We start from the raw sequence: 60,948 nt of genomic DNA on the forward strand, positions 1-60,948 counted from the left end.
AACATTACAGCTCAACCTATCTGAACTTTAAGTTAATTTTTCAGCAAACTTAAGCAAATCAGGACTGTATTCAAGGATCGCAACTACAATATGGACTTAAAGTTCTTTCATCAAAACCCCTAGCAATGTGAACGGCAGTCTAACAAGCAGATGACTCACAGCAGATGTATTACTAAACTTAAAAAGTTGCTATTTGTGAACATTCACAGGAATCAGAAAGTAATTGTGAGGTAAACAACAGCTGAAAAATCAAAACTAAAAGATAATAAAGCATACTCCAAACTGTTCACAAAAAGTATGACAACAAAGGGGGGGGGGAGGATAATTTTTGGTCATTTATCTTTTTACACATTCCTGTGTCTCCACTTATGGATTAAAGGAGCCAATGAACAAAGTTTATTGACATGCAACTACCAGCATCAAAACCAAACCAAGATCACCACCCAGCATAGCCCCCACCATGGGAAGCTTAAGGGTTCCTCTGATGTCTCCTACCTATGAAGCTTTTCAACATGTTATCTTAAATGACTAATCTTTGGTAAAGCATTTAAAAAATTATATGCAAATAAGATTAAACTCTTCAAAAAATACTCTTTAGAACAGAAGATCACAGAATATTAAGAAGCTAATAAACAATACAAACTGCTGCTGCTCCACCTTTTTCCTCCAGGAATGATTACTAGTCTACCCAGCCCAAATCTTTAGTAATTATTTGCACAAAGCACAGTATTGATTTATTTAAAGCACACAGAGGGGCAGGAGTGCTTTAGCATCATTTGAAAGAGAAGCCTCAAAAAAGCAGTGGCTGCTGAAAAACATTTACTTCATTTGTAAAAAAAAAAAAAAAAAAACAAACAGACAAAACACGCAACCTCCCCCCCAAAACAACCCCCAACTGAATTGCCAAAGCCACAAAATTTGTGAATAAACCTTTCCCTAGATTATACATTCATTTAATCATATAAAACAACAGTCATTAATAATCTGCATTTCCTTGTTATTAGTAATAAATATGACCTCACAATCCATTAAAGCTAATGAATCTGTCTTGGGTTCTTTATGCATGCTACTATTATAAATAATAATGGTGACTCTAATACAGGTTTACACAAGGGCAGACTTTGACCTTTTGATATGTTTACATTCCCAACAATGTAACATACAAACAAACAAAAAAAGCAAAAAGCATTTATTTGTGTATCAAGTGGGGTTCTCTTCAAGCAGCAGATCAATGACTGTCAAGGTGTATTTAGGAATGCTATCACACCTTTTGACAAATGGTACCACTCATAGGAAAAATTGAGTTTATTTTCTGTACACAGTAAAGCTGCTCAGCTCTGACATTATTTTGCAAGAAAGGATTCCTCTTAATGGCTAAGAGGAGATTAAATACAATTGGCCAGAGTGTAACACAAGGTTAGCTGCTTTGTTGTGCAATGAATTTAGAGTAAAACCTCCGACAGATACACTATCAACTTTGAAGGTTGCTCTTAAACACATCAATGCTGTCTATAAAGTAGCAGTTCATTTTGATTCCTTTAATTGCAAGACAGAACATTACTAAAAAAATCAAACCCACAAAACAATGTAAGTTTCTATCCAGCGACACTATGCTTTGCAAACAAAACTACAACACGTTCCCATTGACATGGGTTTCCACAGTAACAACAAAATCAAATCAATGATGAAAGCTCAATGTAAAGATTTTGGTTAATTATAAACTAATTATATTTTAAGGCCACTTCATTTTCTCTATGAATCTTTTGTACAGCAACAGAAATTGCTTGTTGTACATTTTAATTGAAAATGTCTCATGCACAAGCACTTTTCTGGGGACAAACTCTAAGAAAATAAAGCTACTGCTGTAAGAGAACCCAAGAGCAAATCCAACATTGATTATTAGTGCTACTCATAAGCTTTAATGTACCCTTTTCAATCACACACTAATACAACGCCTCATAAAATACACCAGTTAAGGTAGTTTTGAATACAGAAAAGAGAACAAAGGAAAAGGGAAAAAGGACAAGCTTTTTGTTTTGTTTTCTGTTTACATTTAAGCGCATCTCTGCTTCTTACAAACTCCTTTAAGAAAGAAACCTTCTGACCTAAAGACAGTAACCAAATAAATTAACCATAGACATTGGCAGGCTGTGAAATACCCCCACATATACAAACTCAAAGCAGAAGAAAAAAAACCCCTATTGAAGGACACACATGTGCAACTTGCCCAAATAAGAAAGGTCCACAGACAAAAAAAAACTGTGCTAAAAAGAAGATGGGGAGATTTCATAATTTTTAGTAAGAAGTAAATAGAATCTTTATACAATTCATACACAAGTTAAGTAACTCTCTGAATATAAAGCCAGCAACCAAGCTATGATTTACAGCAAACTTCTAGTTAAAAAGAGCTGAAAATTCTTAACCACAACTGCACCCACTCATTAATGCAGCAGGTTACATACTGCAGTCAATAACATACCCACAAATTGCTTACAGCAATTACTGTTATACAGCAATTCTGTATTTAAAATGGGATTCCAATTCAATTGGATTGGAACTGCCGCACGGATACCACAGTAATGGCAAAAGTAACAACAAAATCTGCTCAGAAAGTCATGATAACTTAGAAAATACCTTCTTTCAGAGAATAATCATGTACAATTTCAGTGTTCAAGGAAACCTTGCAGGTTCTGTACATCCTTCCCTAAAGAAGGCTTTTATTACAAGACACCACTGAGGTAGAATAAAGAAGTCTGACAAAAGTGCACGTCCATGCCAAACTCTGTAACGAACAACTGATGACCGAAAAAGAAAAAACTTGGATCTTGGCTCCAGCCTGATTAAGCAGAGCAGTTTCTACAAAAATAACAAACCTACTTCAAAAGCTTGAGAATGCCAATATCAAGATTGTTATGATGAGGTGCAAGCTTTCCATTTTTACTATAAAAAATATTGTGCTTGTGTTGATCAACAAAAACCTTAATGTTTTATCCCCTTATGACCGACTTGAATTTATACTAAAACCACTTCCCAAATTCTTAATTACTGAAAAATTGTATGTGTTTCTGTACAAAACTGCTTACCCATCCTGTGCCTTGGTTTCTGCAGTGTCTCTTTACTCCAGAGCTCCAGATTTCATACCTCTCACATGCTTGTAATAATAGTAGATGCCCTTTTTTAGTATGCTGAAGATTCCTTTGTATCACTGAAACAGGATACAAATGGTATTTTTCTTTAGAATCAGCACATCACACTTCTCTTTCAGAACTAAGAAATAACGTGCTATTATACGTTTTTAGGTAAAAATAAATTGCAAAATAATACTATGTAACTACACTTCTATTAAGAAAAAAAACTGGTATCAGCCTAAGAAAGAAAGGCTTAGGTCTTACTTGTTTTATTCTTGCTTTCCTACCTACAGCAAAATGGAATGAGAGTGAAAGGGGTTAATTTATTGTATTTCTCCTGTCACAGCTTGCCCTTCTTCATCACAGCTGGGACTAATCAAGGTCTGACTGAAATAACCTGGGCATGCTACCACATAAATGCTTTAAACCAGAAGCCTGTAGTAATTTCAGAGTATTTTTTCTTAGTAGTAGATATTAAAGTTAGATGTGTCTTTAAATGTGGTAAAAAAGTTTATGTTATGATTAGCAGCAAGGCTCCTTCCTGATGATGATGTATAGTAAAAACCATATAAAAATGGAAAAAAAGTATACCTTTTTCCCCCTATACTAGGAAAAAAGGAATGGGCACCTTATTACAATGCAAATTCATAATGCACTATGACATGCATTCTTAAATCCATTACAGATCCCTGGATGTAAAGTCTGCTCATGTTCCTATTCTTTTCCTCAAGTACTCAATGATCTGAAAACTGTTGCGCTGTAGTCCTGTTCTTCCAGAAACCTCTCTTCTGTTTACTGGCTAATTGCATGTGAACAAATAGCCTAAAACATCACATGCTGTAATGAAGAGAAGAATGCTCCCCCAGGCTTTGCGCTTCACTTTGGCACCTTTTTAAAAACAGACACATGGTTCCCCTCTTCCATTTCTTTACATTATTTTCACATCACCAAACTAACACAAATTAGTTTTTAAAGTGTTATCCCCTCCTGTTCTTAATAATTCAGTGGGAACATTATCAGCACCTGGTGCTCGATTGTTCCTGGGTGTTCTGGTCGCCTCTTTGTTCTTCCTCAAATGGCTCAGCTGGCTGGAAAATTGATGTTTGCTTGCCTTTATCCATTTCACCATTAAAAAGATCATTAAAATACTCCCTCCGTCTTTCTGTAATTGCATTCTTTGTAACTAAGATTTTCATTTTTGTCTTTTATCTGACTCATGCACAGTTCATGTCCTTGTCTCAACTGCTGATACTCCAGTAAAATGGTCTGAAGTTATTACACTGCCACTTAAGCTGCACAGAGCCATTTTTGTGCCATGCTATCTTTTTGGTGAAACATCTGCACTACAGAAGACACAAAGGAAGTCACAAAATTCTCCGCCACATATTGCTTTCTTATACTTCCCATCAAAACCTTTCACTTTTCTTGGAGTCCTTTTCATTGTTTTTTCCTGCTCTCTTCTTTACTCCAAATGTCTCCCAGCTGTATAAAATTGTTGGACAATGATCCCACTTGCATCCTTGGTGTTCAGGCTGTATTTTGTTTCTCAAAGGCACACAGTACACTCAGAGCTTCTCTCTTCATTAAAACAACTTAGTCATTATTTTTACAAAGCAGTAAGATATGTCTGAAGCATCTACCTTCAGCAGATTTGTTCACTGACAACTTTGAAGTATCTGATAATTACTGGTAACTTTCACATATTCATTGCAAAGGACACAGATGTTAACTTTAGGAGATTTTAAAGCATCTTTTGTAGGACATGGCATGGCAGGTGAAACTGTATATGCATCACACTTACATGAAAGCAGCATTATAAAGTCTACTCAGAGTTTGTAATTCACTTTGAAAGATAATGTGGAAATCCCATGTATTACTGTTTTCAATTTTATAACTCCAGATGAATGAAGCAGTGTCCAAGGAAGTTTCTAGATTCCTCTGTCAGTAAGTTGACACAGTAGCAGGTATTTCTAAATGCTGATGCAAGCCGTCTCTTTTCCAGTGCTTGTGAGTTGCTCTTCTCACACTGTTCTACGTTTAATTCCTTAGTGTACAATGACACCAGTAAGTTGTTCACACAGGAAAACCCCAGCAATGCTGCCTTTATTTATGGGCATCCAGAATCCCTCATAACAAAAGCTGTGGATTAACTCCCATTGTGAACTGCAAAACACGATGCGCTTTCTTGCAAAATTTTATTATGAAGTATGCAAACCAATGTGCTTCTTCATACTTATGGTAGAACGGTTTGGGTCAAAGGAACCTTAAAGGTATCCAGTTCCAACCTCCTGCCACTGGCAGGGACACCTTCTGCTAGAGCAGGTTGCTCCAAGCCTTGAAAACTACCAGGGATGGGGCAGCCACAGCATCTCTGGGCACCCTGCGGCAGCGCCTCGGCACCCTCACAGGGAAGGACTTCTCTCTTGTATCTGATATAAATCTCCCCTCTTGTCAGTTTAAAGCCATTCCCCCTTGTCACTGCAGGCCCTTGTAAAAAATCTTTCCCCAGATTTCCAGTAGGCCTCCTTCTGGTACTGGAAGCACCGTACTTCCTGAAGAGCAACGAAAATAGTAATCCTGAGGTAAAAAATATTGAAAATCTCACCCCAGATTACACCGATTTGCCAAAATTAGTCCAATTTATTTATTGATAACTTTCTTCAGTGCCAGAGCTTTCCCCCTTACAGTTTACACTCCCAGGCCTACTTTCCCCTTGGACTTCCCATGGGCGGCCTAAGGCGATTCTCACTTTCTGCTCCACCTTCCCACAGCCCACCTTGCGAGACCTCTCTCCCGTTCTATCACCTCTTTCTGCCTAGCCCCGTTAACTCCCTGCCATCTCCTTTGTCTTTGCACCGCTCCCCTCGCCGCTGGCTCCCTTTCGGCAGTCCCCTGTGGTGCTTCTCTACAGCGTAACCAACATCGCGAAGGCCCCGCGTTCAGAACCCCTGCAGCCTCCCCCATTCTCTTTCTAAACTCTGTGCACACATTTACAGCCGTGATAAGCCACGAAAGACCCGAAACACCCCGCGGGACAGAGCCAGCACCGCCCACTCCTCAGACACCCCAGGCGCCTCGAGAAGCCAGCTCCGTCCCCTCCCTTGACTCCGCGCTTTCGTCACGCACATACATCACAGCCGCGGAATTACAACCCCTGCTGTCTAGCAACCGAGGCTCTGCTGCCAGAGGCCGCGCTGCACTGCCGGTAGCGCAGAGTCGCTCCGCATCTCTCTGCGTTTTCTTTCAATTTTTCCACTTGGACTGTGAAAAGCGACGAATCTGCCGGGTGCTGGAAGCTAGCCGAGATCTACACCACCAGCGGAAGCGGAAGAGTCGCCATTTTGTTTCGGGTGATGGCGACTGTGGTGCTGTGGAGCTGGGGAGTTTAGCGCGGGCCCGGTGTCGCGGGGGACTCGCCTCTCGGACAGTCGCTGTTGCTGCGGGTTTCCTCCTCCTCGCCGCAGTCCCCGCTGATGTACGGAGGGGGCGGAGGTTCTCGACGGACTGCAGAAGAAGCAGGCCCGCCGCCCCTAATGTTGTTGTCAGGCGGGGGAGCGGTGCCTGGGCCCCCCGGAGGAGGTGGAGGAGGAGGTGGATGTGGGAATAGCCGTGTGGAGCTGCTGGTGTTCGGCTATGCCTGCAAGCTGTTTCGAGATGATGAGAAGGCTCAGTACCAGGAGCAGGGGCGACACCTTATTCCTTGGATGGGAGACCCCAAGATCATGATCGATAGGTCGGTGTAACACAACCCCCAGACTCTGCTGCGAGATCTGCTGTTATAGCCTCTTTCTGTTCCTCCTCTTGTGCTGTTGGGCAAGTGAGGGCGGGGGATGAACAAAGGGCTCACTCTGGCAGACTTATGGAGAGTTTCTTCACTGCAGAGGTGGAGGGCAGCTCCTCCTGATAAAGTGCTTCGAGTGCTGCTTCTGTAACGCTGTAGGGCTGTCCGCCGGCAGTGGGAACTTGGGGTTCCTGCTCTGGTAGTGTTGGGAAGGTCCCCTCCTTCTGACACTTGGAGTATGTTGGGCCTATCTGCTGCACTGATTTCGCTAGGGTTTACAGGGCAGAGTGGAGAGGAGGAATGGGCTGTTCCTTTTCAATGCAAACCACATCATCTCTTCTTACTTGGAAACTAAGGGAGCCTTAGTGCGTGGGAATACTTCGTAGGCACTTTAAATGTTCTCTAAGTGAGAACAGGGCAGTGTGAGGAGCAGGGAGGTATTTATCCATCGTTGGGGGCATGGCGTTTTCTTATTTCCCCTACGTAATCTGGCTGCAGGCTCTTGGTGGTATGCCCCAAAAGTAATTCTTGGCCTAATAAATTTTTCCTTGTCCCATGATTCACTTGGGCAGAATAGCTCTGATTTTGGATGCTTGTTTTACAAATTTATTGTCAGCGGTGGCTTTTTTTTTCTTGTTGTTTTGCAGTAGGTACAGGTTGATAGCCAGAGAGGAACAGAATCTGCTTTGATGTTTCTTCTGGCCTCCTTAAGTTGTTTCAGCAATGCAGGGTGGGACTTAGAAATAAATCAATTCAGAATTAATTTTCTGGGTATTTTCCTGGAGAGAGGGAAAGTGGGAGGTCAGGTCGGGTATATTTGCGTGAAGCACTGAAAGTAGAAGTTAAGAGTTGTGTCGGACCCTGAAAACATCAGTGGGAAAGGTGGAAGGATTTTGGTTTAAAAAGGATCACATGACATACTATAGAGATTTGCTCCCTCAGTTTCATCCATGCTTTGGTGCTGTACCTGATTCTTACTGTTTTAACAGTTACAGTTGGCTTAGATATCAGTAACAGAAGGTCTTTTCATTTCCTTCTGTAAGACTGGAGAAAAAAGAAAGGGCCCTAAATTAATTTATGCCATTAATGATGTTTATGATTGAAATTAATTTGTGAAGTTGGAATACACACAAAGATGGGAAAAAGCAAACAAATGTTTTTAGCTATGTTTAGTTTCTTATGTACATGAGAGTGGAAGTGTTATGATGCACACTTCTAATGAAAATCACTTTTGTGACCAATTTCATTAGTAGGTAGAGGCTGTTTTTGTGATCCTGTGCAACAGTAACCCAATTTACAGGTGTTAAAGAAATTGCTGGGAGCAAAAACTAAGTATGTGCATGTATGTGCATATAATATTGAAAAATCTAAACACAAATCTGTAAGTTAAGGTAGCTTGCAATTACTAATCTTATAAACTCCTTTGGAGGCTTAGAGTCCTTTTATCTCCAGCAGCAGGAAGTTTTCTTTTTCACCATTTTGAGAAAAGCACGTTGCTATGAGAAGACATGGGTTGAAGTTTGCCTGTGGACAGAGCTTAATTAACCAGACCTACGTGTTTCATTAACTCTTTGCTATAAGAATATTTACTTTCTTTGTTTTTGGTCTAGCAAGTTGGCACAAGTCAAGAGTTGTGTGTGGGAAGACACCTCAGCGGAGTCGAGTTTACTGTCACTTTACTTTCCAATCAGTTTCTCTGAAAACATTATCCCAATGCAGTGCTTTTCCTGCAAATAAAATGATTTCTGCTTAGTAGAAAGGAACTGTACATCATTGATCTTTGCCGTTTTTACGGTGAACCTCCTTAAATTGCATGTATATGTTACTGTTCCTATGTATGTGTGTCTCTCTATCACATAACCCAGAACTTATTTCCTCAGCCAAATGGCTAGGGGCCGAGCCTAGCCATGATTTTACCTCCAATGGACGCAAGTTTCTATGGTGAAGATATCTCCTGAGAGTTCGGGACTAGCAGAAAGAAGCGAGGAAATTTCGACCGTTTGGTTCTTACGGATAGGTATTTATGTACTCGGGTTTGTGTGAATGTAAGCTATTTGACTTTCCAGAAAAACGTATTTTGCAAGTGACATTGATTGGTTGGTTGAAGCACGTACGGTAAGAGCTGTTAAGGAAATGGATCCCATGTAAATCTATTAAAGGATAGCTTTGCCTTTAATTGTAATAATTTACTAGTTTCTTTGAGAGGAATTTAGACTATTAAATTTTCAATAGTTGGTGACAAATGTTTAGCAAAATTAAACTTAACTTCTAAAAGGAAATATGCTTTAACATATAAGTATTTTTGTTTCATTTTTAATGGGTAAGTATTTAAGTAGTCACATAAACTCAAGCCCTAAGTTCTCTGTATTGACCAGCTGTTTCATCCTTCAGGTACGATGGACGTGGTCACCTGCATGACCTTTCTGAATATGACGCTGAATATTCCACATGGAACAGAGATTATCAATTGTCTGAGGAGGAAGCTAGAATAGAAGCCCTCTGTGATGAAGAGAGGTATTTAGCCTTGCATACGGACTTGCTTGAGGAGGAGGCGAGGCAAGGTATTGCTCAAGGAAATTTCCTGAGTTTAGCACATGTTTAAATAAATATGTATGAAATTAAATTTACTCCTAATTTTTATACTCTCTTTTTTCTGATGTTATCTTGACAGTACCCAGTGGATTCGAAAAACGGGAGTCTTTGCGTATGTGAGAGGACCTCAGGATAGTTTAAATATAGATCCACACAGAAATTGCCCAGATGCTGAGGGCAGACTGGGATTTCAGACCCCAAAAAACCCAAAATAAGCACATTCGGCTTCATTTTTAGTGTTGTATAAATGAAATTCTGTGCTCTAATGTATGCATAACTACATTAGAATGTTTTAACCTGCAGCCTTTATCTCTTCAGGAAGAAATAAATAGCATATGTACATGCTGGGTTTTCTATTCAGTTTTTAGCGTAAAAGGTAAAATGATTAGGTGAAAACTTCCCATTTAAAAACTAAAGTAAGAAAATTCCCCCTTTTTTTTTTTTTTTTTTTGAGGAATTGGCTTTTAAATATGTTCTAATGATTGTTAATTTCATTTTTATTCAAGAGGAGGAATATAAAAGACTGAGTGAAGCTTTGGCAGAGGATGGTACCTATAATGCAGTGGGATTCCATTATGGCAGTGATTATTATGATCCTTCAGAACCCACTGAGGAGGAGGAACATCAGCCTGCAAAACAAAGAGGTAAGGGGGGAAAAAATAGCAAAGGTTAATTGAGAGCAAGAACATAACACCTCTGTGTCTGTTACTTGCAGCTGAAGGTTGAAAATGTGTTTCATTAAAATGCAAGTAAAAATTTCAAAGTATTTGAGATAAGAATATGTATTTTTGTAAGTTTAGATTTTGCCATCCTAATTACTGTTGAGTCTGTCTTCAACATAGTGTGCCCTTCTCTGTGATCTTAAAAAGTGTAGAATTCAGGTTCTCATATGCCCATCTTTAATTACAGCAACTTTGCATTTTTAACATGAAGCCTTAAGGATTTCAAGTGTTATTTAACTATGTCTTACTAAAGTAAGGATTGTTTATTTAACAATTGGGTTGTCTTAACTACATATTGGTGAGTTACTGTGGTATTAGATGTGCTTTTTTTTTTTTCACTGAGGTGAGTGCTAGAATGCAGGATCATTTTAGGGGTGCTAAAGCTTATTTAGTGGTTTTTTGGCTTTTTTTTTTATCTGCCATGAGAGGTGGTGTCAGGGCAGCGTCCATGCCATGTGTGTTCTACCAGGGGTTTCTCCTGTGTTCTTCATACTGATGCTGAATTGGGTTGTCTTTTCTGGGCTTTATCTCATTTGTTTTCTTCACACTTGTTTTGATAGATTCCATAGCCAGATAGTTTCTAAGTTCTCTGTATGTAAAATACTTTTTTTGAGTATTCTTATGATATGGGTGTTTTTCATGTTGTGTGGATCTACATATATATACGGAAAAGCCTCCTAAAAATTTGGAGGTGGTAGAGAACAGCATGTGATTTGGCTTCCCCATCTTTCTCTACTGCTTAGACTAAACAGGCGTATGCCCTCTCAGTCACTAAAAAGACAATCAGCTGAACCTTTACTGGGTGTCTGTATTGTAGGAGGCCATTGCAAAACGGCTTGAAAATGTGCCATAATGTTACAGAATCTGCCTTTGATCACGTGTATAAGGAATAAATAAAACATTTCAGTTTCATTTAGTAAGAGAGCTGTTGTGAGTTCAAGCTGTGTCTGGGTTGCTCCACATTATTTTGCTTTCCTAGATTGATACCTAAAATAATGTATTTCAGCCTTAACAAAATCATGGTTTTAGGAATAATGCTAAAATGCATTAGTCAGTAGGAGAGAGAGAGCTATCCAGTTTTCCAGCAACTTAATATTTATTTAATATTTGATGCAGCATGGAAGTGTTGTGCTAAGCTATGACAGAATCTTGTGGTGTAATGTGAGAATTCTTGGTGCTGCTGATAAATAGAGATCCTCATAGCAGGTCATTGAAAGATTGTCTCAGTGTGAGTTTTTTTTACCAATCTCTTTTATCTTCTAGAAAATTTTTAGTGGTGGTGGATAAAAATGGAGTGTTTTCTTGTAACACTTGATAGTGTTTGGGGGAAAAAGTACTTGGGGTTGAAGTGAGTTGGAAACATCAATAATAAGATTGATTATTTTTTTCTCTGTAGTTGAACTGTACAGACTTTTTATAGTTTGTTATGTGGTAATAATTTCCAATAATACAGAACTGTAAGTTGTTAATATTAATTTTTTTTATAAATCCCAGCCGAGTAAAATCCAGTATTGGAAGATGCAGATAAAAGTAACGTGAATTACGGGCTGTAGTTCTGTGAACACTTCAGGTGTTAGCTGGAGCTGCTGCTAAAAGCAACAGTCCTGTTCTGCTTTTTCTGCTGCTTCTTCCTCCTGTCCTTGATGCTAAAATCTCTGTGTGCCTTTATGGAGTTGAACTGTTTGAGTTCATTTAAAAAATAACCCTGTCCCTAACAAGCCACCAGACAGCAACAAAAAAGTTAACTCTCTTGCATGGATAAGACCCTGTGTGCAGTAATTGCTGTGACATCTCATGGATGATTAGGCCGTTCTGCTGTGTCCACAGTTCCCATAATCAGGTTTTCATGCAGTTTGTGCTGATTTGTTATGATAAAACTGGAATACATTTCTGTTAAAGCTAGTAGAATAGATAATACAAAAGTTACTTTAAAAAGTAAACTTTCCATTTCAGTTATAATAACAATTTGTGAAGCAAAATCCTTTCTGAGGAATGTTTCTGATATACCAATGAACAGAATGTAATACAAATTGGTCTTTATAGAAGAATAACTATTTTAGATGAGTAGTTCATGTGAAAAATGTGTTAAGTATGTGGGTATGTTAAACTTGATAGAAAATGAACCATACGAACTTCAGACTGAACTCATAGATGAATGGCAACGTTTATTTTATTCAATCAGTAAGTCAACTGCTGATTTATCTCTAGGTGGTGAAAGTGGATTTTAGCCTCTGTATTGCATTCCTATACAACTTCCATTAGGGTTAGGAAGCTGATGAAAGTGCTTTAGTTTTGTTTGCATGGGCTGAAATGGTTGATAAACACAGAACTGAATTTAAACAGACCAGATGTATGGGTTTTAACAGCTTTAGAAGTATTGGATATCTAATATTTTTGTCGTTCTAGGAAAGGATCCGACCAGTGCATTGAAAATGGTTCCCCTTAAATTTGCATGGGTTTTCTTGTAAAACCAAAGAGTAATATTGGTGAAAATGAAAGTTTCCTGTTTGATTTGACACTTGTTTGTCTACAATACCATAGTCAGGGCAAAGGTTAATAGGGTTTTAGTTTTTCTAATACCTCTCTTAAGACATAATCTTAATAAACCACACATAACACCAGGAAGAGTAATCATATTTTAATGTCTTCAGTGGAAATGCTGGTTATACTTGAATTTGATAAATTTCTTGATTGCACATCTTTTTAGATACACTTTATTTTAACAATTTTTTGTTAACGTGTGAGTACTTTGACACTGTTTGTCCTATAGTATTTTATTCTGCCCTTTCTTGTAGAAACAGCTCAGACAGAAAACACAGAGGAAAATGAAGAGCCTTTTGTTGCTCCCCCAGGACTGAATGTACCTTCTGATGTGGAATTGGTATGTGTGTCGGTTTAATGCAACCTACGTTTCTGTCAATTTTCAAGGAGTTTGTGGTGCTTTACTGAATTGCTTTTTTTTCCCATTAATTTTAGTATGGTACATTTAAAATTAATCTAAAATAGTAGCTAAATTACAAATATTCTTTCTTGAATTTCTTGAGTTCTCTCAACTCCCTTGAATCTTCTTTTTCACACTGAAATTACTGCAGTGCTTATGCTAAGTGCATTTGCTATCACTTGTGATATTATTTTAGGTAATGCAGAAAAAAAGGCAATTGTTCTTTGAATGGATGCTTTCTGAGATGTCAAGGTTGACATTCTAAATGTAAAGGATCATTAAAACAAAATATTGCTTCTGTTCATGATTTTTTTTCTGGATTCTGTTTAATTGACTCCCAATGTGATGGGAATAGAAAGTGCTCAAATACAAAAGCTGTGTTTATGATTGGCCTGTTAAGGAGAAAAGCAATAATTTATTTCTAGCAAATTCTGAAATAACTTGGAAGTATTAGCATATAGAAGCTCTTTCCTTCATGTGATGGTACCAGAATTTGCCACATGTTAAAGTTAAAATTTCATTGAAACTCATGTATTTTTCCTGAAGGGAGTTGAACAGTCACCTGCTTGAGTACAGTTGTAACCATGAGGATTTTCAATTTATTTCACATCCCGTGAAAGATACTGGAAAGTCAGATAGCATTTTTTTTCCTCTTCTGTTGTCATGAAAGTGTTAATTTATATTTGGGCTGTCTTCTGAACTTGATAACCTGGGCCAGTAAAAATTCAAAGCACTCTATTAAGATAACTAATAGTGAACAAAGACTATTTGTGTAGGAGTGTTTTTCTACTTCATTAGCTTTTAATTGAAAATTTTTATCCTGTTACATTTTTTATATGAAGTAAGAGCTATTTAACATATCTAACGTGCAACTTTATCTGTTCTGATTTTACTTGCTCTCTTTTTCTTTACAATCTTACATTTCATTAGTGAAGTACTTAAAAGCCTACTTCTGAGTTCAGGGAGGATTTTTATATGTTATTGCCTTTAAACTATGAGTTATACTTCAGTTTTCAAATAAGAATGTTGAGTTCTCAGTGAGAAGCTGCTTATTTAACATTTGCATGCTGTTTCCAAAATGTAACTGCCAGTGAAAGAATGTTTGGTATTTTAGATAGCTGCTTTGTTTGAATTTTATTCTGTAACTTCAGATATATTTTATATGTAAGTTGCAGAATGCAGTGTGGGGCTTACTGAAGCAATTTCTCAGTCAGCTATTGAACTTCAGTGTATGCAAATGTACAGAAAGGGTATGTGGGCATATTTGGTTTTGATTTTAAAGAAAAACCAAACGAAAGCATCTAGGCAGCAGCTCAAACAATGTAGACTTGACCTTGGATTGTGAAATGTGGGAATTTTTTTTTCGAGCCTTGATTTGTTGTTCTAGTCAAGTCATTCAGTTTTACAATTGAATGTGTTTATTCTGTATCTTTCTGAGTCAGTTGGTCTGAAGGATAGAAGCCTGCTAAGTTATTGTTTAGGTTTTACAGGTCTGTGTAAAAAAAAACAACAAAAAAAACAACTCTTCACTTGACCTTAAAAAAAAAAGAAGGGAGAGAAGTGCATCATAAATTCTATCGCCATTATGTCTATCCACAAGTGATTGGAAGAGGTGTACAGACACATTGCTGATGTGTGGAAATGGCAGAGTGGTGTTCTAGGTCTCTCCTGAGTTTACTGCTAATGAACATTCAAGTTCATTAAGTCCGTGAAAGACGTGGCCCTTGTTGATGGTCATGGCAGTTGAACGACACTTGTAAATGTTGAATCATTTTGGGGAGGAAACTGCAGTGCTTGGGAATAGGGTAGAATTTGAGAACCAATTGGAGTGCCAGGGGCTTGCTGGAGATTGGAGGATAGTTACTTAACCATCCGTTAGGGAGTAAGGGAGACTCATACATGAAAAAATTTGAATTACAATACTATTTTAAAGATTGGAATAGAATATCTTACTAGATGATAGGACTTAGGGTATTTTTCAGAAGGTTTCTCTCTTTGCTCTGGCAAATAGTCTTTCAGAAGTTTTTAACAGCTCTCAGTTTAAATGTTTAGCGGTTTTATTATTTTACGATATCTGCGTCTCTGCCATTTAATGTTTTTCACTTTGTAAAGTTTCTAAAGTTTTGTAGACCAGTGGTGTTGTAAATCTTAGAAATCAATTAAAAGCATATTCTTATTCATAGTGCCTGTTTGCCAGAGCTTATAGTGGCATTGGTTTCAAATTCAATACCAGCTAGTAGTTTCAGATACAATCTTTTTTGAGCTTCCTTGCTGATTTGCAGCTTTGTTTAGGAATCTTACAGCCTTAAGTGTGTTTTGTATTTCTGTGTAAGAATTGCAGAAATAGAGAAACTTGATGTACAATTGAATAGTGAAACTGGCAATGCACAAAATGTTAACCAGTTTGTTGAGGACTTCATTGCCTCTTAAAATAATCTTTGGTAGTGTTTTAGAGCGAGAAATAAAACTTGAAACAACTGATTATTTTCCATATTAAACATGATGTTCTAGTAAAGGATCCAGTTGGCTGAAAATAATTCCTAAAAATGTGCTTTTTGATCACATTCACTTTTTCCCCCTAAATAGAGCAGCACTTGTGTGCTTCCAATTTTATGAAAAAGATTTTCTGAGGTTTGCAACATACTTCTGTATCTAAACCAATTAAAATCGTTTCAGTTTTGCATTTTTATGTGACACTTCAATCTTTATAGGCAGACAGAGGATGTGTTTTATACAGCTTATTGAGCACAAGACAAAACAAAGCTGAGTATGAAATTAAACACAGTGAATGATGAAATTCATTCATTCTGTAACTATATTCTTGTTCTACTCACTTAATGTGTTTGATATGACAGTGCTCCTTAGGTGGGATTTCAGGAGTGGAAATCCATGGATGCTGCCTAACCTTACTAATTTTCTATTTTGTTTTATTGCTAAAGTACTAGAGAACTGACTTTAGCAAGTAAAGAACTAGAGCACTGACTATGGGAATGTAACAGCAAATAGGAACCACAATTCTTACATTGGACTTAAGATGCAACATGTTCCTTACAAGCAAATGCATAGTAACAGGTTTTTCTAGTTAGAGAAGTATATTTGCACATTAAGTGGTAACAGAATAAAGGACAGTGGTTGGGAAGAAGACCATGCATGTTGAGTCTTCAGAGCACCTGGGGATATTGTCAAGTAGGGCTGCTTTAAGTTGACGCAGCTGTGTTAAGAAACATCCGTCTCCTGTCTTTTGCCAGCAGAAGTGGCTGTATGGCTATGGAATGTACCTGGCTTGAAATATTTTTTTGCTACATCAAATTCAACCAGGATTTGTTCTCCTCTTCAGTTTGGTGTGCAATGGCAAAAATAGTTGTGCTGATGGGAGAGGATTTTGCAAAAGGAAATGAATGAGCGGCTAGGCAAGACTGGGACTGTTTTTTTTAGCACTGGTGTGCTTTCACTACCTGAGTTGCTAGAGAAAGCTGGGGAAGAGGGGCAGGGAACCACTGCTGTTTTTAGATCCCACTTCACAAGCTGCTTATGAAAATACAAATATATGTTATTTTGCTCCCACAGCCGCCAACAGCAAAAATGCATGCCATTATAGAACGAACTGCAAACTTTGTCTGCAAGCAGGGAGCACAGTTTGAGATTATGCTAAAAGCCAAGCAAGCACGCAACTCCCAGTTTGACTTCTTGCGATTTGATCACTACCTCAATCCCTACTACAAATTCATTCAGAAGGCTATGAAAGAAGGACGATACGCTGCTCCTTCTGAAAGTAAAGCGGACGAGAAGAAAAGTGAGTTGTTGTTTGTCAAATGGATGTGAATCACTGAAACGTTTACTGGTCTGTTTTGGTAAAATAGCCACATCTTTTTGGTGCGCTGCAGTGGCAATGCTGTTATCCTGCAGTTGAGACTGATGTCATGAGTCAACATTTTGCTTAAATTGGTGGAGATTTTTAAAAGATTGAATTTGGGAAACTTTCAGATCTAAGAGCTGCTGTGATCTTTGAGCTTTTAGAAACACTTGTATAGCTTTAGTCCAGTGGAAAGTTGTTCTATGCATTTAGGTGTTACTTTTAATGATGGCCAGCAGTATCGTATCTATGGTTTGGTGAATAAGCAGATTTATGAAAATGATAGTTTCTTAGCCATGCTTGTCCTGTACCGTTTTTCTTTCCCAATACAAATCCATGGCAAACCTACTTAAAATTTGGACATTGCTTTTATTTAGACTCAAGAGTGAAATCTGAGGAAGAAGATGATGACGATGATGATGATGATGGAAATTACCTGCATCCAAGTCTCTTTGCATCTAAAAAATGCAGTAGGCTTGAAGAGCTCATGAAGGTAATTGATCCTATTAAAATTACTTTCTACCTTGTAATACATCCAATTTGGAGCCACAAAAATTCTAATATGCAGGTGCTAAGATCTTTAGTTACCAGCTTCTTTTCTTTTCCACCCCATTCCCTGACTATGTCTTTGTAATTTAGGTCTATTTTGGTAAACTTTCAAGTTACCTTTTCTCTAGTACATAAATCATAATTTTTCCATTTGTAAGGAATTATATTTCTATTTTTGATGCCCTCTGGTATTGAGGGCATCACTCAAGGATTTATCCTGCAGGACCTGTATTGAAGCTGAAAAGATTAAGATATTTAATGCTTTCAGCATATAAGTAGAGAGAGAGTGTTTTCTTTTTAGGTTTTAGTAGTTAAAATGTTGACATGAAGTCATAGTTTCAGGGAATTAATATTTCAGCAGAATGTGCTACTCATTAAATGTAAATTTTGCTGGATGTTATTTTCTGAGTTTGATCAATGATGGAATAATGGGAATGACAGACGGTTGTACACGTTTGAGGCTTTCAGAGGAATGACAGTGGTGCTGTCTGATGTTCAGACAAGTCAGGTTCTGTGTCTTATCCCAGCCTTGGCAATAAATGAGTAAGAGTAATACCCGCTTTTTTATGTCCTGGATTTATGTTCATGTTAAAGTATTTTTTTTGTGTTGTCATGTTTCCCACTAATTTTCAAAGATGGTTCTGATGTGAGAGCTACAAAACCAGTAACTTCAGTATTTGGTCAATATCATTGATGTCTATTAATTTCAATTAGTTCACTTTCCAAATTAGGTTGATCCTCTCATGTTTTAAGTATATACTTCAAATTTTAATCTTTTTATCTGTTCTCAAATACTTATTTTTTAGCCTTTGAAGGTGGTAGACCCTGATCATCCCCTTGCTGCACTGGTGCGCAAAGCGCAATCAGATAATAACTCCTCTACACCACAGTCAACAGATGGGGCAGCTGTACAGACATCACAAGCAGAATATTCTTCTGATTGTAAGTGCATTGTAATTAGGCAGCTGGTGATGTGTTTTGGTGAATTTTATGTGGATACTGGTGGGAAGAAAGTACGTTAGCTTCATACTTGGTTGTTTGTAACTGGTATTTATTCTTTTTCAATCTCCTCAGTCTTTGAAGGTGTGTTCTTCCACTGGGTGTCTCTCAAATTGTTAGCTGCTTAAGAAACCAAATGGGGTGGAGAGGGGTGGGCAGGCAGAGGACCAAGTCTCCAGTCTGTGAGTATGGTTAGCTGATTAGCATAATGTGTTTTGATAACTTCAATCAATTTCTATTAATGAAACCTAATGAGTGCCTTTACTGTTGAATATGTAACTGTTCTATAAAGTAATCCATGAGATTCCCATAGAAAGAAGCTTACTATATTAAGCAAGATGCAGATGGTAAACGTTCTTAGAACAGTTTTGCTGGAGTGCCTAACACTGAGAAAAATCTGCAAAGATAAAATCACATAAATTGAAGGATCTGACTGAAGTGTTAAACCCAGGTTTTAGTGTGCTATTCTGCTCTAAAGATGGAAATAGTTTTATGGTAAATAAATAAGTTTTATTATACAGTCACTTCCTAGATTTTTTTCATTGTTTACTTTTTATTCTGTGCACTGGTGCACAGAAATATATATGTTGAAAATAAAATGCAGGAACATGCAGAGTACAAAGTAAAAAATTGATCTTTTAAATTTTATTTCTCATTACAATATCGAGAAGGGAGGACTAACTCTGAAGTTCTATAGCTACAGAGGGCATTCTTTAGTAAAGGAGTAGGTATTCTGGTTTTATTTTTATTTTTTTTTTAGAAGAGTAACAAAAGCAATGATATAAGCGAGCAGTGTGGAAAGTTGTGTGCTCAATTGCTTTTTCCATGCCTGATAGTGAAATACCAAGCCTTTCTCCTATTTCCAAATTATTATGAAATCTTTAATCTTAGATTTGAACCATTTGAGATGAATGTAAATACTATCCTGTCTATAATCCCTTTTAAGAATCAGCTTTGCTGTGAAGTTTTTAACAACATCATTCTAACCTCTCTGGATGTGTCTGCTTTGAAGCTGCTTAATGCAGACCTTGTATAACGCTCCTGCAAATTCTGTAAGTTCTGATACTCAGCAAGGTGAAGTCAAACTGAATTTGGTTTAGGTGCCTCTAATTTTTTTCAGGTGTCAGAATTCTGAAAATCCTTGATTCTTTAAATACAGAGATGAAACTTAAGCTTTCATTTATGGGACTTAACTGTTTGATACTGTTGAGATATAAGAAAAGTCGTATTGTAGCCTTCACTACAGTGAGGTTTCATGATACTATAAATTTGTAGTTGATGAGTAGTGTTACTTCAAGTTAGTGGTGATGATGTAATTCGCGTGTTTTTTTAGTAAAGTTATTGCAAATAAGTATTACCATAATGATCTGTGTTGATTTTGACAAGCTATAGATTCAGAACCCCCAAAGGATTACAAGTGTTTTCAGTGCGTAATATAGAGGGAGAGGAATATCCATGGAAGTAATTTTTATTTAAAACTGAACCTTAAGAGAATCTTAATAAAACTGAAATGAGATTTCTGTGGACAAATTGGAAATTACTGGTTATTTCAGGAAAAACTAAAATCAGAATAACTCTGCAGAATAATGCTCGTCAGTTTTCTGATTACTTTCATGTGAGCCTTGAATCTGAATGTATGTGATGCAGACTGGAACATAATAATTTAGTAGCAGTTCAAGCCAAGTTTGTAGCTCTTTTCCCTGTCTTTAGAACTTAACAGATCTTTATTCTGTTCTCCTTATGGATAACTTACTCTTTGAAGAAAGTAAATACTGCCACACAGGAATGTTTATGAAACTTTTAACAGGATAATTCATTTTAATTTAATGCATTGATTAAACTTTGCCTCCAGAAATGTAAATTCTTACTGTAAATCCTTTGAAATATTTTACGAGAATGCTTTCTGTTTATATGGCTTTCTGCAGAAAATCTTTAGATTTACAAGAACTGCCATTTAAAAGTGTTAAGTAAATTAAAGCATTATAAAATATTGTCCTTAAAGAAAGCAAGCCATAAACCTTTGCACTCTCAAGAAATAAATATTTAGACTTGGGGAAGCCTCTCGTGTGGAAAACTTCCTCAAATTTGTTGTTCATTGTAGTAGTGTTGAATTGCAAAACCTTTTTGAGGTTTCAGTAAGTAGGTGCATGTCTATCTATAATGATATAGTGGTTTAACATATATATGTATACAGTGATACTAGTGGTTTAATTTCTCAATGTTTTGAATATATTCACATTTCTTTCTTAATGCATACATAGTTCTAAGAGAGTTAAACTGCCAGAGGTGAATTAGATTAGGAAGAATGATTTCATATAAGGTCAGGTTTTAATAGGCCTTCTCTGGTTCACTTCTTTATTCATATCTTTCTGGCTTCTAACTGACCTTCAGTATGTTCTGATTCTGTTCCTTAATCTACATATTTCTTAGTCATCCTAATTGCTTTAATTATGCGGGGTTTATTTGTTTGGTTTGGGGTTTTTTTCCACAAGAAAATAGATACCATTTCTTAGGGTGTTGTGTGAATCTGGATTGATATTTATTTATTTTAGTTGGGTGTTTTCTGATTAGAACATGATTCTTTAATGTGTCTTTTCACAGCAACTGTGGCAGCCATGTATTATAGTTACTATATGTTGCCTGATGGAACCTATTGCCTCGCACCTCCACCTCCAGGAATAGATGTTGCTACCTACTACAATGCGTTGCCTGCAGGGGTGACTGTATCGAGCACCACAGGAGTAGCAACAGTACCTCCACCCCCTGGTACTACACCTCCACCTCCCCCAGACACAACCGATAGCAGCAGTGCGTTGACTTCTACCACAACATCTACAAGGTACCAGATACTGATTTGCTGCTTAATTGGAGGGGTCTCTTTCCTGCACTTTAATATGAAGTATTTAGTAAGGGTTCTGTTGCTGGTGACTCCTCAGTATCATTTGCCAATGTTCATCCAACTCTGATTATCTCCATTTTGGTCTTTGATATTGTACATGGTTATTGTTTCTCACCTGCTATGATGGTTTTGCATGATGGAAAATGAAGTTATTTTAACTGGATAATGAAATGGAGAACAAACCTCTATGTAATTTTTTTTTTTTTTGTTAAAGCAAGAGTCTGAAAGATATGTTCTATTTATAAAAACGATGTACTCTTGATGTTTTCAGCACAATCACTCCGGTGGTTGCCATTATACCTCCACCTCCAGATATCCAACCTGTTATTGATAAGTTAGCTGAGTATGTTGCTAGGAATGGGATAAAATTTGAAACAAGTGTTCGTGCCAAGAATGATCTCAGGTAAGAGAAAACATTTTAACTTCTGTCTTAAAAGTTGAGGCTTTAATTTTTAAATATACTACCAGGGCATGAAGTAGTATTTTTCTTTTTTAATTGAAATTCAGGGACCTACTTAAAGGTAATGCCAAAGTATTATTGCCCAAATCCTCAAAACAGTCAGCCTAACAAAAGCATCTCTAAAGAGCATGTTCTGAATGTGTATCCTCTGGAAGTGCAGGCATAGTTACAGTGCTTCTAAACATCATTGTTCCACTTGCTAGAGAAAATCAGATGGCAAAGGATGGTTGATATTTACTGTGTTCATATGCACTTTCACACACTCAGTTTTCTTTTAACAGATTTGAGTTCCTGCAACCATGGCACCAGTATAATGCTTATTATGAATTTAAAAAACAGTTCTTCCTTCAAAAAGAGAGCAGTGACAACTGTCAGGTATGTGTGTTTGTGTATACATTTATTAAAAACGCAGTGTGAGACAAGGACTTGCTTCTCTGTTGTGTTACGGTGAGACATTTTAAAAATGGAACACTGAATTATGGAGAAATAGTTCAGCAAAGTATATGAATGCTTTTGGGGTTTTTTTTTCTTTGCTTTTTGGTTTTGTGTAGCATTTAAATAAGGATATGTGAGGTGCTGTGATATTTAGTTTTTGCTTTTTAGTATAAACCACTCAGTGTGGTTGTAATATAAAATGACAACCTGAAAATCTTTTGGCCTTCTAGACAAGGGAATATATGCTTTGTGGAGGTTTAGAGCTTTGTAAGATTGGGATTAGTGTTCTGTTGTCAGAAGAGTTATGTATAGCTTTTTAGCAGACATACCTTCTTGCATGTCTCATGGTTGTTTGTAGAATGGGAGCACAGTAGCTAGACTACTTTTCTTATATATTTTTTTTTCTATGGGAGGTTTTGTTAAAGAATCCTGACATAATTGACTGAAACAATACTGGAGCTTCAAAATCTCACATCAGTTTCCTACTCGTTTTGCTTCTTCTAGTCCGTGTTAGTAGAAGATGGTATCCAGACTTGGCATCCTTGTTTTCAACCATTCTCATGTTAGCTAATCTCATTAGATTGTTCTCTTGCTGAAAAGAAAATTGCAAATAGTATCAAAAATACATTATCTGATGTTAACTTTTCATGGGAAAGAGCTATTTTTTTTTTAGGCCCTATGTCATTTGTCACCTCAAGGCTTAGATTGGGGAGCCTTAAACTGAAGAAGGTAGGCCTGTGGGTAAACTCCTCAAAATCGCTTTGTGGAAAATGAAGAAATTCAATACTAGTTGCTGTTTGAAACGCTTGTGTCTAATATTTTGTTTTAATAGTGAAAAATGTTTGAAAACACTGTTTTTAAAGATAAGCTGTTCTAAATACGATCTGACGTAGTTGCAGAGTTGTCCTGTACCACAGTGCTGACTGTTACTCTAGAATTTATTATTTGCAAACCAGTGGGTTGAATTTTCGTAATACTTACATAATTAATAAGGACTTGTTAACATTTATTTTTGGGGGGAAACTGTACTCTAACCAAAGTGTAATAATAAAGGATTCATTTTTAGTGTTTGAATGAGTACAGCTAAAAAGCAAGCAGAAACTGGCTTAAATCCCTTGAGGTTATATATAGCAATGCATATTTTCCTACTGCATGGTTTGGTAGATAATGGCATTCTCCTTAATTTTTTTAGAATAATGATTTCAATTTTATCTTTATGCTTTAGTAATGTACATATACGCAACTAATGCAATTGATTGTTCTCCTTTTGGCCATTAAAGTTAATAAGAAATTGTAATATGGGCTTCAGTAAATACAGGATGAAGTCCTTGATTTCCTTGTGTTTTTCCCCTTCAAGGATTTTCAGAAATTAGTTCTGCTGGTCAGGGAGTACCTGCAGGGATTGTCTTCAGTACCTGGTGTTTCAACATCAAGTATGCTTAGCAGCAGCCAGTGGAAAGCAACCAAACTATTTAATGAGAGGCTCATTTAAATGTTGAATTACTTAATGCCATTGCCTGACTCACAATGTAGATGCATTCTACGATATCTTTCTTAAAATTTTTTATGCTGGGTTTAGAAGTAGGCTTGAATGATTCAGTCATGTAATAGTAGAACCAGCAATTCTTTATTTGCTTCAAAATCTCAGCACATCTGTACTGTATCAATTTAGTGCCACAAAAACCATTGATAGGCACAATGTACTTGACCAAAATGGTGAAAAAAATCTAACACGTTAACCTGGGTTGATCCCTGTAAAACCTGATTCTGTAAAGAAGTTATCATGCAATTGTACACTAGGGAAAAATGTCATAAGCTTTCATTCTGTCACTGTGAATTAACTTTAATGGATTTTTGTCCTGGACCCTGGAGATCAAGACCTAAAAGAATATACTTTGGAAAAGAAGTATATGCTTTTAGTGTCCAATTTTAAAACCACAATTTTTAAAACAGCTGTTGGCAAAAGTGTACCAGCTGAAGGACATTTTCTTTGTTGTGAAATAACAGCACATTCTTACTGTAGGTCTGTAGTTTTTGCAGCCTGTGGATTTACATGAAGCAGTGCATTATTTATAAGAAGCAGACTTTTGGTCATGAGTGCTTATTGATGTAAAATTAGATGTTATGTGATTAACTGATAATGTGACTTTCGAAATGACTGGCAAAATTGCAGGTCCGCAGACACTGCATTAATTCTTCATGCACTCCCCAGTTAGTAAGCCTGCACATTTCTTTTGAAAAGGGAGTATCTTCATCTGAAGATGTTCCAGCAGATACCGCCGGTGACGCACCAAGTGAGGCTCAGTTTGCAGATGAGCATGCACCTGAAGATGCACCTGAGCCAAGTGCTAAGGGAGTTCCAGGAACTAAGAAGGATGTTCTTCCTAAAACTGTTGGTGACGGTAAATTGGTGAAAGGTATGTTAATGTGATTTGTTGTGCGTGAGAATATTTGTTAGCATATACTTAAAAGAGAAAAGAAAGTGGGGGAGAGATGGGGAAAGTAGGGAAAAGAATTTGATGGTGCAGAAAATATTTTTACTGGAAGCCTCAAAAAAGGACTGAAATAAGTAATTTGATTGCTTTCATATTTCTTTCTTATCAGACTGTCAGGTATTTATGGTCTAACAGAAGAAATTCTTTTATTTCAGTTTTGTGCAAAGTTGAAGGCTTTCATTAGTGACCCCAGTAGAATATTATTTTTGTCATTTTAAACTTGACAGTTGAAAGCTGTGCAAGAAGTTATTCTTTCTGAATAAAAGCAGTATCTCATTTGAAACCGTACATATGGAGGAAGTACACTAGAGTTATCGCTCAAGTTGTTCAGTCTTCCTGTGTTGGACATTAGTCATTCTGGAAAAAAAGACCCTTTTCATGTCTAAATGGAATGTTTTTCCTTTTACAGTCATAGCAGGAGAGGGACAAAATTGGAGAATCTCTTTAAGAGCCAGTCAGACAAAAATCAGTTAACACGTTGTTGGTGTCCTGAGTTGGACGAGCAATTATTTATACCTGGGAACTGAGTCCTGGCCTACTGGGAAAAGATATCTTAAGATTTCTTCTTTTCAGTAAAAATTAGAAACTTAAATCTTTTAACTACAACTGAAAGCTGCTGGAAAAAAACATGAAACATGAAAAACAGCCTTGACCTGTGTTCCCATGGATGGGTACTGCCTTCCTGCCGCTTCAGTCACTTTCTTAGTTGCAGATAAATTTATCTGCTCCCTGTGGTTCTTTGGAATCTTTCTCTCTTTGTGCTTCTCTCTGCAATTTCTTCCCCTGCCTGGGTTGCAAGCTCCAGGATCTCTGCTGTGGTTGTCTGGCTGTCTCTACTCTTCAGTTTCTTTTCTGGGCAGCTTGAGTAGTGTCCACAGAGAAAGAACAATCTTCCCTATCTTCAAAAATGCCCTATTAAGAGACTGTAATGTACAACACAGAATGGTATTGTTTCTTGTTGTGTTAACAAATGGCAGACTGGAGCCCGTGCTTTAATGATAATAATCTGCTCAAATTTAGATGATGGAATGTAACCATTGAGTCATTTCCTGACAGTCCTATACCTATAAACTTATTTTAATTTCCTCTAATATAGTACAAATCCCACATACTTGTAACCTAAATACTGTACTTGGCTGCAAGATAGGCATAACATCAGCACTAGATTTTTTTTCTTCTGCCTGTGAGCACATAAAATCCTGTTTTAGGATTTGTTTTGTCATATGGAAAAGTTGGAAAATCCCCATTATAATACCTCTTCTCTTGAAATTCTCAAGTCCTTGATTTCTGAGCCTATTTCCCTACCCTAGAATTGCAGGATGCAAAGCTTATATTTTATAAACCTTGGTATGAAATTTAATTATTGTATTTAAATTTCCCTAATTGAAATCTTGTAGGATATATATGCAAAAGGCACCCTGAGACAGATGAATATTGCAGCAGACCACGTGATAGTAGGTAGCTTCTTTTTGAGATGTGTGAGAAATCCCATTCTTTATTCTGAAAAGTTGCATTTTGGATAAATGGTTTAGAGATTAATTCTGTGTTTTATATAATAGCTATATATTAGATATACTTAATATATTTTTTTAAGATCCATTAATACAGCATAGCTTGAAACGATCCACAATTTCCTTTTTATTGTGGTATTCCACATTTTTTACAGGCATTAATTTTCCTTTGAATGTGCTGGCATGAATGTGTTGTGCTGTCTTTTTGTGTTGGAGTAGTAGGGGCTGCTTGAAAGGAAGAGTTGACTACCAGCCCTGCTACAGCAAGACTAGCTAAGACATTTGGGGAAAACTACCTAGCTTTTGCATTTATATCTCCTGTAATGAAATGTTGTTAGCTTTCCAAAGTAATTAATTTTCATATAGTTGGAAATAAGTCTTTAAATACTGTTCAGTGAGCCTGCCAAATACTATTGTTATGCAAACTGTCAGTTTAGTGTGAAGGACACATAAGGGACCATATCATACTGTAGTGTGTCAGGTAGAGTGTTTTCATCTTAAGCCTGGAAGAGTAGATTGTTCATCTGGGAAAAGTAGTAGTATTGAAACTAAAATTTATTTGGGACAGAATACGGAATTATCTTGTTTCAGGAAATTTAATTCCTGAGATTGTTTAGAGCACTTTGCTTTTTTTCGTGCTGCTAGCGAAGTATTAGAAAAAAACTTTGAGATAGATCTTTACAGGACAAATGAAGTTCCCAGCGTTTCTTATAAAATAAGAAAAAAAGAAAAAGGAAAAAAAGACAAAAGATTGTGTTGTTCTTTTCCCTAAAATAATTAGCATCATGTAAGGATGATACAAGTTTCTTTTAAAGTCAAGAAATTCAACCTGCTTTCTGTTGTAGTCAGTGATGCATAAAATCTCACTCATTCTTTCGCAGCATCATTTGCTCCGATAAGCTTTGCAATCAAGGCCAAAGAAAATGACCTTCTTCCTTTGGAGAAAAACCGTGTAAAATTAGATGATGACAGTGATGATGAGGAGGAAGAGGGCAAGGAAGGCCAAGAGAATGCTAATAATGCTTCTAACCATACTCCAGCTGTTACCACTCCTTGTACTGCTACTGAAGAAAGAAAACCTCAACTTACACAGGAGGAATTGGAAGCTAAACAAGGTATCCCATGTTACACTGACAACAAAAGGAAGGATTGAGTCCTTCAGGCAAACTACAAAACTGTTATGTGAATAAGTATGGTATATTGAATCTTCACTGTGTCATGTTAACAGAATCAGAATTCTTTTTCCATGGTTTCCTGCTTATTGTTAAGGATGAAAACTTCACTGGTTGCTCAGCTAAAATCAAACTTACAGCGCACTGAAATTGAGCACTTTGCTCTAATGCATGAACTTCCTGAATTTTTTTTTTGCTTTTCCACTACAACCTGCGAGTAAAACACTAAAGTTCTGGTTTTCAGATTGCATTAACAGAGCCCAGAAGAAGGCATATCCATTTCTCATTTTCTTCAGAGAGCAATGAAACGCTTCAAGCTGTTTTTCAGTTACACAGCACTCTGTTAGAGACTTAATATCACCCTGTTGATGTTTTGTTATGCTTACAATGCAAGGCCATTAAGTCTTTGTATGGGTTTTTCCTGTTACTGTGTTTATATGTGTGAAAGCAGAAGGGTATGCTGTGTGAATTTGAATGAAACCATCTTTCAAAGAGATCAAATTTCCCTCATACCTTCCCAAGGCTGTTTCACAGCAGAGTGTTTAATAAAGTGGACATGCTGTCAGTGTTTACCAGCTTAAAAACTTAATACTTCTCATACAATTATGAGTATACCACAGGAATTCAATTTTTCATTTCAAAATGGGTTTTTATGTGTTCCTAAGTAGTTGTTCCTTTGTAAACTTCAGTAGCACAAAGTATGCTGTGGTGATATATATATATAAAGCAAATATGAAATACTTTGTGTGATAATAAGAATGAAGTGTGAAACATACTTGGAAAAAGTGTGTTAGAAAACCTCCAGTTGAACAGCAAAACCAGTCATCTTCTACATGCACAGAGCACAGAAGTGGAAGTGTAAGATTCAAAGGTTTAGACACATTATCTGTTAGGTGCACATTTAAATCAAATGGCTAATTTGCTGTAATCACATAACAATAGCTTTTGGTTGTAACAATGGTGAAACAGCTTCTGAAAAGTTCGGGAGCAGGCTTTTATGTAACCGTTTTAAGATGCATGTAAATAGGGCTGGAAAATGTAAGGTAAAGATCAGATCTGTGGAAAGAGCAAATGGAGAGTTTGTGTTGCTTTAACAAGCACAATGAAAAGATTCTGAATTTAGAGTGCTGCTTTTTCAGGTAGCTTTTGTAAATGCAAAAGGATGAGTATTCTGAATTTTCAGGATTCGGTTTTCATGTCATTTTCCTTAAGCTTAAGTAGTTTTACTTCACCTGTACTGCTTTTTTTCTTAATTCAAGCAGGTTGAATTAAGGTGCTTGGAATTTTGCAATTTCAAGCTGGTAGATCCTTATGTCTTTGGCTGTATTACATTTGAAAATGGTTGGAGGGGATGTTTTGTTGTGTTTATTTCGAGGAAACTGAAGTTCCACAAGCATTACTCACTCTAAACTTTGTGCTTAATTATCTTTCTTAGCAAAGCAGAAACTAGAGGATAGATTAGCAGCTGCAGCAAGAGAGAAGCTTGCACAGGCCTCCAAAGAATCAAAAGAAAAGCAGCTACAGGCAGAGCGCAAAAGGAAAGCTGCGCTGTTCCTGCAGACCTTGAAAAACCCTCTGGTAGAGGCAGAAACTGAGAAAATTGAGGATAATTCTTTCAGTAATGAGGTAAGCACGAAATAAATTTCTCTTTATGGTAGAGCTAGCAAAAATCTTACAAATTGTGAATTTGATAGCATGTTACGAAATTGAAGAGATATAGAAGCTTTTCTAAATTGAGAGAAACTTGAATTCTAACCACTGATAATCTTTTTCAGTTACCTTACAAATGTCTCTCATCTGTCATTAAAGAACTGGTAGAGAAATTATGCACAATTCAGAGGCCAGCGGGTTACAGAAAGGAAAATGAGCTTGTCAGCTTAACTCTGTACTAGTGGTCAATGAATTAGAATGCTTTCCTTTCAAGAGTATTTGCGTATCTGTTGTGATATTTACTTATTTAATGTGTATTTTGATGTGAGTAAACATCTTCAAGTTCAGAAACAGTTCACAGGCAACTGAGCTTACTTTAACACTTATTTGCACCTGTTCTGCTGGGGTTTGTTGTTTGATTTTATTTTTATTAACTGTCATGAAACAGATGAATAGTTAGTAAATCAGTCAGTGTGATTTAAGGTTTCTAGCTGAGACATCCTTAAGAAAAATAATATATATGAGGCCAAAAACTAGGCTATATAATGGTTGTTCTTTATCATCTTTATGTTAGTTGAGTACGTAAACTTCTTAAAAGTTTGGAGTGCTAGGATGTTTTCCTCTATTTTTTAGGTCCAAGTTTAGTATGGGAGTTCCAAAAGATTTTGGTTTATTATAAGGATAGGATTTTTAAGATAAAGCTAAATCTACAGATAGCGGTATAAAATTCAAACAAACACTTGTATGCATGTTATTCAGTGCAAAGTCAGTGAAGAGTCAAAAAAAAAACCTCAGTGAAATAATTGAGGGGGCTAATTATTCTGCTAGCTTTCTCCCAGAGAACTGGAAGAGTGTGCACACTGCGTGTGCCTACTTGCTCGTGAAATGACCTAATCTGTTGGGTTTGTTCAGCAGGATCTTTGGAGAGTATAAACAAGTGTCTTTGTATAGCACATCAAATTGGAGCATTAGTATTCCTGCGCTACTTTCGAAGAACAGTTTCTGATAGCTGTGGTAGAAATCCTAACCCTCTACTTCTTTCTAGAAAACTACAAGGAAATAGTCATGTGGCAGAGGCAGACTGCTTTCCGTCTTTCTTCTGCAGTGTGCTTCTCTTGTCCATTTGCACCCATTTTCATTATAGTCAACAACAATAGATAATGCTAAGGTAATGTAAGTCTTCAGAAGCTCTGTTTTGAGTAGGTTGTAATGATACTGTACTCTTAGGCCAAATGTAAGAGTAACCTGGATATTGATGATGAATTATTAATTTTCAGGAATAACATTGCTAATAACTTCTCTTGCCATTTGGCTGTTTACACTGTTGCTTCAAAAGGAAATTAAAACCTAATTTCTCATAGCCATACATTACATTACTAGAATTTATCACAAAGAGGAAAAAGATGATTTATCATGCAGATGTAACTGATAATCAGTTGTCATCTTCTGTAGAGAACAGTACTATTATGAGTCAGTTTATTGATGAGTAGTTACAATAAAAATATCTTTTGGGGTAGAGCTTCTAGATACCAGATTTATAAGTCTTAGAATTTTTGAGTAGGCAAGTTTAAAGAAGAATCTTGGGCCAGAAGGCTTCAGTAATGAAATAAAAAAACTCTATAAACCTCAGTTGATCAAAGACATGCGTTTGCCTTTTTCCCTACTAAGAAACTAAGAATGCTCTTTAAAATAGCTAAGAAATAATGTGTTTCACATAAACCCTTTCTGATTTCAATGAAGTAACTATAATTTTAAAATCCTGAATGAGAGATTTGAATTTATTATATAGGAAAAATCCTTCAAGTATTGATCTGTCCCTGCATTGTAGCACTGTCCCGAAGCTTTTCTCTCCCTCTGCAGGTTTTGGCAGCAAAGCTGTGTTTTCTGTCGTAGGATCACTTTCCCATATACATTGTGTATTTTCTGTTTAAGTTCCTAATGGCTTAACTTCATCCACAGAGGAGAATAGGCTTTGTTCCTACCTGGTTTCCGCTCTTTTTAATTTTTGCCTTACTCCAGCTTTTTCACTGAGCCAGTCTTTCTGCTAGTAGAGTGCTTGTCCTAGCTTAAGAAGCAAGCTTAACTCAAATAGGGCCAGAAATTTGGGGTATTGTTATAGGATCCCTCACAAGCCAGACTGAAATTCCTTTGTCTGTATATATGCTGCAGTTAGACCTTCCATGCACATTGCAAATACAAAAACTGTTGGGAAGTAGAACCTTACTTTCTGGTATTGGAATTACGTTGCTTCCAGAAAACCTAGTAAATCACTCCTGGTTACACTAATCAAGCAAGATACTTGAGATGAAAGTTTCAGACTGTTATTGTGACTGTGTGGTTACAAGAATTAACAACATGGCTTTCCGTGGTTTTCTTTCCCACTGAAAGAATTCCAGTACCTAACAAGTATTTATTGTCCAGTTCTTAATTTTTCCAAATTATGGAAAAATTATCCCTCAAAATGCCTTCAAGGGAACAGATAATTGACATACCTCCAGTTTAGGTGATCCATGTTGGCACTCATTATCAGATAAGAGAATTGAGTGTGGTCATATGCCAGAAGAGATCCTGTTTAGGATTCCCATTGCTACTGCTAACAATTTTTCCTGGACTGGCACATCAGTACTTTTTTTTCCAGTCATTGAAGAGTGAATGGAAAGAGACAATGATAATGCAAAATTCCCCAGCCTTGCAGTTCTGTTTCCCTTCTCAAGGGGATTTTTCAAGGGCATAGATATTTCTAAGCAAAGTTTCTTTTGATATTTTTCAAGAGCATACCTGAAATAACCAGTAAGTCTTCAGTAACAACTGAGTCTCTTTCAGAAGAGCTGATGAGTGTCTTCACTCACATATGAACTTACCAAAGCTCTAAGCTGAACTTACTAAAAAAAAAGCACTCTAATCCCACTTCTCAGTAAACTGATTTGTATGTAAGAATTCTAAAGTAACCAGTTCCATTACTTCTTACCAATAGGAGTGGTCTGGAGGTTCCTTTCTTTATAAAAGGGTTTAGTTAGAATTTCAAATGTGTGTTTAAATGTCACAGAAGTGACTGTCCATTTTGAAATAAAATTGACTTTTGTATTGGAAATGGTAGAACAGTCAAAAATACCGTGTCTTTGGAGTAATATTCCTTTTAAGTGTAGTTAGTTTATTGATACGTTGATATATGTGCATATAGATACATGCATATAGATTTTGCATATAAAAGTTTGTTTTCAAGTGGTTATTTCTTCATTTGCCATATTTGAAAAGCTTCCATCTACGTTTGTTCCAATGAGTGATCTGCCTTTTGCTCTACTTGCCTCGTTTGCCTATTTCTAACAGCCCATTTGAGTCAAGAATTTTGTTGGAAAAAGACAAGTGAAATCATATTGTGGATTTGTTAACCTCTGTTTTATATACAGTGAGGATCCAGTAAGCTGCATCATGCTGTCTAAATCAGTTTATATATGAGCAGGTAGCACAGGGTTTTTCTAAGCTGTTTTCAGTCATGTTTCAGAAAGAGAAATCTATTTAGAAGCACTGACTGCAAAAGTAACAAGAGGTAACTACAATGGCTGTAATTATAAAAAATAAATATGTATATCAAGTTGAGAGAGAGATGTAAAATGAGTTTTGTAGTTTGGTCAATGGAACTAAATGGGGAAATTACAGAAGACAAGGAAATAAAATTAAATATTTAAGTTCACCAAAAATGTCACTTAATCTGTTTCATCTCCTGTTTTGGGGGAAGGAGCAACCAATGAGAAATCCAGGAAACAAAGATTGATATACAGTGGTCATAGACTTAATGTAGTGGAACAAAGGAAGTTCAGGTTAGATATACGGAATAAGTTCTTCACTGTGAGGGTGGTGAGGCACTGGAATGGATTGCCCAGGGAAGTTATGAATGCTCCATCCCTGACAGTGTTCAGGGCCAGGTTGGACAGAGCCTTGGGTGACATGGTCTAGGGTGAGGCGTCCCTGCCCATGGCAGGGGAGTTTTAACTTGATGATTTTAAAGGCCTTTCCAACCTTAACTATTCTATGATTCTATGATTTTTTGTAACTTAAAAAGTGGAATAATGACAGAAGTGTATAATAAAGCTTGAATAGGAGCTGAAAATGTCCATGGGAGATGCGTAATTGCCCCTGCCGAATAGCTGTGTAAAGACTAGTAATGCTGTTTATGTGTACAGACAGTGTATGTTCGTGCTGAAAACCTGCTTACCACACTATGTAGGAATGCATTAAATGAGCAAAGCTTTTCTGACCTCTGTCAGATTTTCCTGATACCTAGCATTCCTTGAAAGAAATGCTGGTGCTGAGTACACATTATACCTTTGAGCAAAATTGATTCCACTAACTGTATGTAAAGACAGTCAGTACCACAGAATATAGTGCTTTTAAGCTTTTTTGGCTTCAGCTGAATCTTAAAAATAGTCAGGTCTACTTTTTCCATAGCTGAATTGCTTCTTTTGTATGGTTTCCTGCTTTTCTTTAAAGTGAAATCAAGCAAGAGGAACAAAAGGTTGAAAAATGAATTTGAGCAATGAAGCAGCATAGCTTTTCACAAATAGTTTCACCATGCATTACAGTGATACAGTTTCCTGCATAGTATTTCCTCAAAACTTGGAAAGTGTGGAAAAACTTGGGAAACATGTAGCTTAGCTCAGTTTCCAAAAGAGATGCTGTTCCAGTAACGTTTTAGCTTGTGAAGTCTGCCCTTTTTCAGGATATGGGTAAGCAGTACTTGGGTGGCATCTCACTTCTTGTGTTTGCATATATAATTCACATAGACACTCTTGTAAGAAGAAAATCACACCAACTGGCACATCTGTCAGGTAGTGTCAGTAAAGGGAAGGTGCAGTCCCTCTGCGGTGAGCATAGGTTCTTTGTCCTGCAGCAGCAAACAACCTGTAGTTTTAACAACTGCAGTTGTTGTAGATCTGCAGAGCTGGAGTACACCAGGTTATCTGGAATGCTGCATCAAAGTGCCTTCTTATTTTTAAACAGATAAGGTGTTTCATAATATGAAATTAAAATCTTATTTCAAAATTATTAAAATAAATTTAAAATGAAAAAAAAGAGATACATATATTATATAAGTAGAATAAAGGCTAGTTTTGTACATTTTGTACATATATTTACCAAAACCTGAATTAAGTAGACCAGATACTGGGAGATCTCATGTTAAAAGATGGTATGTTTGGGATTTGGATTTGGTTTGGGGAGTGGGGTTGTTTGTTGGTTTTTTTCAGCATATCCTTGGCTATTGGCATGAGTTGAGTTCTAAATACAAGTGTCACGCTTGGTTGTCTTCCCAGGTACGGTACACTTGGTATTGTAGGCATGTCACATTTTTGCCACCTTTTTCAGGACTTAAAATGTTGTTTGTCTGCAAATGTGCCAGTTCATATCTTTTAGTTATCCCCAACCATGTCCATCTGAGCAGTGTTGTTCTTAGGTGCATCTGAGAGAAAAAGGTTGAAAAGAGAAAGGAAAAGGATCTGTTACAGAGCAGTGTTTCTCCATCTGTGTGCAGCCAAGCCTCACAGAAGGAAATTGGCATGGTTCAGTGTCTTGCTGGTGAACACTTGCTTAATGTTTTTGTTAACACATCAAGTGCTTGATAATGGTAGCAGGTTATAGGAGTCTCGCAAAGGGAAAATCTACGCTGCAAAATCATTGCTTCCAGCAAAAAAAGTTTTGGCAAGTGTCATTTGTGTAGGTGAAGTCTCCTCCCTACTGTCCCTGTCACAGGAAGGCCTGCAGACCTGCATTCCTTGTCAAAGAAATTGGTCCTAGGTGACCATTAAATGGATTTAATTGATAGTGTCTTCCAAAATCTACTGGTTCTGGTAATACCTGCCAGAAATGGGAGAAGGTGACATCAGTGGTGGCTGGCCAGACAAGGCACAGTCTGTTCAATTTCTTTAGAGAAGTTGCTGTAGTGGGAAGTGTTCTGTAACCATAGTACAGTTCAATTTTTGTCTACAGGGCATGATTTAACTAATAGTGTGTCTGATGAGTTTCTAATACAGGTTATTCTGCTCATCTCTCATATTTTAGCTTGTGTCAGAAATGCTTTAGGGGTGACAGTACTTTGATAGGCATGTAAAGGACAATTGGTTACACCCAAACTGTTACCTGTATAAACCTTAGTATCCAATTTAAACAAGGAGAGAAATGCTCAATCACAATGCTGCAAGAACAGACAAGCACATGATTTGAAAGTCACTCTGTTTTAATGGCTTGTTCCAAATGTCACCTGCTATTGTGCTTCTGAATATATTCTATAGTGCAAAGCAAAACTTCCCTTATTTTGCCTCTTTCATCTTCCGTTTTCTGAAGTCCTATTTCATTGTTTCTTTAGATGGCTTGCCCTTACTTTTGTCCTGTATATAACAAGTTATTTTTCTCTGTGGAAAGCAGTCTGTTTACAAGTGAAATTGAAGTGTGCCATGATTAAAAATGAGATGCTATTCAAGTTTTGGCAAGCATAACGGGGTTATCAACAACTGTAGATAGTGTATGTCTTTCACTCTCACAGCTGTAATTGATCCTACTTTTTTAGTAGTGGACTGTAAATATTGCTGCATGCCTCTGGGATAATCACAGAATCATAGAGTAGTTAGGGTTGGAAAGGACCTTAAGATCATCTAGTTCCAACCCCCCTGCCATGGGCAGGGACACCTCCCACTAAACCATGTCACCCAAGGCTCTGTCCAACCTGGCCTTGAACACCGCCAGGGATGGAGCATTCACAACTTCCCTGGGCAACCCATTCCAGTGCCTCACCACCCTCACAGTAAAGAATTTCTTCCTTATATCCAAATCTAAACTTCCCCTGTTTAACTTTTAACTCATTGCCCCTTGTCCTATCACTACAGTCCCTAATGAAGAGTCCCTCCCCAGCATCCTTGTAGGCTCCTTTCAGATACTGGAAGGCTGCTGTGAGGTCTCCATGCAGCCTTCTCTTCTCCTGGCTGAACAGCCCCAACTTTCTCAGCCTATCTTCATATGGGAGGTGCTCCAGTCCCCTGGATCATCCTCATGGCCTCCTCTGGACTTGTTCCAACAGTTCCATGTCCTTTTTACATTGAGGACACCAGAACTGCACACAATACTTCAAGTGAGGTCTCACGAGAGCAGAGTAGAGGGGCAGGATCACCTCTTTCGACCTGCTGGTCACGCTTCTCTTGATGCAGCCCAGGATACGGTTGGCTTTCTGGGCTGCAAGCACACACTGCTGGCTCGTGTTCATTTTCTCATCGACCAACACCCCCAAGTCCTCCACAGGGCTGCTCTGAACCTCTTCTATAATGTATAACAGAATTTTGCATTTGCATATTCTCTTAATGTTAATTTGTGAGCAAAATGTAATTGTCTAATGAAAACCATCCAGTAAGGATTTAAAGAAAAAAAGTGCTTTACAACATTTCAGGGCCATTTAGTTCTTATTTTACTTTTTTTAGGACATAGGTGTCCGTACCTTCTGTTTAGCATGGAAGGGTGTGTGTTGTTTGTTCTTGTATTTCCTTTATCTTGCTTTTCACAAGCACAGATAAAAACATAAAACAAAATGTCACATACTAATGGGGTGTTTGGGAGGGATAGCTCACTGGCATTCCTCATACTGTAAATACTTTAATATTTAATACGGAGGAAAAAAGGTAAATGTCAGGAACTGCCATCTTAATTTATATAGATGAGGGTACTAAGAATGTTCTATGCCTTGGCTTTTAGTCTTCAGAGTACTCAAGATACAAAGGTATATGGATCCATACAGCAAACAGATTCACAGGCACTAATTTCTTTACAGTTGGCCCTTCAAAAGCGAGAATGCAGAATTCTCTCTGGTTTTGAAGAATTTACTGCAGTCCCTGTACTGCTAATAGCTGTGTTTCAGTGCTTCAGCTAAACTCTCATGTAACTGTTGAGCCTTCGAGTATTGAATTTGTTCTATAGGAACTTTCTGTATAGGAAACATTTGCAGCACTTCTATTTAATCATTTTATGCCAATTTTTGAGGTTAGGACTGACAAACTCTTCTAAAAGCAGTAACTGTTTGCTTTCATGCACAGAGCAATCATACATTTCCATTGCTGGTAGGGAACTGCTTACTAATTCTCAGCCAGGGAACTCTTCACCATAAGCTTTAGGGAACCTGTGGCAAAAAACTTGCAGTGGTAGAAAAGAATCTGGAGTATTTTCGGGTTTTAGGAAAGGAAAAGAATTGTTGATTAACTCAGTTCTGACATCCTTCACTCTATCCAATTTTGATCTAACATAGGATTCAAATTTCTGCAAAGTTCAGCTGTTCAGAACAAAAGAAATATTAGCCAGTTGTGGAAGTGTTAGTAACGTTATTGATAATGTTCTTTACCAGCAGATTTTTATGGACCAGGAGCAAAGCTTGTGTTTTGTTCTATTGCAGTAAGTGTCTTCTGGTTCACTTCTAGTGTTGGCTTTGTGTATTGATTAAGTAGTGTAACCCCAGAATAACTAATGTGTTTTCTGGTCTTATGAATACCGCGAATATGCAAATACCTTGTAATAAACTGAAGTACTCATTTCTGTTATCATATAACTATAAATTCATCCTGGTACAGAGCTCTTTCATAACCCATTCCTGCTAAAGAGGCACTGTGGAGTCATCTTTGTTTTCCAAAAGGGTATCTCTGAAACATTTTTATACCAAGTGTTTACTGTAGGAAGCATTATTTTAACCGGATTTGCTTCAGTCATGCGAACAAAATGCTAGAGAACAACTGTGCCGGTGAAATTGTCTGACAATGTAGCATTTAATAAGGGCCAAAAAAGTGTGCTGTTACTTAAAATGGACAAAGAAGTGTGATTCAGTGAATGCTATCTGAATGTTTGCAGTGCAACTTCTTAGAAGAGCTCTCAAAATATTTAAATCTCTCATCCCTTGAAATGCATAATAAAATCCAGCAGGTAACCAGAATGTTGTCATGCTTTCCAAAAATGGGTCCCTGCTGGCCTGCAGACTTGTAGAACCTGGTCAGGAAGACGGAGTCTTTCTGCCTTTTGGAAATGCTCAGTAATCTCCCAGTATCTCTTGTTTGCTTTCATTTTCTTTATTTCTTATTCCCCTCTCCCACCCCGCATTCATGCCTCCAATTTAACTCCCATTCCCTTAGCTTGCCTAGATCAGCTTTCACTAGTAAAACACAAACCACTGACAGCTCCTTCTGTTTGCCAGAGAGTAAGACAAATTTATTTTTTCCCAAATATCTGCATTCAGCAGTGTTATTTACACACCTGGAAATTTCTCTGTGGCTTGGCAACTCCCTGAGCTTAAGTTCTCTGGTTGAGCTCTGTGTTGTGCTCTGGTGGTGGATCATTTTGGTGGTGATTTGTTTTTTGCTTGAAAGCAACCAGAGTTGTCATTGCAGGAATCGGCACATTTGTTTGCAGTTGCAACCTGACAACTCTCACCAGAGTTCCTGGTCTCAGTAGTGTGTTGAGTAGGTTTAGACAAGTAGGTGAGTTCTCCCTGTGTTGTAGGTGTTGTATCTCACTCCAGAACCTGCATACTCACCTGGAGATGAAGTTACTTCTGCATGGCTTTCCAAACCTGATTCATTGGTAAACTGAAGTAGGGAAGTCTGAATCTACAGCCAGCCAGTCTGCAGCTGTGCTTTTCTCAGGGGTATCTGGACAGTGCTGTCACTCTTCAGTGTAAGCATCCTGAAAGTCAAGGAGAGCCCACGGGTTCAGCATCCAGTGCTTTTGGTGGATACGCAGGGGAGCTTAGCACGGTGGGGTCCTTTGTTTTGATTGCTTAGAGAATCTCCATATGTGAGCTGAAAGTAAACGTGTCACTCATTATCTTCGTTTCTGGCAGTGGTCTGATAACTTCTGTTTTATGCAGCCAAATGAACTTGGGCACTGAAAACCGTTGGGTTTTTTTCTTCCCTCTCTTGTTTTCCTCTGAACTTTACTTTGCCTACAGCTATTTTGTTTCAAGCTATTAGGGGTGTCTGCTTCAAGGAAAACTGGTCTATTACATATTCAGTAGTGTTCAAAGTGAAGACCTAGGGTATTGTATAAAGAGGTGAATAACATTGTGAAGGAAGAAAAGTCAGCTGCAGTGGTCCTTAGGAAATTGAAGTTTGAAAATGAGGTGTCTGAATTATACATGGGTTGTGAAATTAGTGAAACTGGAAACAGGCCTCTGGTAAACCAATCACTCAAATGATCGTGCTATAAAGTGTATATAATCCTTGAAGTAAACTACTTTAGTATACTGCTTTTTTTCTATTTTTGTAAATATTGTGATAGCAGATACTGGTTAAAGCTCAGAAAAGTGTCATGGCTCTCTTAACTTGCAGCAGAGGTGGATTTCCAACTAGTCAATGTGGTCAATTATTGCCTTGACGTATTCACAGTAAGAGAATGGTAAAAAGAAAGGAAAAGATCACCTGTTTTGAATTTGTTTATTTCAGGTTTTAGTGTATCACTTTTTATTCTGATCACATTACGCATCCTCATATCAAATGGTGAAAATGTCAGACAGGTGGAGCAGAAACGATGACAGAGAGAAACTGATTTCTCCTGTTGCCTTGAAATGGCAGCTGTGGGAATGACAGGCTTGGAAATGAGGAGCATATCTATAGTACCTGACTTGAATTGTTCTAAACAAGGCATTGAGCAGAATTCTCTCTGGTAAAAGCTGATAATTTGAAAATGCTTTGGAGTATGGTATGTTTTGCTTAACTGACTGCAGTCAGAATTACTGAGTGTGAATTGTGCATGGACCTGGGTTTGAAATCTTCCCAACCCTTTACATTCAAAATACTTATTTTGGCAAGTGCAGAAGCAATTCGTATCAACACAAATTGATTTTGCTGTTTTCCTTGAGCTTGTCATCTAAACAGCACAGTTCAGGCATGTAAGTGACACAAAAACTTAACTTTGAATGTCAGGAGGTTCTGATTGTATCTTCAGGTTTAGCATTTTTAAATAAAAAGGATAAATAGATGCAAATGTATCTGATAGTACCCATTTTTAGAACACATTTCTTCCAAAAACTAAAGATGAAAACTTCAGAACTATGTCCTAGTTAAGCTGACAGTCTCAGCATGCATGTCCCACTTTGCATATGTATCTTTAGGGAACTGTATAGGCCTCCATTAAGTACTACTAGACGCAAGTTTTTGAACGCATCAGCCTTACGCATATTTTATGTGATAATGGTGCAGCATTGTGAGGTTTAAAAGCATCCGTGGGAGGTTAGATTGTTGTTGATTTAGCAACTATATTCTTAAGATGGATGCATTTCTCGCTTTCATGAGTCAAAAAATAGCAGGTGATTGTTTAGTTATTATTTTCCTTGCTGTTGTACTCGTTATCCAACATTTCTGCAAAACTCCTACTGTATACTGACAAGACTACTACCAAACAGGATATCTTTGTTTCTTTGCCAGAGCATGCATGTATGTGGCATGCGCAGGTGTAGACGTAGCCCCTGTGTAAAGGACTAGAGATGCTTATGTGTTTTCAACACTTACAGGACTTTCTCAGATTAAAAATATGCATGCAACTTTGAAAACTGAACATTGCTCTGTTTTCCTTTGATTTCAGAGTGTCAATAGTATACCGTGTCCTGTGACTGCAGTCAGAACGTTACCCACCTTCGAAGTTAAACAAGCAGAAAGGCCTTCAAGCAAAAGCAAAGATCTTCTTAGGGATGAAGAAAAAGAAAAGAAAAGGAAAAAACACAAGAAAAGATCTCGAACAAGATCTCGATCACCGTTCAAGTATCATTCATCGTCTAAGTCCAGATCTAGATCACATTCAAAAGCAAAGCACTCACTTCCCACTGCCTATAGAACTGTCAGGCATTCAAGGTGGGTTTGGAAACCAAACATATTCTTTCAAGTTCTCTGTGGGCTAACACAATTTTTTTTCACTTCTTCCATTATTTATGTGTCTTCTTACCCATTACAAAGGGTATAGTCACCTTGAAGACAGTATGTAAATATCATCAAATGTGGAAGGTCTTTGAAAATAGTTTTAATGAGATAATGAGACATTGATTTCTAATTACATAGTGTGAAATTTGTACCAGTAAATGCTTTTTCACTGGTCTGTGAAATACTTGACAATAATGTGTAGGAATGCAATTATAGCATTAAGAGAACTTGCTAATAAGTCTGTGGCTTTTGCTGGAGTAAAGTAACAGACAATATTAAAGTAAGAAATAGAGGTAGAGACCTGCGTGGTTGAACAGCAAAGCTCGGAAGGAAAACAAGCATTTGGGCAGCATGTGAAAAAATGATGGATGAATGGCTGGAGAGAGATGACAAGAATCCAAGAAGAGTGAAAACAGAGTTTATGAGTAAGGGAGACCATAGAATGAATGTAGCCCAGTGCAGTTAACTCTGTATTTAATCTTTATTGAGATTAAATGCACTATATTAGTTACCCAGCTATAAAATGATATATATTGTGTTACATTAATACTGTTAATTACATCTAAGACATTTGGGTCTAGGCAACTTAGAGTTTATTGTGTGTAAAATTTGTCGTATCCGAATGCCTGCTACACAGCAGTTACTGTGGTCAGTAGGAAGGGCTTACTGTTGAGGTTGTATTCTCTGTATCATGCTACAGAGCAGTGTTTAAGTAACTTGTTCAAATGAGTTGTGTATATAAATACTACCACAGTTATATGTGTATGTGACGTAGGCAAAATCATGCATTTCTTTATCTTTGTGGCCATGCCTGTGACATAGGCTTCTTCCTGAAAAACAGCTTCTAGCCTTTTATGGTGGTGTGACAGAACTTCTCATCTTGTGCATTTTTTGTTTGTTGATGAAGTTTCTAACTACACTAATATAAGTAGGTGTTAACACATTACAACTCTTTATTTTAAGGTTAAATACAGTACTGTTGCAGAAGACATCTCTGCTGTTCAGAGATTCAGGGAATTAAGTGAACGTAACTTGATCTGAAATGATCAGTCGGATGTGCCGCTTATTTGACTGCCTTTGACAATAGATGATCATGATGGTCTGTTATAAGGCACATTCCAAAGTACTGTGTGCCATTCCTTTTCTGTGCTTACCACTGTGCAAAGGGAATGACGCTGAATGAAGCTTTCCTTATTTAAGTAGTGAATGTAAGTCTTCTCAGAGTTAAGGATTCCTTGGAAAAAAGTCTCCTCAGGTGAATCACTCATCTTTTCAATTTCCAGTCAAGCCATATTTTCACTTAACCCTCCCATGTCACTTCATCTAAGCTATATTGCATGTATTTATCCATGATTTTACTAATAGGTGGTAAAAGTAAAGAGAAGCATCATTGTAATGCAAAAAAAAAAAAAACCCACTCAAAGCAAACAGTAATCTTCTGTGGTACCTTGAAAAAGAGAAAGAATCACCTGAGAAGATCCTTATCAATACCTAGGTATGCAGCTCAACAGAATAAAGATAATCCTGCGTGTTGCGTGAGTCTGCATTGGGCAGTGACCAGATTAATGGAAACTTGCAAGTTCAGATTGATATATACCATGATATGTTTTCAGTGACTTCAGGGAGGTAAGATATATGGCACTTTAGAAGCCTGAGTATTTCCACCAGCTTTCGTACATTTGGTTCTGCTGGTGAAAAGACAACAGTCTTCTGAAGTCTACCACATACACAGTCGATAATCTCATTATTGATGGGTTTGGGTTTTGGGTTGTTTTGCTGTCCAGCTGGTGGAAAAAGTACACAAAAATCTCCAAGAACAGTTCATCAACTGGAGCTAATTTTTGATGTGCCACCTTGAGTGTGCCTTCTAGCACAAACCAAATAACAGACACATAAAAGCCTTAACATTGTGAACACCTGATTAAGTCTGGTTGGGTATTTCCTTGAGCAGCTGTTGAATTCTACAACCTGAGAAATCCAGTAAAGCTTCATGCTGGGTAGCTGTGTTTTGAAATTGCTTCAGAAAAGCTCACCATGTCTTGCATATATTTTGCACATTTTAAAACTTGACAGAAGTTAGAGATGAATGGGAAAGGGCTTTCCATTCAGCCTGTCTTTCTGTTCTGCAAGTACTGGTTGAAATGAAGGTGTCTGGAGGGTGTCTCTCCCATTCAGGAACCTGTTGTTTCTGGGAACTTTAGACAGTATCATCAGTGCTGAATGGGTTCCTGTTCCCTTTGAGCTTTTTGCAGGCCATAAGAAATGCAATTAGTGGCAATTATATTAGGTGGGAGACCTGTTAGAAATCTAAATGTACCTTCCTCTCTATAGCATTTCACAAGAACATGGCTAAATCTAAACTTCTGACCAAGGACCTCTTATAGTTCAACTGTAAAGAATCTCTTTCTCCTGCAACTGATACTTAATACAGTGACTGTGTTGGTTTAATGTAGTCAGTAAAGACAATCAAGTCTAAGGCGGGATGTGTCAAGTGTCTCCTCATCTGGAAGATGTTCTGTTTGGCTTCAGCTAGACTACTGTGTCCAGTTTTGTGCATCCTTTAGAAGGAATTAGACCAGCTGGAGGATGTTTAGAGGGAATCATCAAGAATTTTCAGAATTGTGAGAATTGGAATGACTGTTTGGAAAGACTGAAGGAAGATGAAATAAATCTTCATGTATGCCAAAAAAGAGGGAAATGAACTTTCTTCTTCAGTCCTTGGAGTTTGGACAATAAGTAACGGATTTAAATTGCTAACAGACTAGAAAGCTTTTCATAGTGTCTCAGTGGTAAAGGCAGTTAATACAGCTTGGAACACTCCATTGTGGGAAATTTCTGTATCAAGAATTATAGTTTGGAGAATATTGAGTAGTCTTTATTTCCTGAGGTCTTTTCCAGCCCTGACTTTCTAATTAGGGCCCACATAGTCTCACATTGTACAAGAAATGGTGATGATTGAAGGCTTGCTTTATTGAAGGTGTTTGCTACGCCTTAACTTACTCACTGTTTTTCCAAAATTAAAGCTTTTGCTCCTGAAACCAGAAGATCTGTAGAGTAATCAAGAGTGGGAGGCTGATTCATAACCTAGTTAGATATGGACGTGTTTTGTCTCACGTGTGTGTAGACAAAAATAATGCCTTGTCTTAGTAATTGCCAAAAAAGGTAAAAGTTGTTGCCTAGCTAGAAGATATAACTGGTTTCCTTTCTTTTTTCTATGTATTTATATATTTAGTGTGGATTCAGAGAAAATTATTTCCATGGATTGTCTTTTCTCATTCAAAACATGACGCCTTTCACATCTTTCCTCTTCGGTTTCCCCAGTGCTTCACCTAAACCAGTATTTTTTCCCCAGATTCCCAAAACATTGGATGTTACAGCTTACTATTGGATGGTTATGTAAAAGGACATACCTTCCTGGGATAAAGTGTAAACTATTTGTAGAGGTCAATATGTTCATCTGGTATTAAATGAATGGTGATAAGAGAGAGAGTCTTTACTGTGTGGGTATTGATGCTAAATTATACTGGAACACCTTATTTTGAGTAACCGCTTTATTTGAGTATCTCAGTCTAATGTTGTATGTTTGAGATTTTATTGCCTTATTTTATTCTGTTCAAAATGTATATTCTAACCTAAAAAACTCAGTATAAAGTGATTAATGCTGCTTTATTTTACCTCAGGAGTGGACTGGAAAAAAAAAAAAGGTATTTTCCATTTCTGTAGTAATTACTGCTCCAGTTCCTGTTAATGAACACAGGATCTTTTTTTTAATAAAGGAACTTTCATAACTTTATTAGAGAGTAGTTTATTAGGTTTGAAGTATCTGCACAGTGAAGATAAGTATTTTGGGTTTGAAGTTATTTAAACTATTATATTTAAATGAACTGTGACAGCCAAAAGAAGAGTTATGCTTATTTTGTAATTTTTCATTAGACTATCTTGCATTCAGATTATAATGAATTATCTCTGAATTGTAATAATGACCACTCAACACATACCCTGTATTTGGGGAACTGCCTTGAAGCCTTAGATTTTGTGAGGTTTCCATATAAACATTAGTAGAGCTTCTCTTTGAAAAGACTTTTGAGTAATTACTATTTAATGGTATAAGTTCTTTCAAAAAGTAAGATTAAAAATCACCATTACCATATAACTTATCATGACAAGTTAACAGAGAATAAGACGTGGGAAGTGAAGTTAAATGTAGAAATCTGCAATAACTTTCTTTGCTGTCTATTCAGGGGATGTTCAGTATACTTTTCAAGCTCTTCCTTTTTGCTTTGTGTATCCTAATACTGTCTTTTCTCCAAAATGCCTATTGATAAGGATCCTACAGATGAATGTTGCATTATACGTGTCTATATACCATTTTATTCCATTTGTTTATCGTTTATTTTTGCATTATTAGAGGTCTAGAGGCTCTGCTTCATTTAAAAATAGTCTTTTGTGGTAAGATGCAATATTTGTACTGTTGCATTTTTTTTTTAATTCTTTCTAATGCCTTTTCAGCTCTATTGAAGCAGAAAAATTCTGTTCCAATAGCATGAAGTTGATTCAAAGCATGCTTCTGGGTAGCACAACCAAACCTGTTTTGCAGCAACAAGTTTAAAACACTGCAGCTACATAAGGAACCCAGATATATTGTCTTAAGTGCGGCATGTGTTTTTCTAACAGCAGTTCTCTTTATATCTGCATGTTATTTTCCTGGAACAAAGTTTCTGTACCAAAGTTAGTCCCATCAAGCTCCTAGTATTGTGCAGTTTGAATTCTAGACTAACTTGACAGATTAAAGCTTAACAAAAGTCATGGAAACAGTAAACCATGCCCAGAAGTGCTGTAAGGTATTGCAGCGTGGATTGCTGTGGAGCTGTTAGTCCCAAAGAGATAGTTATTACAAATAAGTACTCTGCGTCAAAGATGGGGCACATTTGTTAAATCTGATTGGAAAGCAAGCAGTCTTTGGTACCTTTCGGTCACTTCTAGTAAATGTTTTATCAGTATCTTTGTTCCTAATTGATTTCAAAGCGCCACTAAAAAGTTTGATGTGAAATGTACCTGAGAGTGGTGCTCTTTAAAGAAGTGTAGGTTGTCAGTCCCTGGAGTCTTCAGTAATGCTGTTCTAGCTGAGAAGTGAGGTTTCACAGTTGGCTGGCAGTAAATGCAAAGAATTATGATATTCATCTAAACTACCAATAGATCTTTGTGCTACATGATCTAAGCTAATGATGTATTTATGTGTGAGTGTGGTTTGTTTGTGTATGTAAGAGGAGAGGAGGGGAAGCAGAGGTACTCGTTACATAGTGATTTAGTTAAATGAAACTTGATTGAGATGGACCATTTAAATTTCTCTTTGATACTGTTTTTCTTTTTTCTTTACACTGTCTAGTACTACAGGCGTACTAAGCCACAGAATTTATCCAGTCAATGAGTTATAAACAGTACTTAGTAGTTGCATACTTTATTAACTGGTTACTTTTCAGTAGGTTTGGATAGAGTGCACGTGTGTGTGTGTGTCTGTGTGCTACTTTTTGCCTCAATGTTAGGAGTTTAAGAGACTTGGAAGTACCTGGGGTTTGTAAAAAAAAAAAAAAAGGTTGTTTGAGTTTTTTTCTCCTTCCAGACTGATTTTCTCATTGCTGAGGCAGTGTCCATTAACGTAGTTTTAATTCCTATTTTGTAATGAGACATGCCAAGCTTTGTAGCCCCTTGAACTGTTGGGACCCTACTAAACAGAAGTGATACTGGCTTTAAAAGGAATAGAGTGCCTTTTGAAATAACAGTCTAATGAAAGCAATAATTGATGTATTGCGGTAAAATTGTTAAGCTGCTTTTAATTGTTTGAACCTAATGGCCAGAGTTCTTAACACTTGGTGATGTTGTAGAACCACAAACTTCAGTTCATGAAAATGAAGCTAATGACTTTTTCTTTCTGATTGGACTTTTTTTAGGCTGGTCCATATAGGCATGTTTCACTAACGTTCAGCTTTTGGTTAAGGGACTGAGCCTTTTCAGGATTCTAGTTAATACCAAAACTAGGACATTTTATTCTCAATGTGAAGTGTGTGCCTCCATATCACAGACTCACAGCATCCACAGGGACACTGAGCATGGAGCCGACTCTGAGCAGCTCATCAATGGCAGCAGCAACAGAGCGGGAAAATTATCAGGCAACTTCGACAGCGAAAAGATTTGACTGCTGGAGCTCTTTTGAGGGAAATCCTGGTAAAATGTCAAGGTGTCTGACTGACCCCAAACTTTATCATCTGTTGGTTTTTTCCTTTTTAATCCTTCTGAATGGCCTGGTAAAGATCAGATTTCTAAGTGACAAAGCAGTTAATTTGCAACACTTTAACTGTCATTGTAATTAATTTTTTTCATTTTCAGTTGATCTCTTTTGTTGTAGGTGTAAGAGAAATGGTTCAGGAGTGTGTGTATGTATATATATTATATACATGGTGTGGGTCTGCAGAAGAGCAGTGATTTCACAAATGACTTGTCTTTTAGTCACAGCAAATTAGGTATTTTCAAGAACATCAATGCTTGGTATACATGGAATGACATGCCTATAGTAAATAAAAAAGGAAGACTTTAAGCAAATAGAAGTAAAATTATTAGAACGATATATTTTAGTGAGAACAAAACTAACTGTTACTGCCAGGAATTTTGGGGGTGGATTTGGGGTTGGTTTGGGGTTTTTTTTCCTTTTATTCCAAGCTGGGTCCCTGAATCACCCCCTTTATCATTCCCCCACCCCTGCATCTGTCAGGACTTTTCTCACTCCATTTATCTTGTTAAGAAATACTTAGATTTTACTTGCACATCCACTTAATACCAAATCATAGAGAAAAGGAGTTAAGCGCTTAAATTGATCTCTGATCTTAACTGGGCATGCTTTATTCTTTCCTCTCTTGATCTCTTTTTCTCACTTTTCTAGGAAAAGTATTTCAAGTCAAATTGCTAGTGCCAAACAACACCGATCATGGGTTGTTGGTCACTTGCACAAGTGAAAATACTGGCTGTGCTAGGATCATTCTGCAGCATCTGGGATAAAATTTCCTGGACTTGTCAGTAATGGAGATGTGCTGGAAACAAAAACTTGTATTTGTCTCAGTGATGCCGCAGTTCTAAAAACATACCACTAATTTGAGAAGACAGGGTCAGGCCTGACAGTCTCAGGCTTTGAGCCAAATTGGTCTTCTGCATACGGATGCTAATCAGTTCTGTTGCCTCAAAAGGTGACAGGGCTAAAGTAAAACCTTTCCACCTACTAATGCAGAAGTTGACATAAAATAGCAAAATATAAATGTTTTTGCTATAGCAACAAATAAATGTTTCCCCCCCTGTTGGGAGTGAAAAGCAATGGATATCTACATCCTAAATGTCTTAAATGGGTAAGAAATTTTTGTGCAGCTGACAAGTCTTGGACACTAAATACCCCATGTTGATGTAAAATAGGCATTTGAAAGGTGTTCTATTTGCAATTTCTGACAGCACAATTCCACTGAATTAAAAGTAGTGAAGGAAGTAACAAAAAGCAAACTTCTGTATTATTTTTTCCTGCTCAGGTCGCGATCAAGGTCACCTAGGAGAAGGGCTCACACACCAGAAAGGCGGAGAGATGAAAGAAGTGTTCCAACAGCTTATCGCATTAGTAACAGTCCTGGAAATAGTAGGAAACGCCCACGTTCCAAGTAAGTATACCTGCTTCTGGAAGAGGTTATGTCCTAGCGTCATAAGAGACCAGAAACATTGCCTGATGTGTTGTAACCTCTCTAGGTAGAACTTCAAATTTCTTTATGTTCTGGGCTTTATTTTAATAAACAGATATTTCTGGGGAGAAAAAAAATAACAGAAACTCTCATTGTCCTTCTCCAGTTCTTGCAGATGTTTAAACACTATATGTACAACCCAATCAGTGAACTTTAATATGCTACTATCTCCTAGCTGTAAGAGTTCATGTTTTATTTGGATTCTCGTACTTCCTTCTTTTTGAGTTATTTTCTTACGCTCTGCCTGTGCGAACCAAATGGCCTCTGTGCAGAGGTCATATAGTGGTATTATGTTATTCCTACTGGCATTGCTTGACATCTTATCATACCTGCACAAATAAGGGGAAACTCCAGTTTAGCAAACGGTATGCTTTACATTTAGCAATTATTTTACTAACAGAGTGGAATGTGAAACATGAATCAAGAGGTGTCTTTTTGAGAGCACCTTGCGTATAGTCTCTCTGAACCTATTGTAATCAAAATGGCATACCAAATATTATTTAAGCTAACCAGTTGCAGAAAGAAAGTGTGTGCAAAGTGTGTGCCCAGAAGGCTTTGAAATGTTTTGGGTCTCTACTGTTTTGTGGCATGTTACGCCTTCAACATGCAAGGAAGTGAAAATTTTTCGTGCTTGTATATGTACACCTGAAGTGTACACAAAACCCAACACACTGAATCACTAAACTGAGCATACCGAATTTTTCTTCTAACTGGCAAAGATTAAGTCTTAACCTGTTTCTCCCTATTTCCTGTGGAATAAGAAGCAAAGAGATCACTTTCAACCTTACGATTATTTAAAAATGTCTATTGTTTCCTGAAGTAACTTTCCATGTCTTGACAGTTTCTAATTAATTGCAGTGTGGTATGCATAATTGAGAGCTTCATCAGTATACTTCAACTGATTCAGTTTTTCACATTCATCAGCTAGAGATAATAAAGGCTTCTGTGGAATTCAGCATGCAGATTTGGTTAAGCAGAAAAGATACGGAGGCTTAAAATGTTTTTCTTCCTACAAACACACACAGGAATTTTTTCCCAGCCCTGTGCTGTTTTCAGTGCAGTGTTGGTGTTTCTGCTGCTTGACCATTCAGCATCTTAAGCTATGAATTATCTTTACAGTTATGCCACTAATGATAAATTCTGATGGTAATTGTGAAACAAACTAGATTCCTCGTTAAACAATATTTATTTATATAAAGTGGAAATTTTTTGTATAAGTGGAAAGCTTATATAAGTTTACGTAAGTGGAAATGGTAGACTTCTGTTAGGCCTACACTTCACAACAAAATACAGCACTAAGTGCAAAAAATTATGGCCTGAAGAAAGAATATTGTAGTTATACATAAATGAGAATATTTTGCAGCTCTGATTGCAGAAAACCTGCTATTTTAGCCCACTTATGACTGACACGTTAATTTTTTGTGCAAAAACGTGAATGAGTGATGGAGCTGTTCAGTTATGGAACAGATTCTTCACGATGGTGTGATGGAAACAGAGGTTGGGTTCAAGGTCTATTAGAAGCTAATAAGTTTACTTGGGCTTTCTATGAGTGAATAGTGTATATTTTGCCTAGTAGGTGAGAGCAGATTTCAGTCTTACGTGGCAGCAGTCAGCTGAGTGGGTTTTATTAACCATTGTTACACTAAGTAGTAGGCAAGCTTTAGAATCCGGTACTGTCAAGAGAACTGAAAGTTAGAATTCCTGAGTACTGCAATGTTGTAAGCTTACTTGGGACATTAATCTGATGTCAGTCATGGTGCTGAATAGCTAGCATTGGTTGTAAACCCTTAGGTATATTTCCAGAAGGAAATATTTAAGAACTAGGAAGCTATGCTTTGTCTTGTTTGGGAATTACTGGCTCACTGCTTGTAGAATGAGGTGTGCTTCAGAATAAATATACCAATTGTCTTTTGTTCTGCTTATCCTGTACCTCAGTTGCTATCACAGTCGCTTAAAAAGAAGTCCAGTGTAAATGAGTGTTTTAATCTGACTGCAGTGAATTACTTTCCACAGAGAATATGCACAGTTCTTTGATGCTAGCTTTTGTACCTAGAAAGATATTTAAAAAATAAGCCTAGTTTTAGCAAATGGAATGTTCTAAAAATAGAAAGGGGTGGTTACATTCATTCACCTGTTACCGTGTTTGTTCTTCATAATCTGAGATGAAAAATACTGAAAAAGGTAACTATAAAATACTCTTGCATGATGAATTTTTGCGATTTTCAAGAGTTAAGTATGAAATACGTGCACAGCTTGATTACATTATAATGTTTTAAGAAACTGGACAATTACAGTATGTAATCTGCTTGCCAAGGAAAAACTGACTTTATAACTGATGTTTTTTGTATAGTTGTGAAAATGTTGAGGCCAGTAGAGCGGTGGGGTTTTTCTTTTGGCCCTTAATGATTATTTTTGCAGGAAAAGTTTAAGGAGGTTTTGCAATTATAGGTCTTGAATGTTAAATGCTATATAAAGACCAGATATTTGTATGATAAATTCTAAGCATCAAAGGTGTTGAGTATTGATATGGGAATTTAATGCTATGGTGTAGCTGCTTTTAAAGTAGAAAATTCCAAATAAAATCAAAATAAAGGAAATAATAATGTGATACTTAAAAGATGGCTCAAAGTTTTACAGTGTTTTAAGAGGTTCTAGAAGCTTCAGCATTTTTCTGAACAGACTTCTAGCAGTGCATGCTAGAGAGAGATGCCTACAGTGAGGTATTGCCTAACTAATTAAGTCATTACTCCAGTAGTTCTAATTACAGTAATATCAATATTGGTGTGTAAATCAGACAGCCGTAAATTCATAACCATGTCTAAAGTTCTGTCTCTAGTATATTGCTAATTGAGTTCTCTTTGAGCTTAATATTGCATTTGAAGCGGCTACCTCTGTTTTCCTCTTCTATCAATAATGAAAACATCAGGTACCCATAAGCCCTTTGTTCCAGCTCTCATCATGACAAACATCTACTTTCCAATTCATAAACTGTTTCCACTTAAGACGTGTTGCTAGGTCCAGGTTTGTTTGAGTGGCATACAATACCTTGTTTATAATTTTTAGCCTTCCATTGGTCACATTAGACTGGATCACAAGGGGGCCATTTCTTTTAACAAACAAACCATGGATTTGTCTTGTATATCTTTTGCATAGTTATGATTCCATGGTTTGTTCATTTATGAGCTAGGAAAATCATAAGGGATATAAGTTTTTACATTTCTCATTATATTTTAAGTGTCTGATGTTGTTTGGAAAAAAAACTTCCCTCTAGCAAAATTATTCTGCAAATCTCCAATGAAAGATTTTTCATTGTCATCCTTCAAATTGTCAAATACTGTGCAGTAATTCCCGTGTATCCATGAAGCACCATTCCAAGTGAGAGCCTCAGGTGTTAGTAGTTCCCTAATGTAATATGTTAAAAAAAGCTTCTGAGAGAGTATTTTGCACAACCATAGAAGTATTGGGGTAAAACTAATGCTTGATGAATGCATGAGAAGTATTGTGTGGAAAAGGGCTAGGTAAGCTTTTAAAAGGGCGACAAGTGACTTCAATGAGCAAGTGTACTATTGCTTAAATATCCTTCAATAGAATATTTTCTTCTTACAGAAGTCCCCATGAAAAGAAGAAGAAGAGGCGGTCCAGATCACGTACCAAGTCCAAAGCTAGGTCTCCTTCACCATCCATGTCACCAGGCAAACCATCCACACACAAAAATTCTGTACATTCAACTAGTGTCTCTCCTGTGGAGAGCAGGGAATCCAGCCAGGAACGCTCCAGGTAATACGCTCCTCAACTGTATTACAGCAATGCCAATGTTTCTTTTCTGTGTCTTTTGATCTAACATGGTGAGGAGCTCTCTGTGTGTGTGTAATGTATGCCTGTTAGAAGTGGAAGACACTGGGAGGACAGCACTATGTGCATCAGTCGAATGAAGACATTGGATTTCTGTTGCTTACTAGAGTAAATACTCTACATACTCTTACAGTAAAACTGGTGCAGAAAATTCTGCAACCGAATTCTAAGTTAGAACTTGGAAACTCATTGAGTGGGAGAACTCTTTGAAGTAGAGTTTTAATGGAATTGTGATGTCTGTGCAAGATTCATAATTAAATTATTTCTACACAATATGGAACAGTCCTGTTAAATTCCTAGGCTGTTACCCAGACTTCTCTGCATCAGTTGTATGAGTGGCTCCTCTGACTGTGACTTGTCATGGCTTCTAGTTGGATGGGAGAACTGTTGACTTATGAGATATTTGTATAAAGTGTCTCTCATATGTATAAAAATAATGAGTAAATTGTATTTTTTAAACATTTACTATGAATTCCTAATTCTAATTTTACTTTATTTTTAGGGGAGTTTCTCAGGAAAAAGATGGCCAAATCTCTTCAGCAATTGTGTCTTCAGTGCAGAGTAAAATCACTCAGGTACAAATAAAAAATTCAGAGTACGTTACCTAATTAAGCATGTCCATCGTGTCGTTTTCTTACTACCTTCTAGTATTCTGAGCTTTGCATGTGATGTAGAGACATGTTCATTGTCATTCTTAATCTGTTTGTGTATGAGAAGAACAATTTTGTTGCTTCTGTAGCTGCTGTCCTTTCAAATTTAATCAAGCCTCTGAAGACCAGGCTTAATTCATTATCCCACAGTATATCCACTGTTATAAAAGTCACATTCTGCTACAATACCCCATCTTACTATGTAGAGCTGTTAACAAGTTTCATGGAAGCAGAACGGAAGGAGAAATACCTTTGCAAAGGCTAAGTTTGTTGTGTGGGTAGTAGAACTAAAATATGACCTCTTGCAAACTGAAGTGTATGCTTTGCTTTAAGCAGTATCTTCAACTCATTTATCTCACCCTTGTTGCTGTTTATGTCTCGGAACAATTGTTATGATTTTGTTGATATATTTGAGTTTGCTGTGAATCATGGCATAATAAGTAAGTGCCTCTATATGCTGTATAGCAATCTAAATGCATTCAGCTTCCCTAACGCAGTTTTAAGATACCCAGCCTCCATCAAAAGAATTCCATTCCTGTTTTAAAAGCTACCACATGGTACCACTCTTTAAAATTTTTAATTTCACTCATCCTCTTAGAGTCTTCATGCATATATTTAACTTTCTTTCAATAGAATATGCCAAGTTTAGAGGAGGAAAGCTCTTAATTAAGCTTTGGAAAATTTACAATATCAAATCAAGAGCTGCTTTTTATATTCTTATTTTTTCCAATGGATAGGTTATTCTTTAAATAAATTAATGTTGTTCAAGCCTTTGGTTCCACTAGCAAACTAAACTGGTAGACTAATATCGTATATACCATATTTGATCCGTTTTTTATGAGAAACCCAAACCAAGCATATTCAGGAAGATAGAAAAATACCAAGTATAGGCAATAGAGAAAGAAAATGGAGTACTAATTCCACAGCACTTCTTAGGCTACCAAACACATTCATGGGAATTCCTGCTGTGAGAAGTGGGATATGAACTACTTCATGGTCTTCAAAGTAGAGTAAACACCCCACCCTTTAAAAACATATACCTTTCAGACAAAAAAACATACACCTTTCAGACAAAGGTAACTGATTCATGCATTTCTTGGATTAAATAGTGCTTATGGCATAGCATTTGCTAGTTTGAAATTAGCTGGCTTGCTTGAAGTACAGCTGTAAGAGGAGGAAAGATTATGATATTAAAATGCAGTTCTTAGTTACTATTTGCAAAAAGTAAAAAGAATGACACTCTTGTGAATCTGCAGGATACTTCCCAACATAGAGTAGTTAAGCATCTTTTTATCTTTAAGGGCCCAAAGAAATGCAATTTACCTAATCATTACTAAGATCATTTTGCTGCCAATATGCTGGCTGACCATAATCAATTTAGTATCTATTTTTCATTCGAATCCTTTTATCTGTAAAGTGGAATAGTGATGCTGAATTTCCCTATGAAGAGTTTTGAGAGCTTGAGGTACAAGATGCTTTAAAGGACCTAAGGATTCTAATCCTTTTGTGTTGCATTTGTGAAGAAATGTTTTAAGTAACTTTAATTCATTACCAATACAGTTTGTTTTGTGATCATTTTTTGCAGCCCAATTATTTGGTGCCATTTACATGAAATTTCATTTCCTTTTGTAATGCTGTTTCCAGTGGATACGCAGACAAGACTGATACTTGCTGTTTGGTTTCACAACAGACTTAATGTTTCAGTCAGTCTGTCAAATGTAAAAATACTGCTGCTATGTAAATGTTTGATGCAGGTTTGTGAAACAAACAGTAAAAAGCTTTCTGTTGCAGAGTAATTGTTAGCACTCTCTTCTTACTGGCTCTTTCTCTCTTCTTTTCTTCTTTAAACCTTAGTAGTTGTGTGTTCACTACAGGTTTGATAAAGATACAGTCATAGTTTCCTTCCATTTCTGTGTTTCATTGTAGAGAAACTGCTCTAAATATTTATGTAGAGCACTTTGTAGCATTGTAGTAAACCCAGACCAGTTGTTGGCATAGGAACTTTCCTCCGATTATTTCACTCATTCAGCCTAGGAACCATTAATATCTGACGATCACGACTTTAACTGTTCTATGCTAGAGTATGGAGCATAAGCTAACCTTTTCATTCAGGTTTTTGCAATCACATGCTTTAGCTCTGTTCGAGGCTCAGACATGTCTGATCATTTTCCTTTTATTTTCTACAGGATCTTATGGCCAAAGTGAGAGCAATGCTTGCAGCTTCCAAAAACATACAAACTAGTGCCTCCTGAGACCTGTTGAACTGACCATTAAGGAATTGTGAAAAAGAACAATATTGAAAAAACTGCCTCATCTCAAATGTACAGCTGAGCTTAGCTCACTTGGTTCACAACTTGTCTACTATTACCAGAACTTGGCGAGCTAAAAACTATCTTTCTGTACAGAAGCGTCTCCTTGAAATTTCATTAAACTTTTTCAGCCAGAATATCTTTGGGAAGTTTTTGGTTTTTGTAAATTGATTTTTTGACTAATTCTTCAGTAACATTTTATGATCAGCAGTCTATATGTGTATATTTGTAAATACCATGTTTCTGTGAAGGAGTATTACACAATAATAAAGAAGGAAACATCTTTCATTAACTAGAGTTTTTGTGGAGTCCTTAATTGTTTGCAGTTGACTTTTGTTACAAATGAATTTCCTCCAGTAATTTCTGCTTTTTAAAATAACAGCTGGTCTAGCCTGCTTGACCAAATACTTTCTATCTTCCTTCATGCTTGGAATGATCTTAAGAAAAATGCTTGTTTGCTTGGATGTTTGTAGTGGATAGTTTGGGGACAAGGGACATGATTTTCTGTGCATCATTTAGAAAGATCTCTGAGCCTCTGTCTGAGGAGTTGATCCTTTGAAGTCAGTCACTAATGGTCAGTGGCCTGTTTGTCTTAATGTGCCTTGTTCTCTCTAGTTAGCTACAGAAAAGAGAATATATTTTATGGTCATTTAATGACATACTTTACAGAAATCCAGCATTCCTCTTATTTAACATCTTTCATACAGTTGAGAAAGATGTTTGCTAGCTTATGTTTTACTGGCATATACCAGTTTACACTTTTCAGAATGCTTGTGGCCTCAGCATAATTGCATGGTTTTTTATTGTGCGTTCTTTGTTGTACACCAAGACTATTATTTATTTTTAATTTAAATGATCTTAAAATGAGTACAGAAAGGCATGTGTGAATTTTTCCCCAAGCCTGCTTTAACTGTGAGAATTTATAGTAGTTGGTATATTCAGTGGTGCTCTCATCAGCAGTTATCTGATTCCATAGTGTGTGGAATCAGAGCTTTTAATGACCCCTGAAAAACTCTGATCTATCATCAGAAATATTATGGTTATAGTGACTCATGTCCTAATTTTCTCAAATTTTATAGAGAGTAGGTGGAGGTTGGAGATGGATTAGAGAAATGAATGTGGTGAAGTTTACTCTTAAAGACTAGTTGGTAATTTAACTACACAGATTAATAACTCCAATGCATAATCTCGTTCAAAGCAAGGGGATGAAAACCAATGTGTTCATATAACTCAAGCTTTGAGTAACATGATGGTCAAAATGGCTGTTGGTATGTCACTCACTCGCTTGGAATGCAAGAGATTTGAACCATTGAAACAATAATCAGGTTTCTTTTCAATTTTTGGCCAGTCATAATTAGCAGTTTACGCTTCTACAAAGAATATAATACTGCGTCCGATGCAGAGAAATTTCATTGTCCACGTAAATGATGATGAAAAAGAGCCATCTAAATGGTAATGTAGAATCATGTTATCTGCCATTTAGCTAATTATTTCAAGGTTATTTGTAATGTTTTGACTGACAAAAATAACTTTCAACCAGTGCAAGAAAGGTAACATTTTCTCTGTATGTGTTGATGAAACAGTACTAGTAGAGACAGAGGTAAAAAAAGGACATAAAGTAAATTACGCAGGCAGCTGTTGCAGATTGTTTTGCAGTGTTAAATTTACAGCAGCTATATTTTTCCCTTCTAAATGGAGTTAAAAGTCTCACCATAGTTAAATAATTGGCAGATTGGATGCCAGTTGTTTGTCATGTAATAGGAAAAAAGCCCAACTGTTTGATAAAATAGACTGGGCAGCTTGTTTTGCTGCTGCTTTGCAGATTTATTCTCTTTGAGAAGGTTGTTGCTTTAATGACTTCTTAAAATATTATCCCTCCCTCTGAGCAAGCCTTTTTTGTCTTTTTTTTTTCCTCTTACTCCCTTTTGTGGTATGAAGTGAGATGAAGGGTTTATCACCGAGAAGATTTAGATTAAACTGCATTTTTATACACTTTGTTGTTTACTGAGGATTGTTTGCATTTAGCACTTTCTCTTGGGTAGGTGCATTCTCCAGAATTTAAGAAATACTAGTGATTTTATGGTGTTATTTTTTATTCTTTCTAACCACAATGGACACTTTCACCGTATTAAAAGAGCTTGAACTGCTGTACGAGAATAATTCCTTTGTATGTATTCACATTTAGGAATCAGTGCAGCTTTTTTGGTCTGTCTTTCCAGGCACTGGCTGTGTTATAACTGATTGTGAATACAGCGTGGAGCTTGTGATACAGTGGGTACTGTTTCTGGTGTTTGGTATATCATGAGAATGTGTAACCAATAACAAGATAATGTCCTAAGAACTTCAAACTTGAAGATTTTCAGATTTCTGTTTTCCAGGGACAGACTTTCAGTGCAAACCCTCGAAGAGACCTCTCTGTGGACCCGGTTACAGGATCCTGCTGAAGCATCTGGGATCACAGGCAGCAGGTCTGGGCCTTGCAAAAAAAGGGGCTCTCACACCAGCCTCCCATCCACAGGAACTATATGTACTTAATTCCTTGCAATGTGGCTATGCACCAGGAGGCCTAAAGAGGCCCTGTATCACCTGACTATTGCTAGAATCTTGGTTTTGATAGTTGCTACAGTCGGGAGTTAAGAAACTGGGATAGCTTCAGCTGGAAGAAAGGGGAGCTTTGAAGTAGTCATGAGGAAGGCACTGTGATAGCTCTGAGTTGTCAGCAACTACTTTTAGTTTTTCAAATTTCTCAGTTTTGCAGGAACAATATGAGACTGCTTTACTTAAAATTTGGTCAAATACAGTAATTTAAGCAGCTCTTTAGCTATAGCTAATTTGAATTATTTCCTCTGCATGTATGTAACAAACCAGAAGGACTTGAAATGTTAACTGTAGCTTTCCAAGGCTCTTTGGAAGGGCCTTCTTGCCTGTAATGTGTTAGGCAGTCTGTCCTCATTGTCTTAGGGTTTTTAATCATAGTTCTGAGGATAAAGTTTTTTAATTGTCAGTTTATACAATAAAACTTCATTTTCCCTATTCACACAGAGCAGCCTTCTCTCAAACAAATTCCACTGGCAGTAGGAGCTGCTTGAGAGGTGTCAGTTTTTGTTCTATGGAGATTGAGGTTCAACTGAGAAGTCAAAGAAGCACTTAAAACTTTGCAAATGATTTAGTGGTTCAAAGTGTAACAGACTTGAGTATTTGTAGGTGTTACTGACGTTTTCTCAGTGATGGATAGCTTTATGAAACAAAGCTAACAGGACAAAGGCATTGTTGCAGCAATTGTAGTGTGTAGCCTTGAGTTCTCCACCTTTCTTTGTCACATGGGAGTGAAACAGATGTTAGATGCTTCTATACGTCTGTCCTCCCGTCCCTGTATCAGTTTACTTTAGAGTGTATTTCTCAGTACAGCTGTTTTACTTCATCAGTTTTGCCTAACCTGCCCATCTAGGTATAATCTTCATAGTTCAAGAGGTGTATTAAAGATGCTCTAATTTGAATTAGATATGTTCAACAGCTTCCTACTTGGCTCTTCAGTCTGGTGGGTAGCCTGTTAATAATAAAGTTAAAATAACTTAGATATCTCAGTATATACTTGATTTTCTACAGGTGAAAGGGACCTTGCTGCCACTTGTAGGGCAGCTTCTATTGAATTGAGTTAATAATTTGCCATTGAACAATTTGACTCTGCCAAGAAGCTGACAGCCACTGACATATATCTGCCATCTCCTTGCATTGATCACGATTTCACATCTGTTGTCAGTTGTAACTCTTTGTATTGTAACATTTCATTTGACAGCAATTACTTTGACATGTACACTTTCTCACTTGTAAACTTCATGTATTAGAGACAATCAAACCCATACTCTCAATTTTTCAGCAGGGCAACAAATGATAACATTTAGAATTCATGTTTACTTGGATTTAATGCAATGTCTATTATCTTGTGTGAAGACATTTTACTGGGAAATCCTATTACATTTCTACTTAATTGAGTTGTGTTTATCATCTATTCCTCTTCTCCCATCCCTACCCAGCAACTAATTACATGAAGCAAAGAAGTAAAAGACCTGTGGACTGAGGTTAGTAAGATAATAAAGCATTTTCTTTATTAATTTTCCTTTTGCCCCATGATCTGAAATGATGAAATACAGCATTGCACTTATCTAACATCCTTATTTTTGTCTTGTAAATTAACTTGGCTACAACTTTATGAAAATTTGATTGAAATTCTTCTGGATGCAGCTCTTGAAAGCTCAGTGTTTGAATTTTTTTTCCTCTTGTGATTTAAATATGCATATGTTCTGAATATTTTGCTTTTAGGCAGATCCTCTCAGCACCAGAAGTGTAGTTTGGGTAAGAATTAGATGTAAAAGGAAAGGCTTTATTGGAGCAGTTGGTTGGAAACTAATACCTGCCTGCACGCTAATTAGGTTTCAGTCTTTCTGGTGGCCAGCTTGGCCTGGTATTACTTTTGTTATTCTGTTTGAACCACTGAAGGATCCTTGATAATTCTTAATGCAAAGCATGTATTTGATTTTTGGCATAATTTTCCCTGCTCTGAATTACACAGGAGGTGAATGTGGGTACAGGAATACTCTACTGGATCTTGTGTTACTCTTAAAGCAAGTCCTGCCTGTTTATAACAAATTCACTTTTACCTTCCAGTGAACTTCAAACTTCCATGGTATGAATTTAATATCTTTAATTTGAATGGAGATTGCAATCTCTTGGCAACAATTAGTCCAGAACATGTAGCATGAGAAATGTTACAAAAAGCTCTGCCAGACCATTTTAAAGCAATGATGATAATCTGCCATTTCTGGGTCTATGCCATACTGAGGAGAAGTACTGTAACTTGGTTTTGATAAGGACAAAATGACTGCACATCTAAATGCATGATGACAAAGACTCTTTTGACTGACTATTAAACTGTGAATGACTAAATAGAAAGTGTGATGACTTCCTGATGATATTTGACAGTCATAAATACAGCTGCCTGGTTGAGTAAGAGAAATCCCAGTTTGCAAGACTGGAGAAGGGCAGATGTGACTTCACCAGAGAACATAGAGTGGCAGATATGATACGTAAATTCAGTGAAACTGGCATAATTTGGGGATCCAAGGTTTTCCTTGTCCTGTTTCTTGTAAAATAATTTCTAAGGTTGTATTCTTCTAGGTAGATGTCCCATACATGCTTGTATTTCCTCTATTAAAAAGTAAGAGGATTTGGGGTTTCTTCTTAAAATGCAATCCAA

General features: G+C 37.0%; 1 protein-coding gene across 6 annotated transcripts; it reads left to right on the forward strand.

Moving 5' to 3' along the window:
* The first annotated feature begins 6,449 nt into the window (after nt 1-6,449).
* SFSWAP (splicing factor SWAP) lies at nt 6,450-55,831 on the forward strand. 6 transcript variants are annotated; one of them, XM_080628459.1, is made up of 19 exons: nt 6,450-6,861; nt 9,301-9,470; nt 10,008-10,145; nt 13,019-13,104; nt 16,732-16,957; nt 17,395-17,510; nt 18,373-18,508; nt 21,167-21,404; nt 21,736-21,867; nt 22,206-22,299; nt 24,602-24,776; nt 27,247-27,480; nt 28,973-29,163; nt 40,783-41,048; nt 47,194-47,349; nt 48,680-48,805; nt 52,490-52,660; nt 53,238-53,310; nt 55,572-55,831. In XM_080628459.1, exons 1-19 carry the CDS (start codon nt 6,602-6,604, stop codon nt 55,635-55,637), a joined length of 3,054 nt encoding a protein of 1,017 aa, XP_080484585.1. In that variant the 5' UTR covers nt 6,450-6,601; the 3' UTR covers nt 55,638-55,831. The 6 variants fall into 6 exon arrangements, with proteins under 6 accessions (XP_080484585.1, XP_080484586.1, XP_080484590.1 ...); XM_080628460.1 differs by having other exon boundaries at nt 47,194-47,336; XM_080628463.1 differs by having other exon boundaries at nt 6,720-8,926; nt 9,301-9,423.
* The last annotated feature ends 5,117 nt before the right edge of the window (nt 55,832-60,948 follow it).

The sequence above is a fragment of the Psittacula echo genome, assembly GCF_963264785.1.
Source record: "Psittacula echo genome assembly, chromosome: 13".
NCBI classification, from domain to species: domain Eukaryota; kingdom Metazoa; phylum Chordata; class Aves; order Psittaciformes; family Psittacidae; genus Psittacula; species Psittacula echo.

Excerpts from the sequence above, each read along its gene's own strand:
- SFSWAP (XM_080628459.1), top strand. The coding sequence starts at position 6,602 with ATGTACGGAGGGGGCGGAGGTTCTCGACGGACTGCAGAAGAAGCAGGC. Across the intron at positions 16,958-17,394 it reads TAAAGCGGACGAGAAGAAAA|ACTCAAGAGTGAAATCTGAG; the intron begins GTGAGTTGTTGT and ends GCTTTTATTTAG. Across the intron at positions 47,350-48,679 it reads AATCCTGGTAAAATGTCAAG|GTCGCGATCAAGGTCACCTA; the intron begins GTGTCTGACTGA and ends TTTCCTGCTCAG.